General features: G+C 38.6%; 1 protein-coding gene across 1 annotated transcript; it reads left to right on the plus strand.

Moving 5' to 3' along the window:
• The first annotated feature begins 10,099 nt into the window (after positions 1-10,099).
• On the plus strand, positions 10,100-50,028 carry col28a2b (collagen, type XXVIII, alpha 2b). Its single transcript, XM_072683089.1, has 36 exons — positions 10,100-10,274; positions 11,864-12,438; positions 20,245-20,265; positions 20,365-20,424; positions 22,485-22,538; positions 22,622-22,666; positions 22,966-22,992; positions 23,108-23,152; positions 23,259-23,303; positions 23,443-23,496; positions 26,109-26,177; positions 27,206-27,274; positions 27,372-27,440; positions 34,615-34,683; positions 35,945-36,013; positions 36,490-36,558; positions 36,754-36,822; positions 36,979-37,050; positions 37,221-37,289; positions 39,799-39,870; positions 40,222-40,290; positions 41,727-41,795; positions 41,885-41,953; positions 42,067-42,135; positions 42,222-42,290; positions 44,111-44,179; positions 44,322-44,390; positions 44,498-44,578; positions 46,253-46,288; positions 46,480-46,516; positions 46,633-47,190; positions 47,983-48,148; positions 48,347-48,641; positions 48,751-48,928; positions 49,561-49,752; positions 50,021-50,028. The coding sequence occupies exons 1-36, from the start codon at positions 10,100-10,102 to the stop codon at positions 50,026-50,028; spliced, it is 3,831 nt and encodes a 1,276-aa protein (XP_072539190.1).
• The last annotated feature ends 907 nt before the right edge of the window (positions 50,029-50,935 follow it).

Genomic DNA, 50,935 nt, shown 5'->3' on the forward strand with positions numbered 1-50,935 from the left:
AGGGCTCAAACTTCCAACCGCTCAAGCACACGGAAGTGCACAAGGGATGTGAGCTTATGTCAAACAGGGGAAATGTCAGGATTGATGTTATATAAAATGGTTTGTAATTCTTAATAGGCATAAGCTAAAAATGCTGGTCGATCATTCATTTGATCTGATTGTAAAATGGTTGTAGATCACTGCCTAATGAAACTACAGGAGTAGTGAGACATGGGCGTACCTGGATTGGAGTAAAAAAAAAAAAAGACCTAAACAAAACAAAAGCACTATAATGCTACATTTCACAATCTTAGCATAAAACTCAGAATTCCAAATGTTGAAGAATCAAGTCATCAAGTCATCCAGAAGTATGCGACCTAAATATTGTTACATACACACCCACACACACATACACCCACACGCACATATCTGTGCAGAAAGATAGGTCTAGAAAGATAGGCGAAAAATGACTTGGTTAACGTGAGCGCAGAGGTTTCTGTAATAGGCTATTCCATATTCCATTACCCAGCCGCTCTCTGAACTGCAGTCAATCAGAAGCCCATTCTCATCTGATGGAGAGAGAGAGAAACTGGGCCAGTCATGGCCAAACTGGCTTGTCCGCAACAAATCAGTCTGAAGTGCCGAGCTGTAAAAATGGATTATTACTGAGGAGTTTAAAATGTTGTTCCTGACCTGGTTAGCATAGGTAGCTAGTCCTGTACAAAACTGACAATGTCCATGAAAACAAAACACCAAACACAAAAAAATTATTTTAAGGGAAAAAAAAAGCACATAAAAAACATGGAAACGCGTCAGCGCACACTAGCACTGTGGCATTTACATTCACTCATGCAAAAACAAATGTAATGCATACGGGACTCCATGTCCTCACATTGCATTAAAACAAACATCTATGTGTAAGTGTGTGTGTGTGTGTGTGTGTGTTGCTGTATTGCCCTCCTCTCCAGTACTCCCCTGGTTCCTCCGTTTTTCGTCCCATGAAATGATTTTGTAAATTCAGGAGGCCCCGAGGCCACGGGCAGCACCGGGACGCTTTCAGGGCTGGATAATTGCTTCCGTTTCCGTGGTAATTCATCGCTTGCATATGCCAACTAATACATCAGTGACAAAACGACAAAACCCACTCTGCCTTTACGCCACCCCTCAGGAGTCCATCTCTCTGAACGAAGGAGAGAAAACGTGCAGATGACAAACGAGCACATTTGGGCCTTTATGAATGAATTATGTGTGTGAAATACCTGCAGCGGCCACAGCTGTCAGCAGATATCTACACTAATCTGAGAACAAAATATTACCGTTTCTGATATTAAAAGGAGGTGGGGGACAGATCAAGGCAAAAATTAATAGAGCAATCAGCTATTAGAATATCATGTCAGATTGCGCTTTTGCTGAGCGTTTGTGCATTTGTCAAAAAGGTGTCAGTTCCTAGCCTCTGTGCAAACACACACACATACACATTTTAATATCCCCCTTTTCAGCAACGAGATTAGGATTATAGTGACAAGACAAAAGTGCCATTTGTTATTCCAACAGCCGTGTCAGCACCCCCACTTTTCGTCATGAATACCTCCATACACGCCCAGTACAGCAACTCTGCATAAAGCTCTTGTTAGAGGTTGGATTTGTCTTCCTCTAAGCAATGGCAGCTAAAAGAGTGTGAAATATGAACACAAACATTGGGAAACATTTACATTGTGTTAGACTAAAGATTTGGTAGGCTTTCTATGAAAAATTCTGCGGCTCATATTGCGATTTCATGCAAAATGTCATGCACATTTTGCATGACATGCCAATATGTAGACGACAGAAAATTTGACTTGAAAGCTACCAATTGATTAGCTCTAACACAATTAAAGTTTCCAAAGATAGAGTTATATTTCACCCTCTTTTAACAATGAAATGCTGCACACATGTGAATTAAGTTAATTAAATGTACAATTCGTCCAGTATATAGTGCAATTATTATGTCTCTTCTTTGGCAAGTTTACTGCTGTAAACTGCAGTAACAGAAACGCAATCAGTTCAAGCCACCCAAAAAAATATTATATAAACAAATTTATTTCTGTCCAATAGACTAAATAATTACATACAAAGTCATGAAAATTGATTAAAACAACAGTGTTTTTGCCTGTATAAACTATATCCATCAGTTTCCAAGCCAAAGCCTTGGGTAAAAATAATGACAATTTGCACTGACATTATGTCCACTACAAGGCTTAAATCTTAAATCTTAAATGACTTCAAATGGGCCCCAATTACATTAAATAAACATGAATCCAGCTGCCCTTGGTCAGAATATGTTTTGTTAATGTGTTTGTTAGAATACAGTTAAAACACAGGTTTGGTTACAGACTTCTCTGTGAACTCCAGTTATTGTATGCATTTGTTCATTAATACGATACATTTTTCTATAGTTTTGTATAGTAACTGTAAATTCTTGCCCTTGTGTAATAGTTTAGAAATAGTGGAGCTAACATACTCACACCCATCAAATCATAATATATTTATATTATTATGATTTGTTGTAATAGTAATGTTTTTGATCAAATAGTAGCATTTTCAAAACAACACAGATGTTATAGCAGTACCTACATGCAACAGCTTTGCAGTAATAGCTGAAGTCATGCTACTCCTGCTACACTATACCTGCAGCATGTTTACAAAAGTACGAAACCAGCTTGTAAAACCGTTATATGGCAGTGAACCTCTAGCCCGTGCCAGTTATCCAGTCAGACTATCTGCAGGAGATATAATAGAAGGTTCCTTTATCTTAGATTGAGTTCAGCAGTCTGAATGAACCCTGAATTCATTCATTTCTCTTATTATTTTCCTGCTTTAGAAAGATTCGCCTAAAACAGGACATGTGTCTTTGGAGAAATATAAAAAAGGTCAAGGGAAAGATGCAGGGAAATAGACTATGCAGGAAAGACATCTTTGCCCTCTGGGAAAAAGAGTTTTCTCTGTTTCATTCTGGAAAGCAGGACATTGACATGTCGTAGAGGACAAAGTCAGACAATGTGTGTCAACCTGACTGACTGCTGTTGTTTTTTCAGATGGAATGAAAAAGTGTAGGATTCATTTGTTGGTACATACTGATCTGATAAATAGTGTGGTGAGCCATTTCACTCTTTGAACTTGGTATATTAGGCAATGTGTTGGGTTTTGGTGCACCCTGCTGGCCTGATGTGATAAAGCCACATGGCTCACTGTCTTGTCATGCATATGCGTGTATGTCCAAAGCTAGGCAAATTTGCCTAAAACTGATAAAGGTGTTGTGTGAGGTTGTCTAATAAACTCTCCCAAATTATTTATAAGATTTTTGCAGGACACCAATAAGTCATGATCCAGTCCTGTGAAAAATTAGGACACCCCATAAAAAAAAACATTGGAATTTGTAATATGTTTAAACATATGGATATCTGATCTTCCTTTAAACAATGTTAAGAGATGGAGGTAATGTAACTAAACACATAAACCTGAATGCAATTAATAACAATGCAATTTTCTTGTGAGGAAAAAGTTAGGACATCCTCACATTTATTAAAATTAGGTGCACTATATCAGCTGCATATGTTTTGGAGACATCTTATGGTCTTACTGAAACCTATCAGACCTTTAGTCTGTGGTATCACCATGGCGAGATACAACAAGCTCTCTGAGGTCTTCAGAAAGAAGGTTGTAGTCTGGGACAAGATTTCAAATTCTCTCAAAAAATGTGGGGTAGCTCCTGCCATAGTAAAGGTTTCCTCCTTGCACACCTCTAATAAAAATGAAAGTGCAGTCTCTGTCTGATGGTAGATTCATGTACTTTAACGTCAACTGTGACAAGAGCTACCTAGCTTTTCCTAGAATATCCTGCCATGGCCATGTTGGCAGTTGTTGCACTTTTAAATTATTTAGGGGCAGTGCTATTACTCACTTCCACAATAAAGAGCAAACCAAACTAAACGACTGGCTCCTCCAAAATCCCCTCTATACGTGTTCTAATCATCTGATGTTCCTCACCTGATTCTAATTTTAGGCATTTTAAGAAGTAATAAATGTTGGCTGTTCTCACAGGAAAATTGCATTTCTATTAATTATATTTTACAAGACACATTATATTTAACAGACAGTTAAACAGACAGTTATATCTCTTAGTAGTGTTGAAAGGAAGAATAAATGTCCAGATATTTAAATATATTTAAAAAGATAAAGGCTTTTACATGACTGTGTGCAGTTGTTAGTGACTAAAAGTGACTCAAACAAGGACAACTGCTGACAGGGTCAGGGATCACTGATGTGATCCATAGAGGTACCTCATAATTTACAGGACTTAAAGGATCTAATGCTGAACTCTGTGTGGTCTTGTGGAGCATTATGTTGTGTAGGTTCCCCTTATGTCATCAAAAGAGCTCTGACCTTTCCATGGCATGGGCTCCACAAGATCGTGCAACTATTGGAAGTCCATAAATTATTTTTAAGACAGCCCAGGTAGTATTTTTTAAGTTGAAACATATATATATATGACTTATTTGTTTATACCCTAAATGGTCCACCTTTTATTGCAAACTGTCCTGTATTCTATGCCAGGTGTATTCTACCATCTAGTTGTTGTAACTAAATACACTGGCGACTACAAGCAACTATGTAGGTAAATCTTGAGGTTTTCCTTTATACCCCTTGGATACCTCTTGGGTTGTTACATTTAAATATACATGTGAAAAGATTAAATCTGAGTGCATATAGGCTACTCATTAAAGCATGAAAATGACAAAATTACCAATAAGGGGATCTAGTCTTTAATGATTATCTCTATGTCCTAGGGGTACTTAAATTCACATTTGACATTGAGTGAACATTTAGACATTCCTGAGATGGTTTATGTCCGGTTTACAAACTCATCTCCTTTGCTCTACCTTTATCTGATCCTCCAGGCTACAGGTGCTGAATGTCCCATAATTCTATCAGTCAAAACGGGGGCTAAATGCCTGTTTTGTCAGTCAAGGTTTGAATGAATAGGCTGCGTGTATTGAGTTTTCAGTTAGGTGTGACATGAGTGGGTGTGGTGCTATAGAGTCTGTATTTCACAAAGTTGTGACCATACTTCCAATCAAATTCAGATATTCAAAACAAAAAAAATTCTCTTTGAATTACTCGTAAAATAAAAGCATGGTTCACAAAGCAGGGTTTCTCAGTTTCACTTTCTTATTGGACAGTCTTAGAAACATCACACTAAACAACCCATCACATTTGTTTTGGAAGTAGATCATTTTAATGCACCATCATATATTGTTGGAGGAAATTCTTTTCATCTATTCATTTGTCCTAAAATGTGATCTGATCCTCATCCACGTCAAGCATGTTGACAAATATAATGTGCCTAAAAGAATAACACAAAAAATGGAAAACCATGTTATAAAAAGTTCCATAAAGAACCATGTAGAAATGATTGTCCATCAATCCAAAGATGTACTGGCAGACCTGGTATAAGGAAGCATTGACTCAATCATGTCAACATGGACCGGAATGTAAAAGGATTTTTTCTATGATCTTGTAAAATCTATGCCACGAAGAATTGAAGCTATCTGGACACTTATTAAGAAGGTTTATTAACATTTTGACCTGATCTGGAAACACCTAAACCATCACACATCATAAGTTTAAAGCTTTAGAAGGGAAATGTTTCCCAAGATCTGAATGTTGCTTTCAATAATGATTTGGTGTCCGTACATGATCTTCTCTGAAATTGCATTTCAATGCCTAAAAAGTGGAGGACAATGGCGGGAGTCTGCGAAATGACCAATGTGGTGCTCTGCTGCTGTAGCCCATCCATCATTCTGTAGCCCATGTTTTTTCGTGTTAGCGAGGGTTTCATCCTGGCACACCTGCCATGAAAATCAATCTTGTCTATTTCTGATGGTAGATGCTATACTTTGACATCAACTGTGGCAAAAGCTACCTGTAGGTCCCATGATGACACTTTAAGCATTGTTGGAGACTTCTTCGGGGCCGCATCTTGCTGTCTCCTCTTTAGCTGACCTGACCTGCCATAAATTATTTTGCAGACAGTGGAACCGATTTCTAATTGTTGTGAAATCTTTTTAAATCCATTCCCAGATGTCTAAACATCAGAAAGCTCTTTAGATTTTACCATACCTAATAATACCACTAACTTCAACAATCAAGAGCAAACCCAACTAAATGAGGTTAATATAATAGGCTACTCCAAAAACCTCCAAAATACAATTCTAATCATTGCATTGATTTACTTAGTATGTGTTAGCAAGTAATCAAACTGGGTTTATTAAAAAATCACAAATGTATTTTATGAAGTTAAATAGTATATTTAGGTTAAATAGACAAACGATGTTTTTACATTTAGTAATACATGTGGGGGTGTCCTAACTTTTTCCTTTTCCTTTTTTAAATTTGTGTTTATCACTTTTACATATTTGTTTTTTGTTTAGTTTATTTCCTCCATCTCTCAATGTTGTTAAAATGCTCTGGTGTTTTTTTATGTGAGCTATAAATGTAGTGTTCAGTGTTACAGTCTGGTTGTATGAGAATGGTTTCATCAGTAGCCTAAATAAATATTTTGAAAGTGAGAGTTTGAGGTGCTCTTTGTCTTTAACAGACCACTCCTGCTGAGATCTTTAATGTCGAACACCTTCACGCATGACCACAGTGACCTCTGACCCTGACACGCTCCATTTACCTCTTAGAATTGGTCTCAGTGGGAACGTTTCTGACTACACTGGCAGTTTGATGCAAACAGCCAGTGTGAACCAGGACTAGTATATAAGTTATATTTACTTCCAGGATGAACATAAATAATGTTTAAAATGTCAACACCGCACTGCTGGCACCACAAGAGGCCAATAGAGGCAATAATCAACATTTGATTGTGATCAGAGACATTTCATAGCAATGTCACATATCTTGGTCCTTTTATGACCATAACAGATTCACACATGTGCTGCCTGGAACTCCTGAATATCCAGATAATCCACATGAAGGAATATCTTTATCTATAGTGGCATATAAGGTCAAGGGAAAATATCAGGCAGCAAGGCAACAGTTCTTGAAGGTGATGTGTTAAAATCAGGAACAATGAGCAAGCATAAAGGTCTGAGCCACTTTGACAAAGGCTAGACAACAGAGCTTCTTCCAAACATCAGGCAGGTCTTATTGGGTTTGACCAGAATGCAGTGGTTAGTACAGATGCAGTCCATGGAGGCCCCACGTCCCCTCAAAGGATCTACTGCCAGATACCACAGGACACCTTCAGAAGTCTTGTGGAGTCCATGCCTTGAATAGTCAGATCACAAGGGAGACCTATTATATTTATAGACAGATATGGAGAAAATAAATAGTATATAATAGTTAATAAAGTTAATGATATAATAAGAATATAATTATTTTTATCATAATCATTTCACTTTTTATTTTTGTTTTTGATCTTTAAATTTTATATATTTTATCCTGATTATCTTTTTGTTTAATGTGACCTGACAGTCATCAAAGCATTTTACTGCTAGTTGTACCATGTATGACTATTGACAAAAGACATTGTGGAACTGGTTTGCCAGTCAATAACTGTGTAACAGCATTTAGGTGACAACTTACAGGGTCTCTTGTATTACAGGCGTGGGTTAATGTAGTATTTGAAGTCTTGCCCAATAACTTTTTTTTTTTTTTTATTAGTGTAGTATAGCATAGTAAAGCCATTTAGCCCAGGAATCGAACCCCAGTCTCATTCATGGTATGGTAGCACACTGGCAGGTAGTGGTGTTCTCTATTGCCCCACACCAACCACATGAAATGATGTGATGTTTCTAAAATGAGAGAATATTCCTTCTCTCCGATGTTCTTCCGGAGATCATTAGCGGCACAGTGAGTTCATGCTGAGAAAATAGGAACATATGCTAGTGCTGTAGATCACATATTGACAGTTTATGAGCTTACATATGACTGCATGTGCTAGATTTTGTGAATGGATCCATTCTGATATGATTACATCCATCTGCAGGCATTTTCCTCTGTCATCTTCTGGGATTTATGTTTTTGTCCAAAACTCAACTGTTAGTCAAAGCAAGGCATTTCCAGATACATGAAAGTGCTGATATACCCCTAGATTATGCAGCTGAGGTGAATCAGGGGGCATCAATCAGTTTTTATTGCACTGTTCATCATGGTCTTCTACAAAGAAGTGTTACCTGGCATCACACACATCTCCATCAATGTGTGATGGAGCAGAGCGGGTCAGAACATCAGCAGAAGGAGCTGAATCTTGAAATCAGACATTCCTTACTGATTTAAAATTTGGAGATACGATTAGAACGGGTGCTCCAAGAGCACAACAGGAACCATTTAAAGTACATTTAAGAATTCAAGAACCTCAAAGAACCATTTGACACACCTTTATTTTTAGGAGTGCGTAGAAACAGTAGTATCAGCCATCTTAAAGTCTGAGGTGTTGTCTGTACTTTTGTCTGAGCATTTTCAGAGAGCACATAGCAAGTATATTTGAGATTGCTATAACGTAGCAAGGCTTTTTACACACTAAGGTACATATATTATAAGTAACTACAGGGATTTCTTTACAAACTGGTGGGGCTATTCTTTGGTAACAGAGGTTTGTAGCAACATTTTAGGGCCGCCGGTGGGCTGTTTAAGGGGTTAAGTTGCTTTGAGGAACCTTTCTTTTGAAGAAAAGAGTTCCTTGAAGGTTCCTTAAAGCACCTTAAAAGGTTTCGCCAAAGTTTTAAACCGAAGAACCTCCAAAAGTTCCTCAAGGATCATGTAATTTTACAGTGACATTGTTTAATGATGGAATGCAGTTTAGACAGTACTAATAAGCTTCTGTTACTTGCTAGCTACATTAGCATCGTACTTCCAGTACAAAACTAAAAGAAGCAAAATTAAGACAACAAACATGTCTGATCAACTACATTTGGGAAGGCAGCACATTCCTAACTGTAAATCCCAACCAATCTCATTATCTCTGACTGATTTATTGGACTTTTATGCAAACGCCATTAACAGTGCACTGTGCAATTCCCCTTGAAACTGATATCTAATCTAATAAGACCTTACAGAAATCATCTTTACTTATTTTTATAGACTTCTCTGAACACACAAGGTCATGACACATTCAATAATACACACCCTACTAGCTGATGCTTGCCATTGGACATGTGTGGCTGTTCCAGAGCGTCCCATTTTTTGGCAGGGCTTTTGGATGGAGATTATACAAGCTGTGTGTGCGTGGTTAAATGTCTGTGTCAGCACTGAGTGCAGAAGAGGTGTCTCTTTGAATTAAACCTTTAAAAAAAAACAGCAAAAATTCATTACTGGTTATTAGATTCATGTGGAAATGATCCACACATCAGCTCGAAAATGTTCATTCAGTGCAAGACTTCTTTTATTGTACAAAAAAATTACATCAACCTAAAATGTAAAAGAAAATATACAAATCAAAAGAAAATGTAAAGGCTGGTAAAGTAGAAGGTTGGGATGTGATGAGTGTAAATGGAGAGGAGGAGCTTGGAGTGTGTGAGGAGCTGTGGAGTGTGCTGTGTATGGAGCTTTCTCGCTCAGGCTTGCTTTAAAACACTTGGACTCACTGACACATACATACACACACGCACACACTCACACACTCTACCAGAGCTTCACATCTTGTATCTGGAGTCTTTTTTGTTCTTCGTGCAAGATGTTTACAGGAAAGCAGAGCAGATGTTGGAGTGTCTGATTCTGAATCTGTGTTTTTGCTTAAAGATCATTCATCTAGCACAACAGCACAAGGTGAGTAGGAGGAGTCTGAATGTGTTATCATAATTGATTTTGTAATAATAGTTTTGTTCTTAATTATTATCCTTAGCTTATTCCTTTGGTACTAACATCAGTACTTTCTTTTAAACTAATGTGCTGTTAGAGAGCGTAATATGATGCTGTGGCTTATGTTTTGTATCTTTGCTATGTGGTTAATTGTACTGATCATGTAAGTAAATGCGAGGAATGTATTCAGTTATCATTATGATTATTTGTACTATTCCATGTTGATATATTTTTTAGAAACTGTCAGTGTACATGCATGTCTATGTGTGTAGGTGAAATGCAGCTTTCTGTGCACTGGCTGGTTTTGCTGTTTGGGCTGCCATGCATTTGGGCCCAGCAGGACTATGACCAAGAAAATGACAATGAAGAAGAAGAAGAAACAAGGAACAACAAGAACAGATCCAAAAGCAAACTCCTCTCATCTGGCCTAGCGCCAAAAAGCAACAAACAGCGTAAGAACAAACATCACTTCCAAAGATCTGACTGAAGCGCTGACACAGTGTGAATATGATTGATGAAGAACATCTCCACAGTCTTAATCTATTAATGCTCCGTCTGGGGCAGGCTTCTCAAAAATCTGTTTCAATCTAATAAAAAATTTGCCATTGAAATGTGTAAATAATATTTACATTCATTATTGTGTCTAACTTGTATCATGCCCAGTTTGCATTAGCTACAACAACATAGACCAATCCACAGTAAACCTAAACTCCTCATTTATTGAGTTCAATGTAATTTTTGCTAAGTTTCTGTCCAGGCAGTAGATGCCATCAAATAATGCATGTAAGGTTTCTGTCCTGGCATAGGTAGGTCACATACCTATTAAACAACGATACCCCTGATTTGGTAAGTGTATAGCATATCCACAAGTACCGTAATTGAATATACTAAATGTGCATGCAGTGTGTACATTTTTTAAGAATGTTAACGCACACTTCTGCCCTATGGTGCAGTGTCAAGCAAAAAGGAAAGAGTTACTCATGGCAGTAACAGTTTGAAAAACATGGTGGATGCTACATTGAAAAACATACATAATTTAAAGATATTTAAAACGTGAACACTATTCCCTTTAAAATGGCAAACCTAAAGATAAAAAGATCAAAGCTTTACTAAAGAAATATTAAAATAAATTATGTTGATGTAACATTTTATTTGTGTTATTTATTCACTTTAATTTAAAGCACCATTTTTCACTGTGAATTTACGTGATTAAACTATGAATTGGCCACTCATTGATTTTCAGTCAAATTTAAGAGAATTTGGTTTATGTGGGTGGGGCTGTGATATGGAGTTTCTGACAAAAATCTGCCCAATTCTGATTGGCTTGAGGCATTATTATTAAGTATATATAAGCACCAACAAGCCCTAAGATTACATGTGGTAATGCTTTTTCAGTTAAGTATAATTAGCTTTGCTGGAGAATGGGGTGTGCAGTGTGCTGATTAAACTCTGGAATTTTTAGCTTATAGAAGTCAGTGGAAATGGCCAGAAGAGTTAATCTTATCTTTTTGGCTCCTTGTTGCTTATGAGGTTTATGTGGGTGGGGCTGTGATATGGAGTTTCTGACAAAAATCAGCCCAATTCTGATTGGCTCGAGGCATCATTATTAAGTATATATAAGCACCAACAAACCCTAAGATTACATGTGGTAATGCCTTTTCAGTTAAGTGTAATTAGCTTTGCTGGAGAATGGGGTGCTGATTAAACTCTGGAATTTTTAGCCTGTAGAAGTCAGTGGAAATGGCCAGAAGAGTTAATCTTATCTTCGTGGCTCCTTGTTGCTTATGAGGGTTTTAGTCATGATTCCCTGTCTTGGGGCAAGTTTCCTGGCTGCCATGTGCTTGTTCTGTCAAAAATATGATTTATGATTTAGCCTGTAGTTGATTTAAGCTGTCCTAGAGTGAGTGTACTATATTAAGTGATACTGTAGTCTAGATCCTGGAGAGCATTTGAAGGTCACGGCTTTGGCCTAGAAGTCATATTTAGGCAGTGTTAAATCATAAATCTAATATAGATCTTTTTTCATTTAATCCACTCTCAGCACTGGTGGATGAAGACTGCACTGTGGAGCTGGCTTTCTTGGTGGACAGTTCAGAGAGTGCCAAAGACAACCATCACAGGGAGAAACAGTTTGTTACTGATGTGATCGAACGTGTCCAGAATATTCGGCTGCAGACTGGTCGTGGTTTGATATTTAGGTCTGCCCTCCTCCAGTATAGCAGTCATGTGATCCAAGAGCAGACCTTCAGCCAGTGGAGGGGTGTGTCCAACTTCATAGCCAACGTAATGCCAATGACCTACATTGGGCAAGGAACCTATTTAACCTATGCCATCACCAACCTCACCCAAATGTACTTGAAGGAGTCAGGTCCAAGTAGTGTGAAGGTGGCCATTGTGCTGTACGATGGCCAGTCACATCCTAAAAACCCTGACATATCCTCTGCTGCAGAGGATGCTAGAAACCAAGGTGTTCGCTTTTTCGCCATTGGTATTACACCTGCGGCCAATGAACCTCCCAAGATGGCCCAGCTAATGCGTCTGGCCAGTTCACCTTCATCACGTTATCTGCACAACCTCCAGGACAAGGGAATCGTGGAGAAAATCACCAAAGAGCTGGTGAGTATCATGAGGAATCCGCACCACAAGAGTTAGCCATCAATGCTAAAACTTTTTCAGAAAGTACCATGAATGGTAAAACCCACTTATTATCAACCAAAGTGTCTGAGATTTGCTCCTTTAATTTTGCACTGGCACTACGAGGCTAACATAGTCTTATATAGCCTATATCAAGCAACAGAAACTAGGGCAGCAAGAGATTGGAAAACAAATGACATTGCAACAGTTTTCTTTCTGCAATATATATTGAGATTTTCAAAAAGCACAAGAATTTCCACCAGAAATGGCATTAATAATGCACTCCGTGTACCCAAGATTGGAGTAAAATTATATATATTAAATTATAATGGGCAGATATAATCTGACCCTGGTAGGCATGTTTTGGAAAATGAGAACAATATGTTCCAAGCAGCAAAAAAGTTACATAACATTACATTTAATACCATGTGACTATTATGCATGCTCATATTGTGATGGCGGTGCTAAAACGATATTGTGCAGCCCTAACAGAAACCCTAGCACAAACAGCATTCGTAAATCATCACATCCACCCATCATGGATTTCCATGGATTGGAGATGTCCTGTAATGCAAATATTTTCATATGTTAGCAGTTTTATTGAGGTTTATTTTTTATTGAGTTATATGTTTATTCAGTCAAACCTTTTGTGTGTAAAGACAGCCAATCAATGTAGCAAAATTGTTTGGAAATATGCACTTGTTGGTGACATTTTAGGCATTAGGCAGCACTACAACATGATAGCTGAAACTTAAACACTGTAGTATAATTTGACATGTACCTTAGAGTGTTGAGGAATTTTACTAGACAGAGGTGGCAGCCATAATCACAGCAGCCGTCCTGTCCCCTGAATACTGCTTTCCAATGCTATAAATAATATTATGCCACATGTGGCACAAAACTGTTCTTTTATGATAGTACTGCTTTAAGTTCAGAAGATGTTTGGCCTTTGAAGCTAGGCTTAAATGTTGACCTTAACTTGGGCCATTTGTAAGGATTTACAAAAGCACCACCAGGGGAGTTAGTTGAAAATGTTGTTAGCACAGCTGCTGAAATCTCTACTTTGTTATGTCATAAGGAAACCATCACAAGACGAACCAGCACATTCACATTTTACTGCTGTTTTCTTGCTTTGAAGCTGCAATATTATTTGAGGCAGAAAGGTTTGACTGATTGGGAAGACAACTGAGGTACATTTAGAGGGCCAGATTTTTTTTGGTCAGCTGAGGAATGAATGGCGGTTTATTCTATAACTCATAAAACAATGCGCAGTGCAAGAAATAGCACTAATCAATTCTATATATATATTGGTAAATTGAGAATTTCCCCACTGTGGGACTAATAAATGATTCTCTTATCCTGCTACCTACAAAGCGCATTATATAGCTTTTAAAATAATATTAATTATAACACAGCACAGCAGTTTTAATCACTTGGCACATTCATATTTACTTATACCTTAGACCACTAGGGGTGCTAGCCATTTTATTGATGTCTTGTGTTAACAGTCATCCGTTATTGGTTAACCTGTTAACAAAGAAGAAATTATATTGGAATTTATCCAAATATATTGGTATTTTTTAGAGCATCAGCAAAACTTTAATTAATTCCCGAGAGACCCCCCCTGGAAAGGGATAAACATTTAGAGAGCCTATATTAATTGACAGGATGATGTTGGTTTATGTTTAGTTTTGTTTTGGTTTGAGGTGGGTTGATACAAGGTTCCATAGCTGTAATGATATTGTATGAAACATTTGATAATGTTTTGGCCAATGTTATGATATTTCTGAATATTGATAGGGTGATATCTTGATAGGCTAAACCCACTTATGAAAATACAATTGTGAAAGTGTTAAGATGGATTTCATTATTTCTTGGTGTCACTGACACTGATTTGAACTTTGAACACGATGGATATTGACTGGATATCTTGCTAGGCTCTATGCCGTAGTTTGACTGTATATGTGTTTCAAAACAACTGCACAACAACTGCTGAAGTTCCCTTAAATGAAAATATGGCTTGGTGTGTGCAAGATCAACTAACCAATCGTGGGCAATATGTATAACTTCATCAGCTATATCATGTGTGATTGTGATGATTGTTTGGCCTTTCAGGAAGCTTTAGACCTTTCAGAATTTAGGTTCAGATGCTGTTAACATTAGTCCACATCAGTCGGGAGGGTCTTAGCTGTGTTACATTGTGTTAGACTTTTTAGACCCATAGCAAACAGGATAAAGTACCTGTTGTTGTGAGGCGGTCAAAGGTGTGTGTACATTGGGAATTTTACAACAGTTGGGGAATGTAATTAACTTTAACACCACTGCCGTAATTATAAATTACTCTTTGAGCCCCGCTTATGTTGTGTTGACAAGCTGAAGTAAAAGAATAATGTGACTGGAAAGGTAGTGTTAATTTTTAGTGGCAATGACAGTTATGCCATTCTCCCTACTACAAGTCAGTGTACCAAATATTATGTTAAGGTTTCAACAGATATTATGCACAGTTTCAAGCCAACAGTGAATCTGCAGGAAATATCTTAGCGAGAAGTGTAAATAGACTTAGCTATAGCTTATGAGTGTTGTTTAAGTAATCTATGTAGTCTAATTCTCAGATAGCTGGGGGGGGGGGGGGGGGGTATACAATGCCACCAGTTTGTAATTAACACAAAGATAGACATTATGGCTTTTACCTTCTGACACATGGGCATAGTAAAACAATTCCTGGAATATGGGTTTCCCCTGACTTCACAAGGTAACAGGTGTATGAGATGGGTGTGTGTATCTGCCTGCCACCATAGGAGAGGTCTATTCTTACAAGAGTATCTCCTTTTCCCCCTTTATTCTTCATTGCACGGAATCATTTAACTTTGTTATTTTTTCCAGATAATTGTCATATATTATAATTATAACTTGGAATATTTGAGCTGAAGATCTTGACAGTTGTAGACATTTTTTAAAACATCTTATTTGGAGAAGGGCAATGCATTTGTCTGTTGAACGCAGTGGTGACTTCCCAGGGGAGCGCTCTTGCTTGAAGTGAGTTATATGGCCTGTGGGATAGGAAATGCTTTGTTGTGGTGAGTTGTGGCCTTTTACGTAGTTCAGAAGAGCACACATGCGGAGTAAACCGCTGCCAAGCATATATTGGACTCCAGACATTTCCATCTGCTCTAATCAAAACCACAAACCACCTGTGAATTCATCACGCTTGTTTTCGTTAGTTCACTGTGTGTGTGGAACCTGAAATTAGTTAATAAATGACTCATTTATTTGGACTTCAACTTCAACTAAATTAATCAAAGTTGTACATTGTGCCAATTTAAACTTAGACTGTGTTTGCTGGAATTCTTAAGAAGCAACTACAGTTTAAGTCATAAGATGACTGACACCAGAATTTGGCCAGTATCTGAAGGAGGATAATTTTAGTACAGTAACTGTAAATGGGAACAGATGTTGGCTATAGATAGTGAGTTGACGTTTACGGTGCAGCAGCCAGTGTGATCTTGCATGCAGAACTCAGAGCTCATCTGCAGGCTGGCCTCACACAAATGGCTATTGATGTAGGTGGTTAATGTCAGGGCGAGACTCAAGTAGTAAAACAGGCCGACTCAAAAGCATGCAATAGATTACTTACGGGACCGAGTGAAGCTATGAACAAAACTGCACATAAACACAGAGACATAAAAAAGAAAAGTAGTCAAACAGTTGATAACAGGCTAGTTTTGATTACCACACAACATAGAAACATGCTGACAAGCCAACAAGCTTCAGAGACAGGTATAAGTTCGGATATTTAATTTCTGACTCATTATAAAATGCCAAAATAAGCCATATCTAAACATATTTTCTAGTGAAAACATTGGGTTATGTGCTTCCTGATTTAGGCTGTGACTTTTTTCTGTAAGTTAAATGTACAATACAAAAAACATACAAAAGTGGGTTCCGTGCTAATAGAAAATTTAGAGTGCAACTCAAAGCAACAAATTTCCACAATAAAAAACAAAAAACAAAAACGATGTATTGTTATAGCAGAAGCAATTTAGCTACAGATGGCTGTGGGGAAACTATTGTCCCACCCATTTAAACTATCAGGATGCTTTAAGTATTGAACATTTAAATCCTAATACTAATGTGTTACCTTAGTGCTAATGTAACAGATGGCTTAATGAACAAGTTGAAGAAATTACTGGAAGTCCAAAAATTGGGAGGAGGAACATGCCTGAAGCTCAATAAATATATTATTATATAATAAATAAATATCATCTCTACCTTGTTCACCTGTCTACCATCCACCACCCCATCTTCTTCCTTTTTAACTGTCATCTTTACGTCCTCATCAGAGAGGAGGGACTGGCTTCTTACCACAAGCAGACGCTGCCTGAACTCCAGCCTCTGTGTTCTCTCCCCTCTCTTCAGTCTCCTCTCAAATCACTATATACTGAGAGCATGGTCTGAATGAGCAAATATCCTGCATTTAATTTCCTGTCAGCATGTTTGTGTTATCAGCCTGAGTGGTCTATCTGAACAACTGTTGTATGTTTTTAGAGCATGAAAATGGCATGAACATATTTTTGACTGAGTAAGTAAACAATATTTGTAAGTTATAGTTGTGGTAAGTTACAGTCTTTGGCGTAGGCCTTGTAGTCAGCCCAGGTTTTACAACACCTTGCCAAACTTGCGAGAAGACAGGGGTCGAGCCAACCTCCTGGGTAACTGGATGGGACAAATTTAAGCAGTGAGAAAGCATCTGAAAGCAAGTGTAAGCAAAGGCAGGTGGTAATTGGTTGAGGTTTTGAAGACAGTTGGTGATTAGTGGCGGTAAATACGGTGTAGCATTAGAATCTTCTAGTAGAACTTTTGCTGAAGCTTTCATATATGTTAAGTGTGTTTGAGAACCAGTCAGGTTCTGCTCAGTAAGGAACTGCTGCAGTGGATCTCGGATCATTAACTAATGTTACTTTGCAATTATTTTAGCTTGGCTCTCTGTCAGGGATACCCTTAGTGGTTTAAATAAGATCAGTGTGTAGCATCTGCATGTTCTGTGTGGTACAATTTTCTTGTATTTATAATGTTTGAGGTGTTGTGCAAGGTATATTGTGCAATAAAATGTATCTTAACCCCAACAATGAGACCTTGTAGGGCCGCTGCTACAATAGGCAGTTCAATTGAAAGTGCACTGTATTAATTATGCAGATCGCTACAGCAGCTACGGAGGAGATTACCACTCACTTGGGCAAAACTGAAGGATCAGTATACTAATCAGGGGCAAGGAAGGAGTGGTGTGTGGTCCTGCCATCAAATCTGTGTCTGGTGCTGTCTGTAGCTATGCATGTGCGGCTGGAGATGTATATCAGCATGTTTATGTTTTCATGTGCGCATAAACATTTTCACGGCGAAGACAAAACATCACAAAATTTGATATTGTATTGTTATATGCTAATCAGAGCATACTTCCTATATATGTTAACATGTACCTATCATGTTTACTTGTCTTGTCTATTGTTTTGTTACTTTGCAAATATAAGAAAATAGAAAAAGTGTCTTAATTAATCACAAAAAAATTGTACAGTCTTGTTAAACCTCTCAGCGGAAGCTAACTTAGTAAGAAATTATACTGTTGCTGCACACAATTAGAAATCTCGCCTGCTCTGGCTTCACAAATACGCCACTGTCTGTTATCTGCATTTAAGTTAGTGTTTTTGGCCTATAGCTCCTCTCCTTCTCCCATGACTCACACATGACTCTGGTATAGTAAATCATGCTCCGTTCCCAGTTTAACAAAGGGAAATCTTGGTGTAAATCTACTGTATAGCCAGTGTTACCTGTATGTGATCTGTTCAAAATCCCTGTGGAGCGAGCGTTAGAGAGCTGTTAGCACTGAAGCTTGGGTGTAGATTTCCTTTGTTCTCAGATAGTAATGTGTAATGCCTGACTCAGTACCATCTGCAAGCTATTAACGTTTGGTCATGCAAACACTGTTCTCTCTGACCAGGTGCTTTCATTTCCCTTTTTTCTCCTTTCTCTTTCTACACCCTTAAACAATGTTCTTTAGTAAAGGCAATGGTTCTATGTAGAACTAGGAAAACGTAAACAGAAAAATGACATTTAAATGCCCGAATGGTTCTTTGCCTGGTTCCTCAGATACAAAGATGTCTTGTATGTACACTGCTCAAAATAAAGGGAACACTCAAATAACACATCCTAGATCTGAATGAATGAAATATTCTCATTGAATACTTTGTTCTGTACCAAGTTGAATGTGCTGACAACAAAATCGCACAAAAATCATTAATAGAAATCAAATTTATTAACCAATGGAGGCCTGGATTTGGAGTCACACACAAAATTAAAGTGGAAAAACACACTACAGGCTGATCCAACTTTGATGTAATGTCCTTAAAAAAGTCAAAATGAGGCTCAGTATTGTGTGTGGCCTCCACGTGCCTGTATGACCTCCCTACAATGCCTGGGCATGCTCCTGATGAGGATCTCCTCAATCGGATTCAGGTCTGGGGAACGGGCGGGCCAGTCCATAGCTACAATGCCTTCATCTTGCAGGAACTGCTGACACACTCCAGCCACATGAGGTCTAGCATCGTCCTGCATTAGGAGGAACCCAGGGCCAACCGAACCAGCATATGGTCTCACAAGGGGTCTGAGGATCTCATCTAGGTACCTAATGGCAGTCAGGCTACCTCTGGCGAGCACATGGAGGGCTGTGCGGCCCTCCAAAGAAATGCCACCCCACACCATTACTAACACACTGCCAAACATCATGCTGAAGGATGTTGCAGGCAGCAGATTGCTCTCCACGGCGTCTTCAGACTCTGTCAGTTATTGGTATAGGTAACTCATAGCCAGTAATAAATTGCATATAGACCTGAAAGAGCTGTTATAGAGCTTAAACATACAGTATTTACTGTGTAAAGCATAACCCTAGAAAAACTGCAAATATATTTTTTTACAGCGAACAGATCTTGGGCAGTTGGAGGGTAGCATTCTGGCAACTGATGGCTGATTAGCTGTCAAAACATCAGACAGTAAACAAAGCTTCAAAGGGCAAGCTAGCCTGTATGCCTTTTTTCAAAGTTAAAGGCTATGCTCAAATCTTATTAACATTAATATTATTTGAACATTTCAGAAAAACAACACATGTCTTTATTGATCTAGGCCCAGTTTCTCAAAAGCTTTACCCCAACTGTGATCCTCATTCTACCTCCATTGTATGAGGAGGCAGGGCAAAAAACTACATTGCTCCCCAACAGCCTCTCATCGAAAACATGGAGCATTTCAGTCCACATATCAGCTTTTTCAAAAGCGATGGTCAGGCCTGGGTTTCCCAAAAGCCTCATTGGAAATAAGGAAAACTGGGCTTAGATCAATATAGACACGCATTGCACACAGAAATGATCAAATAATATTGATATAGACAACATTTGAGCCTAGCCTTTAACATCACATTCATTTTAAATGTGTTTTTATTAAAAAAACATTCCCATGACATGAGGAGAAGAGAAAAGTTAAGCTCAAAGATAAGCAGTGCAGGATAGTCAGTACTGGACATGAACTTGACCTGGTGAGACCTGGCAAGATTGTCAACAACATAAACAAGAGGGAAGGTCTGTGATACATTGCAAAACTGGAGGAAAACACATTGCATCTTAAAAATAAACTTGCTGCAGGCACTAGTTTATTGACCATTTATGCTCAACCGCAGATCTGCCTGTATCATGACTAAGCTTATTGATAACTGGATTCAAATTCAATTTTTTTTCTTTTTATTTTCAGACAGAGTTGGCAGAAGAAGTGGTAAGTGCACATTCGCGAATGACTGAGAACTATGAGCTTAACAAGTTGTGAATGAGTCAGTGTGAATCATCATGTGGACCTTTCTATGTGTGTTTACAGTGTCCACTGGATAAGAGATGCATGTGTGAGAAAGGAGAAAGAGGACCCAGTGGGCCTGCTGTGAGTACCAACGTTCTTAATGTGATTCTTCCAAACTCAATGACAATACACTTGTCTTTACCCTGACAAAGCTCCATCTAATGAGCAGTAAAAAATATGTCAATAGATAAAATTAAACTCATACTTGTCCACAAACACATACTTGTCCACATAAAATAAAATCCCTAGAAAAAAGAATCTAGTGAAACACCATTACTTTGCTGCTCATACACTACCCTACCCTTCTGCTACAACCCCTCTCCCCACTGTACACACTCACTAAGAACTTTTTTAGGAACACGTGTACACCACTCTGTATGATGGAGGTGAGCTGAAAAACATCTCAGAAAGCACAACATGCCGAAGCTTGAGGTGGGTGGGCTAGAGTGGCAGAAGACCACTTCAGAGGAACACAAAGCTGAAGCTACAGTGGTCACAGGCTCATCAAAACTGGACAGTTGACGACTGTGATAACATAGCCTGGTGTGATGAATGTGGATTTCTGCTGAGGCACGACAGAATTTGGCACAAACAGCATGAATTCATGAACCCAACTTGCTTTTTGTCAGCAATCCAGACTGGTGAAGGTGGTGTTATGGTGTGGGGAATGTTTTCTTGGCACATTTTGGACCTGGTAATACCAATCAATCATCGCTTGGTAATGCACCATGTCAAAAAGCAGAAGTAATCTCCAGCTGGTTTTGTGAGCATAACATGAGTTCTTCAGTGGCCTTCCCAGTCACAGGACCTGAACCCAATAGAACATCCCTAGGATGTGATGAATTAGAAAAACAGCAAAAATGAAAGTGCACCTTAAAAATCTTTAGGAATTGCATGAGGCAAACATGTCAGCGTGGATCTGAATTTCAAAGGAATGTTTCCAACATCTTGTGGAATCCATGCCGTGAACAAATGAGGCTGTTTTGAGAGCAAAAGTAGGTCCTATCCAGTATTAGTATAGCGTTAGTAATAAATTGCTTCATAGGTAGGATACATAATGCAACCTACATGACTACTAAGGCCCATAGTATCTGTAGTTTCTTGTATCCAACAAATACCTTCATTTCGAAATGAGGAGTGATAAATCTACTGCAATGTGTGGCATTTCGTCTCGAGTCCTTGTGTCTCACTCTCACGCAGGTTGAGATAATTGAGTGTGTGTGATTTCACCTTTCAGCACTCGCCTCAAGCATGGGGACTCCACAGAAGATTAACTGCAAGCTAAAACACATTCACTGGATTCTTTTACTTTATGCTCAAAGTCAAGTCATTTATTCCATTTACAGGTTTGTATCAGGACAGCTGGAGAAGAACAAGATTGTTCTTGTACCTGTAGAAAAATGCTTTATGCATATATCATCCATAACTATCAATTAAATTAAAAAAGAATTGCATTCTCTATAGTTAATACCTCAGTGACCTTGAGTTAATCCTTAGCTAGATTAGCTTGATATGGATGTTTTACCCAACACTATAATAGAGCAATATCATTTATATATCTTATGGTCACAAGATGATCTGCAAGACAAATGACTGTTTTGTTGTTATATTTAGTGTTGTAGAATATTGTGAAACTGTAATATTATTTGGGTGGAGGCTTTATATAAGCCTATATGGGCTTTTGCCTCTGTCCACACTGTATGTTGTTATTTTAGTTTTTGTCTTTTTTAAGAGTATTTTCAATTCAGGAAGCTGTATTGATATGTCAAATAAGGGCTTTTTTGTACAAGTTTGAGGATAAAGAATAATAGAAGATATGGAAGTTATACTTTTTTAGTCATTAAAGCTCACAAAGGTTTTTTTGTTCATGATATGTTGAACAATGTTGCAATTTACAGTCTGCATAAGGTGAGCCAACAACTAGAAAGTAATGGGTGTGAACATAGTCAGGCAGGCAGCAAAATTACCATATGAATTAGCATGCATAGTGTAGGGTGTTTAGGTTACGCTTTCTTTGACATTTATTAACACTGTTTATATTCACTCAGTTCGAACAGTACTTTTACTTTTACAGAGTTTGGTGAGCAAATTTTACATTTCATTTTTTTATATGTTTCTGTCTCTCTCTCTCTTACTCTCAGGGTAAGAAAGGTCGGCCAGGAGACGACGGAATCCCAGGGCTAAAAGGGCAGAAGGTACAGAAATATACCTAATCATTTTCTACTCATCTTGATGCAATTGTAAACACCTCTGACATACAACGTCCTGCTTCCTATAGGGAGAGAGCGGCCATCAAGGATTTCCAGGTCGAGAGGGGTCAGAGGTGAGCATGCGGGCTTTGCCTGTTTTGTAGCTTGATTGACAGTGTTGTTGTTACCTTTGTATGAAACAACACTGAGACAGTCAATGAGTTGAAAAGAAAAAATAAATAATGGAATAAAGCATTTTTTTTTATTTCATTACAGTCTATAAAGATAGGGCTACAGTATAAAAAATGAAATAAATAACTACAGATCATTGGGCTTTGGGAATTACTTGTTCTGAGTAAAATGCCTTACTTTTAATCTTAGAAACAGGTCTTGCTAAATTGTCACTACAATTTTTTTGTTCTTTGATCATCAGGGCAAACCTGGGTATAAAGGAGAGAAGGTAAGGGCAGCTCATGGGACATTTCAGAGGATTTATGTGGGTCTCCTCTGTATCAATATGGTTTTTGAGACTCTTGGTGTGTCTAAGTGTTTTATTTTGTATATTCTGCTGTCAGGGCGAGAGAGGAGAGTGTGGGATGCCTGGAACGAAAGGAGACCGAGTATGGCTAATCTTATTCGCTCAGGAATATTTGCATTCATCTACATTCAATAGAGACCTTGTTTGTACATATCTTAATCAGTAGATGTATTATTTACCCCTGACAGGGACCTGAGGGCCCAGTGGGCACTAGAGGAAGTCGAGGCCTACAGGTATGAAATTTATCAGATTAAGAATACTGTTATTGTCTATTCAGTTTTTCCAATATTCTGGCAGCATATCTAGCAACAAGAGTGATTATGTGAACATATATATAATGAAAATTGTGTTTGTTTTCCTGTGTAAACACAGGGTTTTCCTGGACCTAATGGAGACATCGGCCCTGAGGGCCCACCAGGGAAAAAAGTGAGTCACATGCTACTTCGATCAAATACGTGATTACTTTACCCAGCTCTTAGTTTTTGGTCTAGGATTAAAGTGTTCACATTTGTAAGGTGATCTAGCAGTAGTGGAACATTAATAGACGTAGCTGTCTCCACTCTGGAGCAGGATGGGCCCAGACATTTCTCAAAACATGATGCTAACATTTCCATGTGATCTAAGGCCAGAAACTTGTCACAGGCAATGTGTGATCTGTCTATTCATTGCTCTCGAGATATTTACACCATGTGTAAATGCTTAGCATAGTGTTGTATACAGAGCTTAAAGTATTGTGTTGACTTAGTAAAGTGCACTAGTCGTACATTAGTCTTTGGTGCACTCCATGGGCTAGTGAAATAGGCAGTCTGAGCCCAGACTGGTGCACTATATAAACTGAGACTAGTGCACTATAGGACTAGTGACTAGGGTACTATATAGGCTGACATGTGTGCACTATACAGAATAAATGTAGTGGACTATATAGTCTTGGTCTTGTGCACCCTATAGACTGAGAGTAGTGCAATTCACTTCTAATAAGTAGTTCTAGTTAAACTTCTAGTTTACTACATATACTTAGTCTAGTGGACTATATAGACTAAGACTAGTGCACTATACAGCCTGATTCTAGTGCACTATATAGATGTAGCCTAGTGTACTATATTGGCTGAGACTAGAGATTTGAGTAAAATACAAACTGAATCTTGTGCACTATATAGACTTAGTCTTAGGCACTTTTAAGATTGAGACTAGTGCACTATATAAGCTAAACACCCACATCACTCCAGTTGTGTCGACACCAGAGGTGTCGAGAGCAATTCATGTAATAGGGGGAGAATATGTATAGGTTGAGAACCTAGTGATCTGAATTGAGGAGAAAATGTGGTAAAATAAAAATAACTTTAGCAGCCTCTCCTGGCTCACCCCCTTCTGCTATGTGACAAACAGTCTGCAAACAATCTGCAGTTTATGATCGATGGTTCGGAAGGTCTAGTGTATTACATAGACTGCTAGACAGCATGTTCCAGCATAATTGTATTTTTACCTGATAACTTAGCAACAAATAAGGGTTTGAGCCCATGTGTGGCCTTGCAGTCAGAGTGACACTGAAGACACTTTAGTAAGATTACACAACATTCACAAGAAACCTTGTGTGTAATTCTCCCTGGCATCCATATTCTCCCTCTAGCACTCTGTAATTTTTATTCAGGGAACAGAACCCCAAGGGGAAAAGGCAAAGCTTAATTATTTTTTCAGGAATGTTCTTTTAGACCCTTAGAAGGCTGTCATGTGTCAGGTGAGCAGTAGGCCACTGTCTGGACTTGCTAAAGGATGATGGGATTCTCAGAGAGGTGTAAATGGGACATGAGTTGATGGGTTTACAAGAGTGCACATTAGGACAGCATTTATGGTTTAAAAACATTCTGTACAAAAATAAATAATCATATTTGTCCCTTATATTGAGGTTTGCTAACACCAAAAGAAAAATATGCCTTGCTCAAGGGCACCTCTGCCATAAATAATAGGGAAGAGAAAGCACTGTTCCATAACTTTTTCCAAGCCCAGACTCTCTAACCGTTGGCCTTGGCCTACTTTCTCAGACATGTATACTACCATTCAAAGGTTTGGAATTACTTATACAATTAATAATGTTCAATAATTGTTGTGTAATAACATCATAAACATAATAAAACAGCATGGTATAATAGATGCTAACATATAAACAGAGAGAGAACAGGAAGTAATGACAGCATGCTTTCAAAGCAAATAGTAGACTAAATATATATATAATAATCAAAGTATTTTATAAGTGAGATGATCATTAAGATTGAGATGATTTTTAGTGCCTCTTTTCAAATATATAAGGCATTCTGAATATGGAATGTATTATAGGTTCGTTACATAATTTCACAGTTATTGGGAAGTTATCTACATCATCTAAAATGTCTTAATTTTTACACATTCCTGAAAAATAGCTGAAACAGTGAAATCATGAAATTTACTCCTCCTGTGATTTTACATTTTCTTTTGTGTGACTAAAGTGTGACAATATAAAACATAAGCATTTAGCCCTGAATTTAACCCCTTAAACAGCCTATGGTCCACCGGCTGGCCAAAAGTGTTATTATAAACTTCTGTTACCAGAGAATATCCCTGTAGTTACTAAATAATACACCTTAGTGTATAACAAGCCTGCGTTAAGGGGCTAACTTGTTGTAATACCTCCTGAATTCAATATTATACATCATCCTGTCTCATCTGCTGGAAACTGTATTTTCGCTACCAAGCACAGAAGTGCTATCACCCTGAAATCAGTTGCTAAAACAGCTAATAAAACAGTGTGCTTTCCAATACTGTGACACAGAAATGGAATGGATATGAGATACCTTAAAGTAACTCGTGGTAAAGCTCATAACCTTCCCATAGAGATGGTTATTACCTCAGTGTATGACCACTTAATGACTAGTGTCAACTGTCCCGTATGTACTCAGGAAATTAATAATCCAAAAGGAGGAAGAAGAGTATGGAATGAGAATCCTCAGTGTTAGCTGTCGGTGGTCTAAATGTCATGTGTGTTTTTTGTTTTTTTTCATATTAAGGGGGAGAGAGGTCTTCCTGGTCCACCAGGAATTCAGGGTGAAACTGGAATTGGCCTTTCTGGACCGAAGGTAAGGAATCTTCTGACTTAGTATAAAAAATACCACACATAAGTCACTATAAGGGGGACTGTGGGCTTTTTGACTTGAACCTTTAGAAGTTCTAGTTATTGAAAAAAAAAAATGTTATTGTTGTGTGTACTGTTGTGTTTTGCAGAATGCAAATTGAATGTAAAAGTAATTTGTTGTAGAAACCAACTATTGATATAAATACTGCACTTGAATACTGCAAAATGACATTTTACAGTTTATATTTGAGATTCTGTCTGTTGGTCCTCTTAAATATGGAAAACCCATGCACCTGACCTTCCAGGCAACAGTACAGTTGAGATTAGGTCTTGCTAATTAAATGAATTGGAGCAGTCTCTCAGTCTCTCTCTCTCTCTCTCTCTCTCTCTCTCTCTCTCTTGATTTCTCTCTTTCCTAGCAGTAAAATGTGTTGATAACTGTTCAGTCAAATGAAACAATAAGATAAGGTCATAAAAGATTGAATGCACTGTAAAAACATTATAAGGATCTAAACTGATACTAAATACACTATTTGGCCACATAATATTTGTTGGAGGGACTGTCTCTACTGTCCAGGGAAGGCTTACTACTAGATTTTGGACCATTGTGTTCAGGATGTTGGATGTTGGGGAGTTACCTCATCACCAACTCCCCAACTCAAACCCCTAAACTATTGGATGGAGTGCCATCATTCCAAAGAACAAAGTTCCGCTACTCCACAAGTCAATGCTGGGGGGCTTTAAACCCCTCTAGTCCATGCCTGGCATTAGTTCATATAGTTCATATTACTCCACTATACATGAACTACACAATCTGTGTGTATACATTTGCATATATGTGTCAGTAGTGAGTGCAACGTAAAATAGCTGAATGCAATCATTAATAGGAGTGTCCACAAACGTTCGGACATATAGTGTAAAAAGATAATAGCTAGGTGAAACTAACCAATTGCACAGTTAGCCAGGTTCATTTCTGCTATTTGCAGTCTTGAGTGTAACTCTCTAATTGCGCGTCTGGGTGTGTATGTGTAGGGTGAGATGGGACTCCAGGGCAGAATGGGACCTCCTGGACCTCCTGGGCTTGGAGAACCTGGCCTACCAGTAATTATTCATTATCATATTCATTTATTAATGTGTTTTTATGACCAAAGCATAAATCCATGGCTTGATATTTTGTATGTTCTTGTTTGATATGTAGGGACCTCAGGGGTCACAGGGTGTGCAGGGGGACAGAGGGCCTGCAGGAGAGGGCTTTCCTGGACCAAAGGTACATGAATGTGTTTTACAGTCTCTCTTTATTGCCTACGATGTGTGAAATGTGTGTGTGTCCCTAATATCAATTAGGGATGTAAGATTGGAAACAGCCAAAATAGGAAAGATAGGATTTCTGTTCCAGTTTTAGTAAACATAGTGGCATACAAGGATTCAGGCAAATTTTCTGTTACTGTGAAAATCTAAGGAAGTAAAAAATTACCTGATTTTCAGTAGCCAAAGTTAAAGACGACAAGTAAATAGTTTGGGGGGATTTTCACCTTCTTCCTTTTAAAAGACTTCCTTTCTAGTGATGAAGATGCAAGTGCTTTATGGAAAAAAGTATTGGGATATCTACTCGTTCATTGTTTCTTCTGAAATTAAGGGTATAAAAAACAGTTAGTCCTGAGCATTGCTGTAAAGATTTGACCGTGTTCAGCAAAAAGGGCATTATTGAGGTCAGCTTCTTGGATGATCTCCACCTCTCCTCATGCCCCAACTCCCCAACTCTTCCCAAAAGTGCTGGATGGAGCACCATCATTCCAGAGAACACAGTTCCACTGCTCCACAGCTCAATGCATTGGGGCTTCATACCACTCTAGCCCACACCTGGACTGTGCTTAAAATTCATGGTGCCGATAGGTTCATGTTTATCTGCTCCACGGAGTCCTCTTTTCCATTGGCAGGGACTAGACAAGCTGTGTGTATGCATTTGCACATCTGTGCCAGCAATTGCTGCAACCTAAGGTAGCTAAATTGCACCAAGTCTCCAGACTTTACTAAATCTTCCAGAAGGTCTTTGCCTTTTTAACTATTCTAGCAATTCGATGAGCAGCCAACTTGACCTCCACTGTTACTATTCACTGCCATTCCTTATTTACAGTAAAACTACATGGAAAACTGCTTTCTTCTTAGAGCCTTTCCTGCTTTGTGGGAATCACTTATTTAAAATTTTAGGATTAGGCAGCTGCGTAGAGGAGCCCATAGCTGCTGATTGTTGGCACAAGGTTTGAGGTATCTCTTTCAAATCTGCATCGCTTGGCCTATCCTAATGATACATGTGAACAAGCCATAAGGTGCAAATCCTGTTAAAAGTTATCTGAAAACATTTTAATGATGCATGAATACATGAATACAACAAATACATGAATCTGGACTGCATCTCTAACTTTTTGGAAATCAGTTAATTTTCTATTCACTTAAAAATTCACAGTAACAGAAATTTTGACCAGGGGTGCCTAAACATATGCATACCACTGTAAATAACACAAGCCATGTAATTTGATTCTGCCCACATGCATATGATTATGTACATAATCAATGAAGCTGTGAAGAAGGAATTACATCCGTTCTGATTTCTCTATTATTACATATCTGTCACAGTTAATGCTTCTAGACCTGGAACACAATGTAATGACAAAAAGAGAACATAGTCAAATACAATTTTTTAAAAGATTTTTAAAATGATTATTTCATTTATTTAAGGTTATCCAACATGAACATTTCCCCCTTAGTTACTTTAACTGAGTACAGGCAGGCTTGAATGCAGGCCACCATGCTGAGTGTTAACCTAACTCTTATTAATGTAAACTGTCAGATGACCCACTGCTGTAATCAACACAAATGTTTAATAAGAACATTGGGCCATGATCAAAATAATGTCCAGGAACGTTGAGAATTACCTGTTTAGAAATTTCAGTGTGGAGAGCATGAAAAATCTACAGTTCTAGAACATCACCAAACCACAGAGCCATCATCTACCGATACTGTAAAAACACTATCAGCAGATAATTTGGCTCTTAGTTAGTAAGCTCAAAGTTAACACTGCATTTCTAAGCAGAAATACCATACCTACATTCAAAGTCTGTGATGTTAGCTAGAATGATGGGAAGACGTGGGACATCAGAATGAGTCACTGGGTATGAGCATATGAGACATTGTGTGTGCATGTTGCTGTCTGATGATCAGCTGTGATCAAAAGGTTTCCAAAACATTTCCTCTGTGAACAAAACAAATGAAGAACATACATAAAGAGCTGATGGCTGACAGATGCTCTGCATGCATCTAAATGCAAAACAGGTCAACTGAAATCACATCTCTTTCTCTCAGTTCAGTATATGCAGAGAAAGAGAGACAATGTGTAGCATTGGTCCCTCACTCGCCTTCAGTTCAGTATACTGTAAATTCACTGTAGATTGTATATAAGTAGCTAAATTGAATACAATACATGTTGTATGTAGTTTGTGGTTGGAAGGTAATATACAATAATCATGGACATGAACCTAGTCATGGACAAAATGGGCTTTCAATGATTTCTTTGAACTGTACTTTTTCTAACGTATGTACAACACACAGCTATGTGAAAAAATAGGACACCTTATAAATACCATTGTTATTAAAAAATAACAAACATAAGGACATATGATCTTCATTTTAGCAATAGAGATAACTGGTAGATGGAGTTAATTTAACTAAACACATAACACTGAGGAACTGTCTCCTTCACACAGCAAGACATATTATATACTAAGGCATATTATTCAGTAACTACTGGGACTTGTGGACAAACAGGTGGGGCTATTCTTTGATAAGAGAAGTTTGTAATAACACTTTTGGCCCGTATGTGGCCTGTAAAATCAACTGTAAAATGTACACTGTGTGCAGAATTATTAGGCAAATGAGTATTTTGATCACATCATCCTTTTTATACATGTTGTCCTACTCCAAGTTCTATAGGCTTGAAAGCCAATGACATCAACACCCTAAATAAGGTGTGCTTAATTATTAGGCAACTTCCTTTCCTTTGGCAAAATGGGTCAGAAGAAAGATTTGACAGACTCTGAAAAGTCAAAAATTGTGAGATGTCTTGCAGAGGGATGCAGCAGTCTTGAAATTGCCAAACTTTTGAAGCGTGATCACCGAACAAATCACGCGTTTCATGGCAAATAGCCAACAGGGTCGCAAAAAACGTGTTGAAAAAAAAGGCGCAAAATAACTGCCCATGAATTGAGGAAAATCAAGCGTGAAGCTGCCAAAATGCCATTTGCCACCAGTTTTGCCATATTTCAGAGCTGCAACGTTACTGGAGTATTAAAAAGCACAAGGTGTGCGATACTAAGGGAAATGGCCAAGATAAGGAAGGCTGAAAAACGACCACCTTTGAACAAGAAACATAAGATCAAGACTGGGCCAAGAAATATCTTAAGACTGATTTTTCTAAGGTTTTATGGACTGATGAAATGCGAGAGACTCTTGATGGGCCAGATGGATGGGCCCGAGGCTGGATCAGTAAAGGGCAGAGAGCTCCACCCCGACTCAGACGCCAGCAAGGTGGAGGTGGGGTACTGGTATGGGCTGGTATCATCAAAGATGAACTTGTGGGACCTTTTCGGGTTGAGGGATGGAGTGAAGCTCAACTCCCAGACCTACTGCCATCACATGCATCCAAATTCTCCACAGCGTGGCTGGCCAGTAAGGGTCTAAAAGAAGATAAAATGATGACATGGCCCCCTTGTTCACCTGATCTGAACCCCATAGAGAACCTGTGGTCCCTCATAAAATGTGAGATCTACAGGGAGGGAAAACAGTACACCTCTCTGAACAGCTTTGATATTTATGAGTCTTTTGGGTTAATTGAGAACATAGTTGTTGTTCAATAATAAAAAGAATCCTCTCAAATACAACTTGCCTAATAATTCTGCACTGTAATTAATAGAAATGCAATTTTCTTTGAGGAAAAAGTTAGACACAGTTAGTCAGGTGCCGCACAACAGCTGCAGATGAATAGAACATGGTTAGAGATGATTTTGGACACCTCAGACATCAGGGCAAGACTCAAGATTCATCTGCCCAAAGCACACTGTTTCAGAAGTCCTTGGCTTTGTCTAGGTGTTCTCTGGCAAACTTTAGTCTTTGTCTGATGTTTGACAGCAAGGGTTTCCTCCTCGTACACCTCCTATGAAAATACACACACTTGTTTGGTCTCTGTCTGTTGGTAGATTCATGTAGTTTGACATCAGCTGTGGCAAGAGCTAACTGTAGGTCCTGTAATGACATTTTCGGAGTGTTGGAGACTTCTTCACGCATCTTGCAGTCTGCTTTTGAGCTTTTAAGGATGGCCTGGTCTGGCTGTGTTGGCAGTTGTTGTAAGACATTTCTTCAGTTCTTTTTATTTATATTTCTTTCATGTCTCAGTATAATTAAAACGAATATCTAATGTGAATATCTAAAGGGTAAAGTTCCCAACCCTGCACATATTAGTGGTTTCCCTGCTCCCAACACACTTGTTCCAGCTAAGCAGCTAATTAACAAGCTCTTCCAGGACCAGAGTTGGGAACCACTGAGCTAGACTGTTTACCTTTGACACAACTGAGTGTTGCAACAAGACAATTACCCAAAGCACACATCAAATGTGGTTATGGAATGAGTAAAGCAGCAGGCTAATATTAAGCTTTTGGATTGGCTTTTTAAAACCCAAATATGTGGACTGTGCTTAAAAGTCAGGCCCATGCAAAGAAACAAACAAATGTGAACCAATTCAAGAGTTGGTCAAATATTCAATCATAATTCTGCCAGAATCCTGTTGATGGCTACCCAAAGTTAACGTGTTATGGGACATTTAACAAAATATTAGGTGTGCTTTTTGATCCTGTGTATAACATACTCAAAATGAGTGTATGTTTTATGTATGTTGTACTCATTGTTATGGTTATTGTTTTCCCTCTAGGAGTATTGGGAGATTTTGCACAGAAAATATACATACAAGCACACAATATACAATTAATCTACTTCCAACCAAAGACCTACTACTGTTTTTCATTGTTTTGTTGTTTTGAGGTGAAAATTTGTTGCTAAATCAGAACCAATGAATTCATGAAATTAAAACAGAAACAAAGTAGATGAAGTCTGTATGTAAGGTTCTCTCTTTTGATTATAGCGAAAACAGGACAGGATAGTAACATAAACAGTTACTGCTGATCTAGCAGATTTGGTAAATGAATACTAGCAGCACTGTGACACTTGGTCTGACCTACTTATACCTAGAAGCACTAAGCTCTGGTCATCTGACTGCTGTGACCTACTAGAAGCACCGTGTTGGGTTACCCATTATAGTGCAGTTTCTACAATGAAAGCTGTTGACATGTTGACTGATATTGATCACTTAAATATAAAAATACTAATGTTCCCTAATATTACCTTAAAGCTATAACACTAACAGGATTTTTTGTTTATTAATTTAGTTATTCTTTTTTCATTTATTATACAATTAAGTACTAAAACACTGCAGATATTTTTGTTCTTTTGCAATAGTGTAGTGGTAGTGAAAACCCAGGAAACACTTGCAGGGAATGGACGATGCAAGACTTTAATATACACAGACAGGGTAACACTAGATGGGGATCTATAAACAAGAGGGGAGAACTCAGCAGCAACTAAAAGGACAAAACTAACAAACAATACAAACTTAACAACTCAGGCTGGACTGCACAAAACAATAAACCTGGGACTGGGAAGAGACAGAAGCTTGGGTATATTAGGGACAAACAAAACATAAAACTAAACAGGGCAGGATAAACAAAAAACTACGGAGCCTAGCTCAAGGGGGGACAGGGGCAGATGGAGAACTGAAAACCACAAACAGCACTTTGGTTGCTAATAACAATAACACAAAACCACAAGCAGGGCTTCGGTGTACAATAATTGGAGAATAACCAAAAACTGTGAAACAACGCTTCGGATACAGACAATGAGGAATCACACTTCGAACAGCAGTAAATAACCAATCCAAACCAAAGAGGCAGGGGAACAAGGACTAGAATAAAAACAAACAAAAAACAAAAGACTAGAATAAACAGGGAAGTAAGGGCAAGGCGAAAACACAGCTAACAAAACAACAAAAACCAGAAACAGAAGCAGGTTTACCCTAGACCAAACAGAGCATGAACGAGAATCTTTGAGCTGGCTATGGAAACCTCTGGACCCAGAAAGTTTCAGTGAATTCACGGCAGAGAGTTCATGAAAACAGCTTTTAAAGCCACAGTCCCAGGTGTTGCACATGAGGTTAACGAGGGGAGAGCGGCTGCAGTGCGCATGCACATCCACTCTCCAGAATCCAGAATCATCCACTCTCCAGAATCTCCATGATTTTTCATAAACCATTTGTCAGGATTTTCATGATTTGTCATGATTTTTCATCATGACAAATCATGAAAATCCTGACAAATGGTTTATGAATGTGTTGCGTTATGTGTTGTGTTATGAATGCATTTTTTTATCATTAAGTTTGTATAGTTTGTGTAGTATTTTTGTATTCAATTATTTTTAGTTATTTAGGTCCTTTCATCCAGCTTTCATTTCATAATTTGCTAAAATTATTTAAACTCGCACAACATTGATGATACGACTAAAATAATCAGGAATACGTCTGAAAACTATCAAATCAAATCACAATCAAAAGCAGTATCAAGTCTTTTTTGTAGGTGTTTTAATTGTATGTTGTGTGCTTGTATGTGTATTTTATATTCTCTTCTATACAGTATGTTTGTGTATCATGCAAGTGCTTGCCTGCAAATGTGCAGAATTTTCTTTCTTCATATTATTTTGTCATTTTCCAATAACAACATAATGTAAAGGCGGACATATTTGTCACTGTACTGTGTACAGCAAAATGTGTCCTCTACATTTTACCTATTGGTGGTAGTGAACACACACACAATCACACTAGTGAACTTGGGGCAGTGAGCACACACACCCCAAGAGAGGAGGGCAGCCAACTTTCATGGCCTTTAAAGTTTATATCAAGTAACAAATGGCCTTTAAGGTTTATATCAAGTAACAATGTAAGTAGTAAAACATGTTTTTTTTCCTGTTGGAAAAGTGATTGAGTAAGTGTTTCATTTCAGTAACACTCAAGTCTAAATTTCCAACATAATAAATACATGTACACTAAGTACACTAAGTACAATTATGTGTATGTCAGTGTGCATTCATGTTTGTATAAGTGCAGTTGTGAACTGTGAATTATTGTATTGTGCATGCTTTGGTAGTGTGTGATAGTGTTGTAGTGTCCAGATTGTCAATGTTAAATTAATTGTCATTATTTGGTCATTCTTCAGTTAGTTCACTATCTAACATATGCAATGTACTAAATAGTGAATGACCACAGTGATGAAGTGATTTTTTGTTTATAGGGAGATAGAGGCCCTGATGGGCCAAGAGGACCAAGAGGGGCAATAGGACCTGGCATTAAAGGAGACAAGGTAACATACAGCAAACAAGAGTAGATGCACACACAGCAATACCTCCCCCTTTTAGAATGGGAACATGTAACGCATACAACTGTGTTGGTGTGGTGCGACAGGTAACACCACTACCTGCGAGTAAGCTTCCACACCATATGATAGACTAGGGTTTGATTCCTGGTCTGAGTGACTATGCTGCGCTACACCAATAAGTCTTTAGGCAAGACACCTCTGTAATAGGAGCAATCTTGTAAGTCACTCTAGATAAGAGTGTCAGCTAAATTCCACAAATGTAACTCTAGCCAGTTCCAAGACAGCTCTTACCCTCAAGCAATTAAGCTTCTGAACAGCCAGTAGTGCGGTGTACCACTCTCATCACACCCCATACAAACGTCTACACCCTGCACTTGCTTACTGGAACTACAGATGTCTCCTCACTCACACTACATACTACTATTTATTCTATATATATATATATATATATATATATATATATATATATATATATATATATATATGTAATATGACACTAAATGTGATTTTATTTGATTTATAAACACAATACAATAAACATTCAATACAACAAATACAAAACATTTAGGCTTAAAAACTAACTCCATATTCTCATCTCATATATCTCAGTAATGGTTAAGGAGGGTTGTGAGGGCTGTGCATGTTTCAGTCCTTTATCATAGTTTGCTATAGCAATTGAACAGTAGTATTGTAGTAAGAAAAGTAATATTGGGTAAAAATGGAGTGAAAGCTTAAATACTTGAAAAGTTTTTATTTTACTTCATAAAGAATATTTGATGGATCCTAAGACAAACACCCCCTCACAGTTTGTCTAAAACATGTTGAAAAAAACAATATAGAACTGCATTACTAAACAATAAAACCCTCAGCCTGTCCTCCTTCTTACCTCATTTACTAAATAAACAAAAATCAGAGAAGAAGAAAAAACGAATTTCCATTTTCAAAAGTTTTCTACACTTTAAATCATTTATTTGTATTAGAGCATTGATGTAGATGTAGAGGCTTTTCTCTGTCAGTGCATTGCTGAGAACATGACATGGCGAGCCACAGCCTGTAAGGTGCAGATTATCCAACCTGCTGCAAAAATCATATGCAAACAATAAGGCACCTAGTAGCTAAGTTCAGCAATTATATCTGTCTTGGCCATGTGCCAGGGACTGTTGGTTTTCTCAGCATGGCAGCATGACAGAACATTTTTTCTTTTTGGTGCTACAATGAGATGTGCGTAAAATCTGTGTTTACTTAGGGTGATTATGGACCTCCTGGGTTACCTGGACCACTTGGGCTTCCTGGACTGGGCATACAGGGCGAAAAGGTGCTGTAAGATGGAGCATGTGCCGATTTAAACCGAATCTTTAATGCAGTGTAAAACAGTGTTCCCACCCCATCTCCCATCAAAGAAATAATATTGGTATTGATTATAACGTATTGCTATTACAATGCTATATTTACATCTGCATCAGATTTTTAAAATTTAAATTTGACCCATATTTTAAACTGATATTTGATAATGTATTTATTGGACAATGGTGTCAGGGGGCTATTGTGTTGGAATGTAGGCATTTTATTAATTGTATTGGATTTGTAACTTGATAAAAGCTCTAGTTCACTTATTGAGGTGCATGTAGTCCCAATCTACATATTCTAAATCTTGGTAGATATTTCAATCAAAAATATATACCTTTTTGATTTTACTGTGGTTTTAAAAGAACAACAAAAAAGTTAGAAAGAGGACAGTCAATCAAATGTTGTAATTGTATGTATAATATATGTATATATGTTTTTTTTCAGGGAGTGGAGGGGCCGCGTGGCCCCCCTGGGCTCAGAGGTCTGGCAGGTGATGGTTACCCAGGACCAAAGGTAAAGCATCTGATGACACTTACATCCCCAGCACCACACTCACTGCTATGCCACTACCATGTCAGTATAGTGGTTGTGCTGAGAACAGTCCATCACTCATTACTCATATACTGACCAATGCTGGGTAGCGGGTGGCAAGTGGCAAGGATGTGCATGGTTGGGTTTGACTGTGTATCTATATATATGCTTTCAAAGGGTGATCAAGGGTTACCCGGAGAATCTGGAGTGCCAGGAGAGAGAGGTGTAGGAGAACCAGGACCAAAGGTCAGAAATTTACCAATATATGCTGTATTTTCCTCTAAGACTTTAGCTCCTTTGTAGAAATGGTGTCATTTCTACATAAGAACTATGTAGAAAGTGTATTCTGTTTACTGCTGGAATGAAAGTGTTCCTGTATGAAGTGTTCGTTCTCCTCCACAGGGTGAGCCAGGAGCTACTGGGTTATCAGGGTTGCCAGGTTTACCTGGAGAAGATGGAGCTCCAGGGCAAAAGGTAATAGTTGGCATAATAGCTAGACAGAGAGGCTGGCAGACAGACAGATACATGTTTATGTATCTGTCCCTGCAGTCCTGATCATATCTATGCCTCTGGAGAAGAGTAGGTCAACCAGATCAACTTGGCATAATGTACATGAAGTAAGAGTGTGTGTTTGTGTATTTTAGGGGGAACCTGGTGTTCAAGGTCTGAGAGGATCAGAGGGGGCACCTGGTGTTGGCACCCAGGGTGAAAAAGTAAGTTTTTTTTCTTTTGCTCTCAGTTTGAGAATAGCCACCAATATGGGCTATAGTTCTATGTTATAGTACAGTTCCGCCTGTGGCGTTTAAGTAGCAATGGTACTTGTGAATATATGTACACCAATGGGTGTGTTCAGGTAAATTGCTGCCTTGGCCATGGAAAACAGAGGTACGCCACTGACCGAAAACAACCTAGGCAGACGTCAACAGTTAGACATTCATTTCTATCTTGGTAGATCAGTACTTTGTCAACAGACACAATAACCCCCCACTTTGCGCCACTGACATAGCAATCCGCCAAAGTCAGACCGTACCTGGCAAGTGACATGCTGATTGGTTTATTGCATGTTATGCCCAAAACACACCCATGATTAAGTAAGAGACTTCGTACATGTCTTTTGTGCATTTCGAGCTGCGCAAGGTGTACTTTTCCTGCCGTTACAATAGCAAAGACACACTGACAGTGGCTTCATGGTCCAACCACAAATCTGCCCCAAACGCCTAATCATCTTCGCCTGCCCATTCAGACTGCCCTGTTAGCCTCATTTGTCCATAGGAAGTTAGAAAGTATTAAACATCTTTAATACTTTTTTAAATAATTCTATTGAAGTATGGTTGAAAAGCAATGTCTGACTTTAATTTTATAAAACAAATCATAGCATTTTTTATTTATTATTATTACTTTTGTCAGATTCAATTTATTTCTGTGACCATTGTGGGGTTTTCTTTCATTAACCGAGAGGTACCAACAATTTTGGCCATGTGTGTACTTTATGGTAATGACAAGTTTAACTCATGAGTACTCCATGAGTTAAACTCCAGAGGATGGGAGGGCAATGTACAGTATTTTTGCAATTGAAACAGCAGCTTGGTCCGTAATGCATTCTGAGATCTAGAACTGCTATATGATTAGCCGACTTCTCTTGCTAATCAAGTGTGCAGGTGTGTTTCTGTGTAATATTTTAGTACTAATAGTATAAATCACAATGACTTGAGAGCTAAAACTATACCTTCACTGACATTAAGAAACCTTCCCATATACTCCATTTTGATGTTTCATACATAATCCAGCAGCCATTTACACTGCCGTCCTCTTTTTATGTTAATATAAGATTTTTTCCTTTGCCTGTGAAGTTCCCATTTTGGAGATAAGGTTTTGTTTCAACAGTAATAGTACATTTACATGTAAGGCATTTAGCAGACACTCACACCAGAGTGACTTACAAAAGTGCTTCACTGTTTACTCAGAAAAATATCCTTAGCTAGTTTGTATCGGGTAGCTTCCAAAAGATACAGTTGAAACCAGAAGTTTACGTACACTATATAAAAAGACATAAGCAAAAGACTTAGTGAAGATGCTGGCTAAAGCTGGTAAAGAGTGTGTCATTATCCACAGTGAAATGAGTACTGTATCAACATGGGCTAAAATGCCACTCTGCCAGGAAGAAGCCATTACTCTAAAAGAAACCTAAAAAGGCGAGATTATTGTTTGCAAATGCACACAGGGACAAAGACCTTAATTTTTGGAGACATGTCCTGTGGTCTGACGAAACTGAAATTGAACTGTTTGGCCATAGACCATTGTTATGTTTGGAGGAAAAAGGGGGAAGCTTGCAAGCCTGAGAACACCATCCCAACTGTGAAACAAGGGGATGGCAGCATTATGTTATGGGGTTGTTTTGCTGCAGGAGGGACTGGTGCACTTCACAAAATAGATGGCAGCATGAGGAAAGAACATTATTTGTAAAAAATACTGAAGCAACATCTCAAGACATCAGCCAGGAAGTTAAAGCTTTGGCGCCAATGGGTCTTCCAAATGGACAATGACCCAAAGCATACTGCCAAACTGCCAAAGTGGCTTAAGGATAACAAAGACAATGTTTTGGAGTGGCCATCACAAAGCCCTGATCTCAATCCTATTAAAACTTTATGGGCAAAGCTGAAAAGGCATGTATGAGCAAGGCGGCCTACAAACATGGCTCAGTTACACCAGTTCTGGAATGGTCCAAAATTCCTGCCACCTATTGTAAGAAGCTTGTGGATGGATATCCAAAACATTTGTCATACAATACATACAATGTTTTTAAAATTTTTACTTTGAAGAATGTAATAAAAATTGCCTTAAAAATTCATTTAGCAAACAGAAGTAATTTTGGTAATCCTAATTTACCTAAAATTGGAAAAGTTTATTCCAAATGAATGTCAGAAAGTGAGAAAAAAATGCATATGTGTCTTTTTATGTACTGTATGTAAACCTCTGGTTTTAACTGTATCATTAAGCTTAGATACTACTAAACACAAAACAATATATATATATATATATATATATATATATATATATATATAAACTATATATATATATATATATATATATATATATATATATATAGAGAGAGAGAGAGAGACAGATAGATAGATAGATAGATAGATAGATAGATAAAGAGAGAGAGAGCTATAAGTTGTTGTAGGGTTATTATAGTAATATAGTGCTTGATATGCTCCATAGGGGGACCAGGGCCAGAGAGGAATCCGTGGTTTAGCTGGACCTCCAGGAATTGCTGGACCATCAGGAGCAAAGGTGAGCAAAAATAATTTAACTTCAGAAGTCTGAACAAAAATACACAAAAGGGCCAAAAATGTGGTGCGCAATTTGCAGTGTCTACAGTCTTGGTCACATCTGCAGTTCAGTTAATCTCTCTGAACATGAGTCTGCTTTTAGCATGCATTCCAAAGATGCTTAATTTATAGGAGATTTACCACTTTCAAACAACACATCATCTTTCTGCCCAGATATGCTCTCTTTGTCCTTGCCAAGAAGGAATTAAGAATAAAAGATGCTAATTTACAGTTTGTTAAAGCTCTATTAAATTTTTTCTCTTAGGACAGAGGGGTTTTGCTGTGAGTCATCTTGTGTTTTGTCCTCTTGCAGGGCGAGCCAGGAATGCCTGGGCGGATAGGCTTACCGGGCCAACCAGGACGTTCACAAGTTGGTATAAAGGTATGAATGATTAGTCATGCATTATCAGGTGTATCCCTATGCCTTTCATACACTACTGTTTAAAGTGTTTGATCAAAATAAAGTGTTTTCCATAATAATAAAAAAACTATGCCAAGACAAATATAGTTTGACATCAGGAAAATAACAGAAATTACTAATCATTCAATAAAATAAATTCTAAAAAAAGCTAAACACACAAAACAAAACAATTCATTATGGATTCATGCACCCTGTAATTAAATATAATAAGGATGAAATTGAAATAGCAAATAAAATATCAATCTGAAGACTTTAATTCCAAATTAATTATATGTTATTGCACAAATATTGTAATAAAAGCCCATTTAACTCACTCAAAAACAAACATCGATAAAAATGGCATTTAGCTCTTTCACAAGTATTGTCCCTCGTGTGGGATCCGAGCACTCAGCTTACTTTAAACCGTCTGCAAATTAGTCTTCCCACAACATACAGTGCATCCCTAAAATACAGAATTTCCAATCTACTATTTTAAGAAAGAATTCAACAAAACTGCAACCGTGTTTGTGCTAGAAGAGCTTACTCTGGGCAGACCATTACAGGTGACCAGAACTTACTTATGAAAGGGTTAATGCATTTTGGAAACAAAATGTAGAAAGAATCTGCAATACTACATTAAAAGAACATTACAAAAGAATAATTTTGGAACAGACCCTTAAATGTAAGCTTTCTATTGTCTTGCAGCAGTATAGAAGGAATTCTTTAAACTCTTTAAGTCGACTGTGTATCTACATGATCACGTGTTATGAAGGCAACCCATGTTATCACTGAAAGCAACATTATGTAGCATTTTTATCTTAAAATGGCAGCTTTAAAATCATTGTGATGCTACACTGACTTGTAACATGGAGAACTGTGTCTCTATCAATGCTACTCTCGCATCCAGCACGCTGCTAAATGCACTATGTTGCTTTGGCAGAGCATGCGCAAAAACACCTGCAAGAACTACATTACCATAATTGTGTTAAATCTGGTAATATTATTCTACTACGTCATTCCTTATGCTCCTTGTACTTCAGATGCCGCTTCTGTATTCATCAGCTTGTAAAATACACGTGTGCCAAAAGGTGGGCAACCCAAAAAAACTATTTGTCTTCAATGCAGTGAAGTATGCACCTGTAGGGGGAGCCCAGGAGCAAAAATACCAATTCTCACATAATGCTGCTTTAAAGACATGTAATAAAAATTATGTATAATTTAATGGAAGCAAGTGAAGGAATGTCCGAAGAGGTGAAGGACTGTTCCTTTTCTGTATTCTAAACAGATTCCGAACTGTAGTGCAGGTGTACAGCAAAACACAACCACATGTGAAACAGTCCTGCACTGACGAGTTCAAGGAAAACTTCAGAATGCAGTAATGTGATTTATTACAGATGCGTTTTACTGTTTTATGACAGGGTGACATGGGTCCACCAGGCCCTGCTGGCCCCTTGGGAGAAACAGGTTATGGACTTCCTGGACCAAAGGTATATTTTTCTTACAAGAACGCTAAAAGTCATCATTAACCGTAATTCAGAACAGACACCATTCATGTTGTCTCCTGCTGTTTTTTCAGGGTGATCGTGGAGACCCAGGTCCTCCTGGTCCATTTGGACCAAAAGGAGATGGCTATCCTGGCCCAGTCGTATGTTGAACCACTCTGTACTCTTCTGATCTCTGTTTAACTTTCCAGTAGTGTGACATATGTATGTTTATATGATGCTTGTATATGCGTATGTTTATTCCTTTTATCAACAGGGTCCCCATGGGCTTCCTGGACTTCCTGGAGAGCCCGGCCCAGAGGGAGTGGGTCTCCAAGGGCCAAAGGTATCCAGTTTAACCCATTCTTTGGTGTGTTTCTGTGTGATGTTGTGCAGATGATAGATATGTAAGTATGTGTCTGTGTCTTTCAGGGTGATATTGGGTTTAGGGGGTTACCAGGACCTGCAGGACCTCCAGGTGAAGGGCTGCAAGGACCACCGGTAGGTCATAACAGCTGCAAAAAACATATATAAATACATTTAAAAATTAAGACTTGTGCTGGGATGAGAAGCTTAGTGTTGATGGTAACTGGAAATCTAGTAAAATGTTGATAAAACATATTGGTGATATAAAATATATCGGTGATGAAAAGATGGAGAGAAAGACCAGGCCTAAACCATTCCTTTTTCCCATGCAACACCTCTCCAGCTCATCTATATTGGTCTTAATTTCCAGCTTTAGTGTAAAGCTGAATCTTAAAGAGCAACGCCAGCAGCCTTATAGCCCTGCCTCCTTTCTCTACGCTCCTTTAGGGTTCTGGAGGAAAAGCCGCTGGTCATTGAGACATAATGATGGGCGGGTCATTTTACAGAAAGACACAACCCAAACAACATTACATTAGCTTTAGTTAGCATTGATCATGTTCCTGTGCAATTGCCGACAGTGACAGCACATTTGTTTATGTTTTCAGTTGTTGTTTAGAATAGCTCTTTCTTACGGGTGCATTCCCACACATCGGAATATCCTACCTGCTGTGTTATTTAGGCAGCTTTACCTTTAAATATTCACTATGGTAGCATGCTTTGACATGGCACATAGCACAACTACCCAAACCAAGTTGCAAGTCAGTGTTTGGGAAAGAAGAGAAAGACCATCTACTTATCCAGATGGCAGTTAAGAAACTGAGTTAATGGAAGTATTGCTGCAACACCAGGATTATGATGCAACCGTTTAGATCCAGGGTTGGGAACTGAGTCATGCACAGTTTGGTGGTTTCCCAAGTTTAGAGAAAAATCACCGAACCATGTTGGACACCAGCCTTCCATAACTGCCGTTAGCCACCAATTATTTTGCTCAGTGTTCTAACCCTAGTTCTAGAGCCATACTGCCCTTATGTCCAACAGGAAAATGTGCAGCTTGTGCTGCTTGCAAACACAGTTTTTCATTTTTTCAGCCTGGCCTGAACCGGTTAATGGCCGGGCCCCCTGTCTGTGCTGATGTCATTTCATGTGACTTAAACTAATGCTATTCTGATACTTTCTCATAAGACTCATGGCAAGCAGACATTATTTTTGTCAGAAGAACACACAACCAGCTACTAGATTGTGTTTTTGCTATATTTTTCAGTAATTTCACTGATGTTGCTCTTTAAGATTCCAGTCCAATTATTACAACCATATGCAGTCTCCTCTATGACCCCAATACACAGTTTTGGTATCAGGGTATCTGAACAGAAAATGTTGGATTGGGCATCAGAATGAAAAAAAGAAAAATATATCTTATTCTTTAACAAATATTTCAAAATATATAGCATATTGTAAAGCAAATTAAAGCCACACTGTTAGTATATGATATTCCTGGCTAAGTGTTACATTACTAATAATGTGGTTTAAATGTTAAACAGTTTAAAGTGTATTTGCATGTTTTGTATTTTAAAATGTATTTAAAAAGTTGTGCATGTATGTGCACCACAGGAACAAATGTGTAATGTCTTCGGAGGTTCACTGCAAGTGCATGTATGAAACTCGACACTAGAGAACAAAGAACCATTTGGCCTGTGTGTTAAATTACGGAGCATGCTACATCCAGGATAATCCATCATCCAGCTCAGCATAAGACAGAGCAACTACCATATCTTCATCATATATTTAAACATGACACTATGTTCAGAACTGACATCCACATGTTTTCATATGCTGCCAGGCAAAACCTGCCAGTGCGCCTGTAGAACATAAAAGCTCCAGATACAAACCCGTCATTTTGGCACACACAAATGCTAAAAAGTAAATGCTAATGCAATGTGCCTTTTGGAAATCTCAAGGGCAACACAGGAAGACCAGGACCTCCAGGTGGCCCAGGACCACCAGGACAGGGAGTACAAGGGTCAAAGGTAACACACATACGTACAGTACAAGCATACATACTGTTTTTTGATTCTGACACACATGCAGAGACACAACATATACATTTGCAATGCTGTATTCATGTGAACAAACACGCACATCATTATGTTGTTTTCATTTTTTTTCAAGGGTGAGCAAGGAGCTCAGGGCATGGCTGGACCAAGGGGACAACCAGGCGAGGGATTCTCAGGGCCAAAGGTCAAATTTGTATCTCTGTTGTGTCAATGCAGAGAAGCTTGATATGTGCAATGTTAATTTACGAAACTTTCCAAAAATCCCCCCCCCCCTTTTTTTTTTCAAACTAGGGTGATCGTGGTTCCCAAGGGGAAAGAGGTATGAAGGGGGCAAAAGGTGACTTGGGGGATCCTGGTAATCCAGGCCAGCCAGTAAGTCCTGCTGCACTATGGCATTACAAGTAAAATGCCAATCGTACTGTCAGAAATATCAGATTACTGTCTGAATCACAAGGCATTACATACAATATGCACAGTGGACACTGCATCTTCTGGGATCCACATAACACAGGTCATTTCATAGAGCATCATATAGCATCATATAGCATCATAGAGCACAGGGCACCTTTATGGTACAGGGCATTTCTTAGGGCATTCATTGGGCTGAGGGCACCAACATAGTACATGGCATTTCATAGAGCCCCCATAGGGCACATGGCTTCTACATGGTATGCAAGTATTGGAACCCTATCTTTCACGCTGCGCAATGCGCGTTGCAATGCACATTGCTATCTTACACCCCGCCAACTTTTCATGCCTTCCGCCAGTGTCGTCTAAATAGCTACGGTGCTTGCGAATATATCTTCACTGATGGGCATGGTAGTCTCAAAATGCTGTGTTTTCAGGTTAATTTCTGGTGAGCCACCAACTGAAAACATCCTAGGCAGAGGACAAACAGTCAGACATTGATTGCATCTTGGCAGTGCATTGTCAACATGCCTGTGCCCAATGCACGTATACCCCCCCACTTGTTACGCACACATGGACACGCAGCAGTGCACAAACACATGCCGTGTGGCGTGTGGAGGCGAGGCGCTCCATTGCTTTAGCAAGCCTTCCCAGACCGTGCACAATGCGCAATTGAAAGTCAAAGTCAGACCGCACCTGCCTCTTAAAGGGAATGGCAAGTGACACGCTGCCCAAAACACACCCATGATTAATTAAAAGACTTAGTACATGACTTTTGTGCTTTTCGCGGCACAAGGAGTACTTTTCAAATCGTTACAATAGCAAAAATACATGGACAAGCCCTTAATCAAGCTGTGCAGTGCCCAGTTGATGGCTCGGCTAAAGATCTCTAAAATAGGGCCCTTGGTATTTGTTTGCTCCCGGGCTCCCCCCTACAGTTGGAGAGTGTAATTCACTTTTCCACCACTGCCATAATTAGTCTACCAAATTCCTTGGCAAGCTGAGAGATACAGAACCGGCATCTGAAGTGAAAGAAGCATGTAGACTGACGCAGTAGAGCAACTTTACAGGATTTTTCATAAACATGACTTGGGTTACGTAGCATCAAGCAGTTCTTAAGAGAGCTCTCAATCCTACTCCACCAAAGTTGCATAGTGCAGTAGCCAGTGTTCCGCACCTGGAGTGGCAATGACAGAGACGCCTTTCGCTTTATTTCAAGTCATTGTGACATAAAAATGATTATGAAGCTGTTATTTAAAGGTACAATTGCTACATTATGCTGCATTCAGACAATCACAGGACACAGGGTTTCTGCATGGCATAGGACATTTCATAAAGCATCCATAAGGCACAGGGCATGGGTAACAGTAGTATGAATACAGGGTACAGAGTATTTCATTGAGTATTTATAGAGAACTCAGATCCTCTGAGGTTCCACAGGACACATACCAGGTATTGTTTCATAGTGCATCCATAACACACCTACAGCAAAGCCCTGGGGCATCCATATAACATAAGGCATACTCAGGACATCCACTGGGCACAGAGAATCTATATGACAAATGCATCCATAGGGCACAGAGCATACAAAGAGCATTTAAAGGCCATGCTGTACATAACACTCTAACTTTGTTTCAGGGCAGACAGGGAGTGAAGGGAGAATCAGGACTGACGGTGAGATTTCCTCCCACTTTCTCCTATGCATACTACTATAGTGCTGAGTGTTATTTGAGAAGTGATAGAATGATAAACTACCTACATTTGTTGTTCTTTGGATTTTTGTTTAGAGAAGTCTTTGTAGAATTTAGTATTTTTTAGTAATGAAAGATTTTGATGATTCATGTTAATTTGCCACTTATTTTTAGAGAGAAGACATCATCAGAATGATTAAAGAGATTTGTGGTAAGATTCCCTAAATTCCCACACTTCTAAAGTCACAGTTACAAAATGGCTGTAAATTCTAGTCCCACCTTTTTTACTCTGTAACATCTGAAACATCTTTATTTGTGATCCTTCAGGCTGTGGAATCAAATGCAAAGAGCGGCCCATGGAGCTTGTGTTTGTGATTGACAGCTCAGAAAGTGTTGGCCCAGATAACTTTGAGATCATAAAGGATTTTGTGATGGCGCTCGTGGACAGAGTGACGGTGGGCCGCAATGCCACACGGATTGGAGTGGTGCTCTACAGTCTGGAGGCCAAAGTGGAGTTTAACCTGGTCCGGTACATGACCAAACAAGATGTCAAACAGGCCGTCCGTAAAATGTCTTATCTGGGTGAAGGCACTTATACTGGCACTGCCATTCGAAAGGCTACACAGGAAGCTTTCTACAGCGCCCGGTCGGGGGTCAGCAAGGTCGTCATAGTTATTACAGATGGACAAACGGACAAGCGGGATCCGGTGGCGCTGGATATCGCAGTGAGAGAAGCCCATGCAGCCAACATTGAGATGTATGCTCTGGGTATTGTAAACACCAGTGATCCAACACAAGCAGAGTTTCTCAGTGAGCTGAATCTCATTGCCTCTCAGCCTGATAGTGAGCACATGTATCTGATAGATGACTTCAACACCCTGCCAGGTAAATCAGCTGCTCTACATATAGCAGAGGTTGGCAGCCCAGTTTCCAAAGTGTTTTTAGTTGTCTGTCTGGTGGGACTCCTTTTTATGATCAGTGTTAGGATCCGTATCAGTTCAATCTACTGAGAATGAAGTTTAGGTGGATGCAGTAGAAGAAGGGCCATTCTACCCATCCAGAGAGAGAAAAGCCAGTTGTGTTTTTTTTGGACTCCCAGCCAAGGATGGCTGTGTCACCTAGGTTTCTAATCTTAAAGCATGAGTTAAATGACTTGGTAAAACTTTATTTGGAGTGGTTCTTTGTAAATGATTAACATACTTTTTAACAGAGTATCAGCAACACAGCAATAGTGAAGCATCTGAGGGTAAATACTGGGGTAAATATCTTGAAGATGTTCTGTTGATGCATTACTGACATGAATTAGTAGTAACATGAAGATTTACTGTTGCTATGCTACATTAAGTAACTGGGCTTTGGAGCTGTGGAACTGTATTAGTTAGGTTGGAATTTGTAATCCAGGACTGATCATCCAACATTAGTATTTGAACTCACTAATGTTTTTGTGGATAAACGCAAACAAACCCATTCAGCAAACCCCCTATTTATAAGCTTTATTTCAGAACAAACGCTGGATGGGCAGGTGTCTCCAAAATGTTGTCTGTATAGCGTCATTCAGAACAACAACAACAAAAAAAGAATTAAAGCTAAACATAAAACACAAAATCCGTGTTTATGCATGATCGATGTTTATGCGATTAACAGTACACCTCTCTGTCTTTTTTGGGTGTCCTTTAGCTTTGGAATCCAAACTGGTCAGTCAGTTCTGTGAGGATGAGAATGGAGCTCTGATCTTTAACCGCATTTATGGTAATGGATACGGAAACCATGCCAACCGCATCAACAATTACCCATATGGATACGGTCACAATGGCAACAATATTAATGGAGGATATAATTATGGAGGCAACCGAGGGGATGTTCAACCAGGAGAAACACACACAAGACACGACACTGTAACACACACTGGGACACACAGTGGAACTCAAACTGGAACACACACAGGACAAACACTGTTTGGGACAAACAGTGGAATTTCTACTGTAACACACACTGGGACACATGGTGGAACTCATACTGGGACAAACAGTGGAATTTCTTCTGTAACACACAGTGGAAGCCATACTGGAACACACACAGGAACTCATACTGAGATACACACAGGAACTCAAACTGGGACAAACAGTGGAATTTCTACTGCATCACACACTGGGACACATGGTGGAACTCATACTGGGACAAACAGTGAAATCTCTACTGTAACACACACTGGGATACACAGTGGAACCCATACTGGAACACACACAGGAACTCATACTGGGATACACACTGGAACTCATACACACTCAATACATACTGCCAGGGGAGACAGTCTTCCTGCACCAGTCACTCCAGATGTAAGTACAGTATAGTGTTTTTTTTTTCTTTGTGTGTGTGTGTGTGTGTGTGTGTGAACTGGCTGTTCAAAAGGATAATACTGGTGTTTTTTTATTGTTTGTTTATAAGGCCACCCGAGGGCCAGGCACGTACACAGTCATCACTCCAGAGCGCAGTGGCAGTGTAGAGAACAGAATGTCTTCACATGGCAGACCTTCATCAGGATCCACATCATCATCATCAACTGTGATTACATCCTCCGGTTCAGAGCGTTATGTCCCTGCTCCTCGACCACCTTTACCTAAAGGTAAATACATACAGACAGTATTTCTTCACATTCCATTCCCTCACATGCTGCATTTATGATTAAGTTGAAACTGGGAAAGTTCTGACTTCTGAGCCACTTGAATAATAATGAGTATTTGTTTGTGTTAGTAATGGTTATTTAAACAACACACACTTTGAAATTAAATGCAGCACAAAGCCAACTTTTGTCATTTTCTGTGCTGCATAAAAGCTAGTATGATCCATCTTTTTTCCCTAAAACAGCTGATGCTACAGTAAAGCTCTTAGAAGGAAAGTAGAGGAAGTTTAGGAAGTTTAGAGTGGTGTTTATTCTTTTCCACATCTCTTTTGATTTAATCATAGTTTTAGTCTCTTTAGGCTAAATCAATATGTTTTACCCTAAAGAAAATGAGAAATAGTTTTGTGATAATTTGAGTCTTGTAATACTTAATTTGTTTAAATGAAATAAATTAAACCTGCTGTGAGATATATTTTATTATATATAAAATATATTTATATATATTTAATATATATAAAGAGCATTACTTCTGATTCAGAGTGTTTCCGATTTCCCAGTTGCCATAAACGGAGCAATAGCCCAACATGTCTTAGTAGAGGAGGTAATAACACATATTGTGTCTTGTCTGTGGTTAGAAATCGTACCCCTGGACCCTCGCTGTGGGCTGACCCTAGACCAGGGTCCATGCCGTGACTATAATATCCGCTGGTATTACGACCAGCAGGCCAACGCCTGCGCCCAGTTCTGGTATGGAGGCTGTGATGGAAACCGCAACCGCTTTGACACGGAGGAGGAGTGCAAAAAGACCTGTGTGGTCTCACGGGCAGGTGACTCCTCACACAGGCACACCCTCACAAACAAACATATGGTTACATTCTAAAAAACAGTGTCACACACAAACACAGTTCAGTGAAAAGTAAAGTGTACACAACACCTTTGGAAACTGGAAGCTGCTAGAACAGCAATCACTAACACCGTCTCTGACACCATAAAAGCAAGTCACTTGAAGTAAATATCTGAATCAGGCGTTCAGACTGCATGATGTAACTGGTGGTCAAAGCTTCTGTATATACTGTGTCTGTTCTTTTCTTACAGGAGGATGATGAACAAAGAAGATATTTGTGATAAACCGTTGACTGTTGTTGGGTTAGTATTTGTAATACCTCAAGTTCCCTGAAACATGGGCACATAATTGCTGAAATATATTGTATGTTTATATAATTACCATATACATCTTACTGCTTTCATTACTTGTTGTGTACATACCTTATTTACCTTTTACTTACCAATATCGATAAAACTATATTTTAGCTCTAGCTGCATTTGTTCCCCAGTTCCAAACCACATCCAGTGCCTTTTCAGCATCTACCACTAAATAACAATATTGGTCATCAACCATTCTTAAGAACACATTTCTTTTTAAACTCACACAGCTTTTATTAAGATTCTGACATTCACCAGTGTTTTCCTATTTATGATTTGTTTCATTTACAAAGAAAATGAGATCCATCTTTAGAAAAGCAGAGCTGTGAACAATTCTGCACTTTAAAAAAACACATTATGAATCTGTTGTGGACTTTTCTCAGGAACGAATTTAAGAAAATTCTTAAGAATATATTGGTGAATTAAGTATTTCAGTAGTTTAGTGGTTAAAGGAACGCTGACATTTTTCAACTTAATCTCTATGCACCGCATCTATAGCATATAGTTGACACAGACAACCTTTACTTTACTTAGTACTTTGTACTTGGTAAAAGAACAGAACTAAGTTGACATCTCAAGGGTATGTTAAGTATCTAACCCTTAGTCAGAAAACATACCCACCATTTTCTGTTTCTGTTGTTAAATTCTTTGTTTTAAGTGTTCTATGTCTTTGTGTTTTTTTGTTCCCCTGGGAAAGTGAATTGAGTGTACCTTTACAACTCAATTAAAAGGGAACCTCATCATATTTCACATTTGATTCCTTATAGGTACATGCTGGGCAATTTTAGGCACCTCATAGTCTAAATA

This window comes from Salminus brasiliensis, chromosome 7 (genome assembly GCF_030463535.1).
Source record: "Salminus brasiliensis chromosome 7, fSalBra1.hap2, whole genome shotgun sequence".
Lineage (NCBI taxonomy): Eukaryota > Metazoa > Chordata > Actinopteri > Characiformes > Bryconidae > Salminus > Salminus brasiliensis.

What these genes read in the sequence shown, in the direction of transcription:
- col28a2b (XM_072683089.1), top strand. Translation starts at nt 10,100, where the DNA reads ATGCAGCTTTCTGTGCACTGGCTGGTTTTGCTGTTTGGGCTGCCATGC. An exon ending in ATGGAGCTCCAGGGCAAAAG is followed by an intron (nt 37,051 to 37,220) that starts GTAATAGTTGGC and finishes TGTGTATTTTAG; the next exon opens with GGGGAACCTGGTGTTCAAGG. An exon ending in AATGGAGGATATAATTATGG is followed by an intron (nt 48,149 to 48,346) that starts AGGCAACCGAGG and finishes TGGAATTTCTTC; the next exon opens with TGTAACACACAGTGGAAGCC.